The following is a 72089-nucleotide window of genomic DNA, read 5'->3' as shown; positions in this document are numbered from 1 at the left end:
CTCATTCACCAAGAAATATTAATGATGTATTAAAACATTTCTTTTAATTTAAAAACATTGAATAACTATGAACATATACACTCAAACACACAAACAAAACTACTTAGCAATACAAGCTCAATTTGAAACAGTGTGTGTGAGAGAGAAAGAGAGAGAGAGAACTATTTAGTGATTAGTAACTCGTGATGATAGCTCACCAGCTATCGCTAGTCAATCAACATGACGGAAAAGTGTAGCACTAACGTCAACGCCAGTCGTTTTACAAATGGCTGAATGAATAGCAATAGTGTTTCTTAAACGTAAACGTTAAGTTCAGCCATAAACCACATAAGTCAGTCATGTATTATATCAAAACCGCTTAGCAAGAAAAATACTAGATTCAAAGGTGACAGCTATCTGCTAGCTTGTAGAAGCAACACTAGATGTAGACCCCTTGAAGGGAAGACGTTAGCGCTATCCAAACTAGCTAGCTAGCTATCGCTAGTTTTCATGACAAAATGTACTAACGAGTCGACTTTAAATAGGCTAATACAATGGTAATTACCTATTAATAGTACTTTCTATAAACACGTAAATGTTAAGTCCTTTCAAATACTACCACATCATATCAAAACAGCTTGGTCCGCTTGCTTACCTGTGCTTCACTTGCTCCCGCGGCTGAGGAGGAGGCTGTCGGGCACCTACAGGCATGTCTGACGGAACAATAACAGCGGGACTGTGCGCACTAATATGACTTCACTCGCGCTGTTTACACGGCATGTCTGACGGAACAATCACAGCAGAGCAATCGCTCTGATCCACAGGCACGGGACTATACTACTGCGCGCACTAGTCTAACTTCACTGGCGTTATTTACACTGGAATTTTCGACAGGGGCACAAAGGCCACTTTGGCCGTGAATTGCATTTTTTTGCCGTCGTGGCCGTTGTGAAATTCCCACCCTGGTGCCAGCTGGACAGGCTGATTGAAATTGGTTTGTGGAAGCACCTTGGGCAGCAACGCCACATTTGCCCAAAGGGCAACACCGGAGAGTCCCACCTCAGGTATGTATCGCTCACGGAGAGGCCATGCAACTCCCCAACTCGCTTCCCTGAGGTTATGGCAAGCAGAAATGCTGCCTTCGTGGACAGCCACTTAAGCCCCACCTGGGCCAGGGGCACGACGGGAGGAGATGATAGGGCATCCAGTAGCAGGGGCAGGTCCCAAGCCGGGGCCCTCGGGGTGCTAGTGGGACGCTGCCGTAAAGCCCCTCTCAGGAAGAGGGACACCGACCTGTGGCACCCCACCGTGGCGCCGTCAACCCGAACATGTCGGGCATAAATAGCAGCCACATAAACTCTCAAAGTGGAGTGAGAACATCCACTATCTAGAAGGGACTGCAGTCTGGGCAACAGTGGGCATGTTGTCCGAAGGAACAAGCACATGCTTGCCCCCCAGTTGGGGTAAAAAGGTGACAGGTAGACCCTCATAGCGACTGAATCTAGGACCATCCCCAGATAAGTGACCTGTTGGGAAGGGTCCAGGCAACTCTTCCCGGTGTTCACTGTTAGACCCAACCGGGCTACGTGAGATAAAAGGCGAAACCGGCCAATCGTTTAAATACGGCAGGACCTTCACGCCCTGTGCCTGCAGGGGTGCGAGAGCTGCCGCCACAACCCTGGTGAACACCCTTGGAGAGAGGGAGAGACCAAAGGGAAGCACCCATAACTGATAGTGTTGGCCCGTAAAGGCAAACCTCAAGAACTTCCGGTGGTGAGATGCAACCGGCACGTGGAAATAGGCATCCCTCAAGTCCACAGTTGCGAACCACTCCCCCCTGTGCATGGCAGCACCTTCAGGAATACCTCTGAGGTCCAAGATCGGACGAAATCTGCCGACTTTCTTGCTCATGAGAAAGTCCTCGTCCTCCACCTCTTCATTGAAGAGGTTTCGCCGAAGCCGCTAGCGACATGGCATCCTCAAGCAGAGCTGCGGCAACCAAAGGAGGGCCAGGCGGCAAGCTAGTAGCCCTCACACCGGCCCCTGGCTGAAGGGTTAAGAGGGGCGACTTCATCTGCTCCATGTCGGCAGCTAACCGATCCACCTTAGAGGACAGCTTGTTTCTAGTCCTCTAACTGGGGGGTGAACCCATAGCCATCGCTCCATCAAGTCGCCGGGAACGGCCAGAATGAGCTGGAGGAAGTTGTGGCAATGAGAGGTGTCCGTTGGCTGCTGCCAGACACTCCACCTCTGCGACTCTAGCCACTCTGAGCGCCCGAGGCTGTTTGTCTCTTAAAGTATATTCAACAATCGAGCATAATATACCTACATTTGATTGATTTTGCGAACTTATAACTGAACTTATGAGGCAGTATATACCTCACCTCTCGTGAGGGCCCAGCCCTTCGTTAGTCTGTTTGTGGCTCTCATTGAAACAAGTTCAGACACCCTGACCTAAGGTATATGAGTATACAAAGGTTATTTTTGAAAGCAATTGAACAGTAACATTTCTCCTCTGAATTGAAGTGCTGTATGAATGGATAGACTAACAGACCACCACCCTCATAAAAGCAAGCGAGAAAATGACGAGTTGTGCATACTCAACATACTCAACACACTTCCTCCTGCTCCGTAAATCAGTGAGAACATTTTGAATGCCATAAATAAATCTTCACCTCTGACAATTCAGAGAAATTAGCAGCCTTCATTATGACACCCGCGATGCTCTCCGCAGTCAAAACAGGTGTGTGTGTGTGTTTCGATTGGCTTCCCTCAACAGTACATTCCATTGGAGCGAAACAGCTTAACCACAATACAACTTCTGTTCTTCGGATGAAACAAAGGAGGGTTGTCCTGTCTGCCCCGCGGGCAAATACTTCACACGGCTGACGCACTGTTATTGTTTATACAAGCATATACATAATATCTGCAGATATGAAAACTGTCTCCTACAGGCGGGCAGAGTACGATGCTATGGTCAAATATACATCAACGTTTATGAGCAAAGGGTAAATGTGAAGATTACAAAGCCATTTAGCATTAGCAACAGATCATGCTCCTGGTTTTTTATAAGAACTTTATAAGTATTAATGTGTTGGCTTCCTGAAAAAGTGCCAAGACCTGGTTTCATTGGATGGGAGTGTCAGGGTGTCAGTTGGGTGCAGACCTGAATGCACTTGCTTGTGAGGCGCAGACATCCTAATGACGCCCAACAGGAGGGGGGAGCTGTGTTTGACCTCTTTATTTCCCTGGTGACAATATTCAAATGTACATAAGTTAGGACTTTTAGAAAATGCTGCCTCTGTTATTGCATGTTCAAAAATATTATTCACACCGTGGGGAAATTAACAGTGTACGAGCAAAAGTGGCATAGCAGGTAAAAAAGGTATGCAATCATAAAAAGAAAAGAGGACATTAGTAATGAAATACAAATGAAGACTATATGTACACAACCATGGCTCAAATAGATTTGTAGCAGCATTTAAACTAAATCTAAGTGACATAAATAGCATATTAAAGTACCTCAAAAATACATTTTGGAACATTTACGAAAATATGTATTTTACATATAGGGATAATAGCACCGTACAATTAATTTGAAAATGAATAACCTCATCACATGATAAAAACTGAGCAGCACTTTTCTCATCCTTTCCCCTTATTATAGAGTGAGATTTCCTGTTGAGAACTCAAATGTAGGTGCTCATTGGTAAGTCTGGAACCATATTTGGTTTTACTAATGGTCTCTGTGGAGAAAGCTGCCCTACATCTGTATATGGACATCATTCTTATCACCTGAGGAGAAACAAATATCTGCACATGTAAACTACAGTTAAGTAAATGTTGGTAATGGTGATTAAAAAGGCAAATTCGATGCAGCTCTGTGACGGCATGTGATCCGTGACTTTCAAGCTCCCTCTCCTCTTTCTGTCCTTTCTTCAATCCTTTTTTTTTGTTCCTCACTTTATTTTTTCAACTCTGCAATTAATCCCCTCAGTTTGTGGGATTGAAGTACGCACAAGTAAAACAAAGAAACCCAAGTCCTCACGATGAGTGCTATTTCACTGTTCCAACATAATTCTTTTGAAAAGATTCAAATGTGGACTGCAGAATTTGGTTATATACATTACAATACATTTATTTAATTGTTCTCCTTGTGTGAATTCATATCTGTTCTATCCTGTGTTTCTTGAAGCTGCTAAGAGACCTGGACAAAAAGTGAGCAAATTTTTTTTCCTGAAACTTTCAGAATCTCTTTACACAGAGGGGACACGTGTTTATGTATAAAAGACATGACAAAGTGGATTTTGCATAATAAGTGACATTTAAGAATGCTCCTGGCCAATGTATGGTCAAAGGAATAAGGTTTACCCAGCAACCGGTCGGAGTGGATCCATCATCTCAATCATTCCCCCCATCAAGCTGTTGCAGTGGACGGTTTGACCACTGCACGGAGCGAGGGGGGATGCACCTTTGATGCTTGCTGCTCAAACCTGTTAAAGAAGCCAGCCCTGTTAATATGAACACACAATTCACCATTGATTTAGTTTGTTTACCTTCCTCCTGATTCAAATCCAAAATATGCACTACAGGAATGCACTTCTGTTTCTGTTATGTCACCTTTTTCTTTAGACGAATACTTGAGTACAATACAACTGTAGTTCATTGTGCAAACCGGTGCTAAAGAACCACTATAAAGGATCCTTGAGTACAACGTTGTTCACTGGTTCCGCATGTATCACCGATCAGGAGCATCAGACATGTGGAGACTGCGTGCAGGAGTGGTTGCAGGAAGCATCAAGCAGACATCAGCTCCTGCAGCAGGCTCTCAGCTGTCTGACAGCGGACACACACACACACACACACACACACACACACACACACACACACACACACACACACACACACACACACACACACACACACACACACACACACACACACACACACACACACACACACACACACACACACACACACACACACACACACTTAACAGAGAGAGAGTTTAGGACAGGAATTTGGGGAGTTGGTCGATGGTAAGTCTTCTAATAACAACCACATGTATGTGTTTGCTCATAGAGCTCATGGTGTTAAGAACCTGTTTTTCATCCAGCTTCTTATTGCTACGGATCAAAGCACGACTCAACATGTCCGGTCCTCCCATGCACAACGTCCTAAAACACAATTGTCATAAACACTATGAAGTTTTGCTTAACAATTGTATTTTATCTTGTATTGTTACATATTTCTAAGAAAATTCAAATATGTTCCTCACTGTGATTTGAATTGCCCCCAGCAGTCAGTCTTGTTCTGTCTCTGACAGTGGGGGGTGAACAGAGGTTACAGTTCTTGAGTAGAAGCTATTTCTCAATCTGTTTGTTTAGCTTTGATTGTTCTGTATCTTCATCCAGGGAAGGGGGGGGCAGACAGTGTCCAGGGGCTGTGTATCAAATTGCGTACTTCTGTACTACCATTTGATGATTTGAGTGTATAAGTACTGCAACAATGCACAATGAGTGTCCGGATGTTGCACTCATAACACACTTCTTAGACTTAATGACAGCCATCTTGGCTACGTGACAGAGGTTACATGAGCTAACTAACTTACAACGGCGATGGTCACTTCCACTGAGGACACAGCCGTGTGAGATTTTAAAACACTATTGAAATTAATATTACATATTTTGTATCTATATGAATATTTTCTGAACACTGACCTTACTAATTTCCCGCTGTTTACTGACAGCAGGTGTGTGTGTCTTTATACTCTCTTGTGAACGTTTGTTCACAATCAGAACTTTCTACGGCAGTTTAAGAGGGCTGATTATGATTGTGATCAAATGGTTTACTTCATCTTGAACAGGTGGCATTGCGCAGGCTAAAAAAAATGATGTTCAACAAGTTTCTGCCATTTTGTTGGATCCTACTTGAACAACACACTCTCACTCCCTAAGCGTCCAGGAGCGACGTTTGGTCAGTATCCGTGGCGTCCAGTTGTGACGCTCCTAGTCTCCTTCAGCGTCATAAAGGGACGCAAATAGCTTTCAACTGATTGCAATGTATTCCCATCTGCGTCGGGATTTGACGCTCATGGAAGCACGGCATTCGTTTGTGTCGGCTGCCCTTAACGGCAATGTGAGCGTTCATTCCCATTGGATAACGGAGAATTGTACACCCGGAAGTAAGTGTTCCCCTTACTGTCGATTGATTTTACAGTGTTATCTGCACTACTCATCGACTAAAAAAACACCAGATTATCCTTGTTAATTACACAACATTGATTGGTTTAAATTGTGTGCAATGCTTTTGTATTTTTCCCCTTCGATTCGGAGAAACAAATATTTTTTCAGAGTAAAGGATGGCAGAAGATACTACACTACCCAGAACCCCCAGCTATCGTTTGGACTACACCATGTGCTCTGTTTGACAAACCCCGTTTTTTTTCACCATTCATTCCGATGGCTGGCGTCTATGTCACGTGATCTTCAAATTTCTCCCTGCAGAAAAAGAAAACATGGCCGAACTTCGTTTTATTCTCGGTGTAAAATGCCTATTTTAAAGTTAGTTTGCCCATTAAAATGCGTTTTGATGTCATTTGATGCGAGAAATATGAGTTGTTATTTCAGATTATGTGTGCAGTGGATGTACATGATCTTTAGTTTGCTAGTTATTACGAAGATTACTTCAGGAAATTGCGACGTTTTCATTGTTACCAAGGTGGTTGCTAGGGACGCTGCTATCGATATTATTTATGTTATGTTGTGTAACTGTTTAATGGTGTTATCTTTATTGCTACCCCCTTCCCCGTCAATGTATAGTGTTGGTCCACAGCCTAAACATATTAGTTTAACAAAATCCGCATCTAAAGATAGCCTACGTTATTTTCCCCTGTGCAATTCCAGTCTCACATCTCAGAGCACATCGTCATTAACAAATACCGGAAACAGACCGAAAACATTTAAAAAAAAAATAATAATACTTTATTCCAAGTGTGCTTGCTTTTCTCTTTGAAAGTCATCACATAACGGCATTGTAATACACGGTTCGGCTGCATTAAATATTACATATCTACCGTAGTTCTGTATTTATAGAGCCCTGATGAGAAGACCTCTAGACAAACATGAGGAACTGAAAACGTGAAGTGGATCATACATATATCAGCCATTAAACAACATCTTACATTTCTTTTCACACAATACGTCTCCTTGCCGTATCAACACTAATTCGGCTCACTTTTATATTTGATCCAATTGGTAGATAGGCTGTATTTACACCATAAAGGTGCACAGCTGATATAAAGGGACACCTAGTGGTTAAAGCACGTTATTGAATTTAATTATTTTTATTATTAGATATTAATAGGATCCCTATAAAGTATATTCATTACTCGTTATTCTCTACTAATAGTTAATTAAAGACTGTATATAATGACTATTTTGCACATCCCTTTCAAGATTTCAAGATTTTCTAAGGTTTATTGACATATCATATAGGCCTACACAACTGTGGTGTAGTTCTGCACTGAATGAAAAACTTGGGTTGCAGGTTCCTCAACAGTGCATTACAAGACATCTATCAATATGTGTGCATAACTCCAGCAATGTTAACTATGTTGAAGCACTTATTTTAACTGATATTATACATATGTATTATACTCTTATAAGATGTATGTAGATATTTCATCTCCGGCCTTGTCAGGTATTGAACAATCAATAAATAAAGAACACAGAATTGTTGAATATAAAACACAGAATTTGTGTGATTATACTAAATGATTTACAAATAAACACAACTGCATATTTAACTGTTACACATGCTGATGTAACGCAAATGTTCCAACTTGGGATCAATAAAGTATATCTTATCTTAAGCTGATCGATGGCTACTGCCATATTTGCAAAATGTGCCTCTGAACCTTGACAAGTGCATGTTTCAGGCTTATCAATTAATGTAATGTAATGTTATCACAGGGGTCACAAACATAAGACCAGCTGTTAAATAAAGCTCTTCTGACCTTAGCTGGCGTGTGTGTATATATATTAATGCTGCCCATTATGGGCACAAGCAATTTTCACCCATTTATTAATTATATGTTTTAAATGTGAGTGTTTCCTGTCCCCTAAACCTCCAGGGATGTACACAGTTTAATACTGGCAACTTATTATTATGGGAAATACGAAAACGTCTTTTAAAACTACAACTCCCAGTAGAGACGTGCCATAGAGAACATGTTGCGAAACACAATAGCCAGCATGTGTAGTTCTGGGGACGGGGTGGGGGAGGGGGAGGGGGGACGCGGTGGACCCGTTCAAATCCAGTTTTGGACAGTCTGCCGTGGTTCCATCCCATTTCAAGTGCTGTTCGAGAATCGGCTTAACCCTCGGAGCACACTCTCCAATCACAGAGCTTGAGGACTATCACGGGGTTTGTCAAACAGAGCACATGGTGTAGTCCAAACGATAGCTGGGGATTCTGGGTAGTGTAGTGTCTTCTGCCATCCTTTACTCAGAAAATATATTTGTTTCTCCGAATCGAAGGGGAAAAATACAAAAGCATTGCACACAATTTAAACCAATCAATGTTGTGTAATTAACAAGGATACTCTGGTGTTTTTTAGTCGATGAGTAGTGCAGATATCACTGTAAAATCAATCGACAGTAAGAGGAATACTTACTTCCGGGTGTACAATTCTCCGTTATCCAATGGGAATGGACGCTCACATTACCTTTAAGGGCAGCCGACACAAACGAATGCCGTGCTTCCATGAGCGTCAAATCCCGACGCAGATGGGAATACATTGCAATCAGTTGAAAGCTATTTGCGTCCCTTTATGACGCTGAAGGAGCCTAGGAGCGTCACAATTGGACGCCACGGATACTGACCAAACGTCGCTCCTGGACGCTTAGGGAGTGAGAGTGTGTTGACTTGAAACCCTCTTTAAAACATACATGACACAATACTTCTAACAATACATGTTTGAAGTGAACAACTATATTATTATAATCTAGGGAGACATATGTCCTTTGTGTTTGTGATTGCAGAAAGAGCCACTGAGGATTATTTTCACAGTGAAGACATACTTTGTCTGTTTCCCTCTCGCAGAGCAGGTGTCATGCTATCAACAATTTATTGGTTTAATAAGGACTGGAGGTGGAAGTCAGGTGTTGGGTGTTGGTCACAATAATAAAGAATGTGTTGCAAGGAGGAATCTGCTTCCTGCTGCCAATTTTCAAACAATGCTTATTTGTCAAAGAGATGCTTGTGGAAAACACCTTTCATTCTTTTGGCGCATGTTGGGATCACTTTCAGTTGCCAGAGTTGGACAATATGGCTTTTGTCTGACTTTGTGTTTCTTCATCTCCCAGATACAGACAGGAGATAAGAAACAGACACAGACTGAGGTATGGTGTTTGTTAGTGTTAGAGTTATACCTGAGCGCTAATTCCAGCGGCAGCTGTCAATCACTCGCTGTTGAAACCATTTGTCAAGCAAAGATATTTTCAGGAGAATCGAGTCAGTGTGTTCTGGCAAAAGATTATGGGCTCAGAACAGTCTCATAATACACACATGCACACAGAAGGATTCAAACTTGTATTTCCGGATCCATACTTGTGTTTTTCAATGCACACACAAATGTATTCCGTTTCATATACATGTAAATAAAATCCAAATACAGAAAAAAGTTGTATGTATTTTTGATCCTCACTTATTAGTTTCCCGTTTAAATCCTCTGAACCTGCAAACACAAACCGCTTTCTGTGCACGGATCGCTTTGCATTCGTGTGTGGGTTTTTTGAGACTCCCCTGACGGTCAGCCGATTCGTACTTGTAATTTTTTCTATCTATAGCCAATCAGATGTCTCCTTCATTCTAAGCCAATCACATGAGCGCGCCCCCACGAGGGTAAGATTACTTCATATACGCATTTTGCGCAGTCCGGTCAGCTCGCTAAACAGAGGGCGGAGCATCAGGTGATCGCGGGGAGATTCCCAGTCGATCGCGAGATGTGTCTAAAAATAGAACAACAATATTCGGTTTTATTGTTAATGTCATAACATAATCTTCCTGTGCCAGAATAATGCACTTGAACGCATCAAAGCTTTGTGATTGGCCGGCGTGACCCCATGTGTCGGGGCGTGGCTGGTGGGCAGTGGACACTATTTCACTGATGTTGTCCGTGTCAACAGGAGTGACAGTCCGCACACACAAGACCGCAATTATGGCAGAAGCAAAAAAGCCAAAAATATATAATTTTCACTCCGAGCGGGAGGATGATTATTTGTGTATCTATTCCAATTCAAAGTCCATCTGTCTCATCTGCAATGCGAGCGTGGCTTTATCGAAGAAGGGTAATTTAGGAGCGGCATTTCAAAACAGTGCTCAAACGCTACGAGACGGAATTCCCTCCTAATTCTGCCCTCTGCTCCCAAAAGGGGAGGGGCCTGAAAGGACAGCTAAATGCACGGCAGTCCATTTCCACCAGGCCCAACAACAAGAGCAAGGCTGCTCCAGAGCATCTCATCGTGTCAGTCACGTTCTTGCGAAACACATGAAGTCTTTCAAAGACGGCGAAGTTGTGTCAGAAGCATTCCTGGAGGCTGCCGACGCACTTTTTGGGGACAGTAAAAAATAACAGTAGCATTTCAACAGGTTTTTGATATAATAAAAACTCAAGTTAGATACCGTTATTAATCAGCTGTAAGTTTTTGTTTGTTTGAACTTATTCATTATAATTATTGCACAAAATGGTATAAGAATACAAACATTCAGATATGTTCTGTTTAAATTGATTATAGCCTATTATCAATTCAGGTTAAGAAACTAGTGTTGCTTGCATCCTATTTTAAAGGCATTTATTTTTATACTCTACTAAAATGCAACAAAAAAAGGGTTTGATTCTATTAATGTTGTCTCTTTTATTGCATTTCGGCAGCAGATTCCTGTGTAGCTTCAGATCTGAGTTGTCTTATTAGTATGCCTAATTTATACTTTTGTTGCAACACTATTTTTATATAATGGCAAAGAAAGGGTTCAGAGTCTTTTCTTTTTGTCCTGTGTCATATGTGGCAGCACTGTTCAATGCTTCTTGAAAACATTACCCACTGTAGTGACGTGTGAATAAACTCCAACTCTGTATCAACAACACTGTTGTGTAACTTCAGTTAAATACTTGTATGTGTGTAGATTAGAAAGAGGTAAGACGTCATGAACGCAAGAAATCTACCCTCGTGGGGGCACGCTCATGTGATTGGCTTAGAATTGAGGAGACATCTGATTAGCTATAGATAGAAATACTTACAAGTACGAATCGGCTGACCGTCAGGGGAGTCTCAAAAAACCCACACACGAATGCACAGCGATCCGTGCACAGAAAGCTGTTTGTGTTTGCAGGTTCAGAGGTTTTAAACGGAAAACAAATATGTGAAAAATACACATGTAAAACTTTTTTCTGTATTTGGATTTTATTTACATGTATATGAAACGGAATACATTTGTGTGTGCATTGAAAAACACAAGTGTGGATCCGGAAATACAAGTTTGAATCCTTCTGTGCGCACGTGTGTATTATGAGACTGTTCTGAGCCCATACAAGATTATCTAAGAATCTCAGCTACTTCGTTTACTGCTTTATTCAGTTTAGTGTCCTTACACACTGAAAACAAGTGTAGGCCTATGTATTTAGAGTTGTCCATCCATCCATCTTCTCCCGCTTATCCGTGGTCGGGTCGCGGGGGTAGCAGTTCCAGCAGAGAGCCCCAAACTTTCTTTTCCCTGGCGACGTATTTAGAGTTGTGCTCATCATATTCATTTTAACAAAGATATTTCTTTTGTTCACCAACATGACATTTATACACCGATTTTAATAATAAATAATAATTAATTACATTTATTTGTACGCTTTTCCAGATGCTCAAAGCTCTTTACATTACATATATTAGACATGTAACAATTCATATTTTACACACACAATACACTTTGTGCTCAAATATGAGAGGTGTGGTTGGTGGTGCTACTGGTCCACCCTGGAGAGGCTGCTGCTCAGTGTAGCTACACCACCACCTCTGGAGAGAGCCAGCTGTGTCATTTGAGACCCATGCTGTGTCTGAATCGGATACTTCCCTTATATACTGCCAAAAGCTGATTGTTGTTGTAGCCAAATGGTTGTACTACAACCTCAGTGTCAGTGTTATGATGTCATATGGCTAGGGATGGGTATCGTTTGAAATTGATCGATTCCGGTTCTGCTTATCGATTCCGGTTCTTATCGATTCCCCGTTTCAATTCCAAAATTGTAAAAGAAAGAGGTCAAACGTTTAGATAACAAAAATATCTTTATTCATTTAAGCTTTAACTGACTTTTTTACAAATAAAAAATATACATGCAATATAAATGTATTGCACAATAGCTGTGCTTTATTTGAACTGAGCTATGTCTTTGGCCAACACACTCTCACTCCCTAAGCGTCCAATAGCGACGTTTGGTCAGTGTCCGTGGCGTCCAATTTTGACGCTCCTAGTCTCCTTCAGCGTCATAAAGGGACGCAAATAGCTTTCAACTGATTGCAATGTATTCCCATCTGCGTCGGGATTTGACGCTCATGGAAGCACGGCATTCGTTTATGCCGGCTGCCCTTAAAGGCAATGTGAGCATCCATTCCCATTGGATAACGGAGAATTTTACACCCGGAAGTAAGTACTCCTCTTACTGTCGATTGATTTTACAGTGATATCTGCACTACTCATCGACTAAAAAACACCAGATTATCCTTGTTAATTACACAACATTGATTGGTTTAAATTGTGTGCAATGCTTTTGTATTTTTCCCCTTCGATTCGGAGAAACAAATATGTTTTCTGAGTAAAGGATGGCAGAAGACACTACACTACCCAGAATCCCCAGCAATCGTTTGGCCTAAACCATGTGCTCTGTTTGACAAACCCCGTTTTTTTCACCATTCATTCCGATGGCTGGCGTCTATGTCACATGATCTTCAAATGTCTCCCTGCAGAAAAAGAAAACATGGCCGAAATTCGTTTTATTCTCGGTAGAAAAGGTCTATTTTAAAGTTAATTTGGCCATTAAAATGCGTTTTGATGTCATTTGATGCGAGAAATATGAGTTGTTATTTCAGATTATGTGTGCAGTGGATGTACATGATCTTTAGTTTGCTAGTTATTACGAAGATTACTTCAGGAAATCGCGACGTTTTCATTGTTACCAAGGTGGTTGCTAGGGACGCTGCTATCGATATTATTTCTGTTATGTTGTGTAACTGTTTAATGGTGTTATCTTTATTGCTACCCCCTTCCCCGTCAATGTATAGTGTTGGTCCACAGCCTAAACATATTAGTTTAACAAAATCCTCATCTAAAGATAGCTTACGTTATTTCCCCCCTGTGCAATTCCAGTCTCACATCTCAGAGCACACCGTCATTAACAAATACCGGAAACAGACCAAAATAATAATAATACCTTATTCCGAGTGTGCTTGCTTTTCTCTTTGAAAGTCATCACATAACGGCATTGTAATACACGGTTCGGCTGCATTACATATTACATATCTGCCGTAGTTCTGTATTTATAGAGCCCTGATGAGAAGACAAACATGAGGAACTGATAACGTGACGTGGATCATAAATATATCAGCCATTAAACAACATCTTACATTTCTTTTCACACAATACGTCTCCTTGCAGTATCAACGCTAATTCGGCTCACTTTTATATTTGATCCAATTGGGAGATAGGCTGTATTTACACCATAAAGGTGCACAGATGATATAAAGAGACACCTGGTGGTTAAAGCATGTTATTGAATTTCAATATTTTTATTATTAGATATTAATACGATCCCTATAAAGTATATTAATTACTCGTTATTCTCTACTAATTGTTAATTAAAGACTGTATGTAATGACTATTTTGCACATCCCGTTCAAGATTTCAAGATTGTCTAAGGTTTATTGACATATCATATAGGCCTACACAACTGTGTTGTAGTTCTGCACTGAATGAAAAACGTGGGTCGCAGGTTCCTCAACAGTGCATTACAAGACATCTATCAATATTTGTGCATACCTCCAGCAATGTTAACTATGTTGAAGCACTTATTTTAACTGATATTATACATAATGTATTATACATATAAGATGTATGTAGATATTTCATCTCCGGCCTTGTCAGGTATTGAACAATCAATAAATAAAGAACACAGAATTGTTGAATATAAAACACAGAATTTATGTGATTATACTAAATGATTTTCAAATAAACACAACTGCATATTTAACTGTTACACATGCTGATGTAACGCAAATGTTCCAACTTGGGATCAATAAAGTATATCTTATCTTAAGCTGATCGATGGCTACTGCCATATTTGCAAAATGTGCCTCTGAACCTTGACAAGTGCATGTTTCAGGCTTATCAATGAATGTAATGTAATGTTATCACAGGGGTCACAAACATAAGACCAGCTGTTAAATAAAGCTCTTCTGACCTTAGCTGGCATGTGGGTATATATATTAATACTGCCCATAATGGGCACCATTTATTAATTATATGTTTTAAATGTGAGTGTTTCCTGTCCCCTAAACCTCCAGGGATGTACACAGTTTAATACTGGCAACTTCTTATTATGGGAAATACGAAAACGTCTTTTAAAACTACAACTCCCAGTAGAGACGTGCCATAGAGAACATGTTGCGAAACAGAATAGCCAGCATGTGTAGTTCTGGGGACGGGGTGGGGGAGGGGGGACGCGGTGGACCCGTTCAAATCCAGTTTTGGACAGTCTGCCGTGGTTCCATCCCATTTCAAGTGCTGTTCGAGAATCGGCTTAACCCTCGGAGCACACTCTCCAATCACAGAGCTTGAGGACTATCACGGGGTTTGTCAAGAGCACATGGTGTAGTCCAAACGATAGCTGGGGATTCTGGGTAGTGTAGTGTCTTCTGCCATCCTTTACTCCTGGGAATGGACGCTCACATTACCTTTAAGGGCAGCCGACATAAACGAATGCCGTGCTTTTATGAGCGTCAAATCCCGACGCAGATGGGAATACATTGCAATCAGTTGAAAGCTATTTGCGTCCCTTTATGACGCTGAAGGAGCCTAGGAGCGTCACAATTGGACGCCACGGACACTGACCAAACGTCGCTATTGGACGCTTAGGGAGTGAGAGTGTGTTGCTTTGGCAAGCTATTGTGACGTGAATGCGCCTGCATGGGCACTGATTAACTGAACTGAAACAGGTGTGTTAATCAGCTGGGAAACTCACAGCGGAGAGAGAAAAGGCAGTGGAGAACTGTGAATGGAGGTTGGAGGACGCTACATGTGACTCAGCACTCTTTTGGGTGGGAGGGTGTCGTTCGCAGCGGATAGAGCTGCCGGCGACGAAGACAGCCAGACAGGAAAGCGTGTCAGGATCGGGAGGCCTGTTACCTCCTATAGATAGTGAGGGCCGGGGTTTTAGTGAGTGCGAGCCGCGATCCCTCCTTACGCACAGCGGTGCCCAAGCAACACGGACACCAGCTGTAGTGACTCAGTTCACGTCGTCCAGCGAAGCCGATCCCCGGGGAGTTGGACGGCGTCCCAAGCGTAGACCCCGGGGGAGGGTCTCGCCAACTGGCGAGTTACGTATACCCATTTATATTGTTGTATGTCTGATTTTAGAAGTATTTTACAGTGTATGGAAGGAGAGCAGCAGGGGAGAGGCTACCACGAATTGGAGCTCTCGCCCTAAATTGTTGGTTGGGTCATTGCAGTGTGTGTGTTCATTTTGCCTAGTTGTGTGCCTCCGGCAGAGGGTGTTTGCATGCCGTGTTCTTGGTGTGGTGTGCCGTGTTAAACGCTAGTAAAACTAGCCCTGCTGAAGTGTATTTAAAAGTGGACTCCACAGTCTAGTGGGGGTTTCTGGTGCCCGTGGACTCGCTTCCTCTTGTTCTCTCCTCTCCTCTTACCAATTAACTGTGTTGTTAAAATAAAGATTTCTCTATATTTTGTACAAAGCTGCCTCTGTATTTATTGGAAGGTTCTGACAAAGTGGTAGTGTTTCCTGCCACACCTGAAGCGAATCAAAGGTGGCAGTGGTGGGATATAACAGGGACATGTCAGACCCGGAAAATAATCCACCGAGACCTGCAGAGGCAGGTACGAGTCAGCCACATGCTGCCCCTTTGTATAATGGAAATGGCCGGGCTGTGACTCTGCGGCCAATCTTTATGCCTGAAACTTTTACTGGTAACACAACAGGACGATAATGGTCAGATTGGGCTGAACGGTTTGAAATGGCTGCTGATGTTAATAATTGGGATGAACCATTAAGACTAAAATTCATGAGTCTCCTTCTGTCAGGCAGGGCACGTGAAGTTTACAGTGGGTTGTCAGCAACGGCTAAAGTTAACTATATCTTGTTGAAAGAAGCGATGGGAAGATGTTTGGACCCGTGTGATAGCGACGACTGGAACAGGGCTACATTCTCTTCACGCCGGAGGTTACATAATGAAACTGTGCGAGAATTTGGCATTGCGCTGCGGCGGTTGGTTGTTAGAGCGTATCCCACGGCAGACCTTAACACACAAGATCTGTTGGCCAAAGACCATTTTGTTGCACAGGTGGGAGGTGGAGATTTGCGTGTTAGCCTTCGCAGCGCCAAGCCTGCTACACTGGATGATGCTATTAATCTTGCAGCCGAACTTGACCTTATCAGAGGCTTAGAGTGGTTACACAGCCCCGGATGCTGTTTTTATGGATGTGTTCTTATTTATGTTATGTATTGCATTGAGAGATGCCAACTGAATTTCGTTGCACTGATGTGTGATGACAATAAAGATATATTCTATTCTATATTCTAGAGTGCGTGTGGTTGCGGAGAAATCTGCCAGTGATGAGCGGGTTGATGCACTTTTGGGGGTTGTAGAGGGTTTGCGACAGGAAGTTAAATCACTAAAAGTTTCAGTACAGGCTCTAGTGGACCCAATGCAAGCTGTCCCTATAACACCAGGGGTAGGCCCCTCCCCTCATCTAGACCAAACACGTGTTCCTGCACCCAAGCAGGATGTTGAGCGAATGAGAGGATGTTGGGAGTGTGGCTGTAATCGTCACATACGGCGGGACTGTCCTTATCTACAGGGAAACTAGAGGGGGCGTGCACAGAGGGCCAAATGTCCGCCCCCCCCTGCTGTATCCACTGAGGACCCTGATAGTCCAAAGGGTGGTTCTGGCTATCTTAAAGCTAAAATAGGTGGGTTTGACTGTCATGTAATTGTAGATACTGGAGCCCCGTGCTCTATAATTCCTAAGCAGCTGTGGCTTTCTGTTACTAAAGGAGGGTGTGATTTGGGGAGTTATACAGGCAGGGCTACGGCAGCAAATGGTGGGGGCATGCATATTGTGGGGTGCTGGCAGACTATATGTCAATTTGATTCCCTTGCGCTTGTTGCAGAGTTTTTAGTCTCCGATATTCCCTCAGAAGAGATCCTGCTTGGGTTTGATTTCTTATCGCAATATGGAGCTGTAGTTGATCTAGGGAAAAAGACTTGCCAGATTATGGGCAAGCAATTTCCCCTGGTTGATCTTAACCCATCATTAAAGCCTCAAGTGGTTACTGTGCAGTCTGATACCATTGTTCCCCCACGTAGCGAGGCCATCATTTGGGGTCAGGTCCAGAGCGGGTGGGGGGATTATGCGGAAGGGATGCTGGAACCCTCCACCTCTCTCCCTCGACACTGTGACATATTGGTAGCCCGAGTGGTTTGCAAAGTTGAACAGGGCCTGCTGCCAGTATGCGTTATCAATGTAAACAATGAAGTGCGAACATTAAAGAAGGGCATGAAAGTGGGCACGCTATTCACCGACATTGAGGTGGGGGATGAAGTGAAGCAGTGCGAAGACGGTGATAGCGGAGATGTACATCAGTCTTGGACAGTAGACATGCTTATGAAACAGTTTGGGGTGGAAGAGAAGGGCTTTTCCCATGGGGAGCTTAGTGCAATCAGACAGTTACTGCACCACAACACTTCTGTGTTTAGTCGTGGGGAGACTGATTTAGGCAGGACTCCCTTGATCTTGCATGAGATTGACACAGGGGATGCCAAGCCTGTTAAGATGCACCCACGAAGAATTCCCCTCCACTTACAGCAAGAAGTAACTGAAAATGTAAAGCAAATGCTGGACAATGGTATAGTTCGTCCTTCCTGTAGTCCATGGGCAGCACCTGTGGTGCTAGTGAAAAAGAAGCAAGGGGGGCTTCGGTTCTGTGTTTATTATCGGAAACTCAATGATGTTACTAGAAAGGATGCCTACCCCCTTCCCAGAATTGACGATGCCTTGGATAGTCTTAGTCATGCTTGTTGGTTTTCCACACTGGATTTGGTGAGTGGCTATTGGCAGGTGGAAGTAGATCCTAAAGATCGCCACAAGACTGCTTTCATCACAGTCTTGTGAGTTCAATGTCCTGAGTTTTGGTCTTTGTAATGCACCCAGTACTTTCCAGAGGTTTATGGACTTGATCCTCGCAGACTTGCAGTGGACTACTTGTTTGGTTTACTTGGATGACATTGTGTTTGGCCGGACTTTTCAGGAGCATCTGACCCGCCTGGATGGCGTGCTCCAGAAGCTCCGGCAGGCCAATCTTAAAGCGAAACCATCGAAGTGTAACTTGTTCTCCACGCAGGTCCATTACCTCGGCCATGTCATATCTGCAGGGGGGGTGATGCCAGACCCTGCTAAGATAGAAGCAGTTAGGGGGTGGCCTGTTCCAAAAAACCAGACTGAGGTTCAAAGTTTTTTGGGGCTAGCCTCGTACTATAGGCGTTTCGTAAAAGGTTTTGCGGGCATCGCTCGCCCCTTGCATCAGCTCACAGAGAAAGGGAAGCGTTTCCGATCGAGTGAGGACTGTCAGAGTGCTTTTGACCGACTTAAGGCTAGTCTGATCACGACCCTTGTGTTGGCGTATCCTGACCCCAGTAAACCGTTTACCTTGGATACAGATGCAAGTGATGTTGGAATTGGGGCAGTGTTGTCTCAGGAGGAGGGAGGGCTAGAGCGAGTTATTGCATATGCTAGCAGGGCCCTTACAAAGGAAGAACGTAAATATGCAACTACCAAAAAGGAGCTGTTGAGTATGGTGACCTTTACAAAGCACTTTAAACACTATTTGTTAGGTAAAGAGTTTGTTTTGCGAACCGACCATAATTATTTGCGTTGGTTGCATCATTTTCAGGGCTTGGAGGGACAGTTGGCTCGCTGGATTGAACAGCTAGCACATTTTCAATACAAGATCATCCATCGTCCAGGCAAGCTCCACAGTGATGCTGATGCTCTTTCCAGGCTACCAGCTTTTCTAGAAAAAATGCCACATTGTGATCAGAATCCCTCACAGGGAAGCATAAGCATGGTAACCCAAAATGTGGGTGCAGTACAAGAGACCCCCTCAGCTTCAGTGCCATGTCAGGCAGAAGAGATGGATGAATTGGCTCAGGCCCAGATGGATGACACCGATTTGCGGCGGATAATTGACTGTAAAAAGCAGGCTGACAGTCGTATGCCAGAAGACCCTGAACTTCAGAGATATTCCCCTGTGTGGAATCAGCTTCAAATTCAGGGGTCTAGACTAGTGAGAATTCCACCTTTATACTCTGATGCTGCATCACAAGTGCAAGTCATCCTGCCTCGGTCCATGGTGCCGAAAGTTTTGGAACAGCTGCACAATGTTTCTACTGGAGGTCATTTGGGGGTGCAGAAACTCCAGGGAAAGGTTAAGGACCGCTTTTATTGGCCAGGATGGTTTAGAGATGTTACAGTATGGGTCAAGGAATGTGTGGATTGTGCTTCGCGTAAGACTTCAGGAAGGCTGCCATGTGCTCCGTTACAGCCCTCAGTTATAGCTAGACCATTTGAACGGGTGGCACTTGATATCCTTGGTCCTCTCCCAGAAACGGCTAGTAAAAATAAGTACATTCTGGTTGTTGGTGATTATTTTTCAAAGTGGACAGAGGCTTTCCCACTCCCCAATCAGGAAGCACGCACCATTGCCAAGGTTTGGCGACCGGTTCCGATCCCAACCGGTCTACTGAGCCGCACAGTACTTCCATGCGTCTGGCTCCACCCGAAAAATACTCCGGAGACTCGGAGGGCTGCCGGACGTTCATTGTGCAGTGTGAGTTACACTATCACCACCAACCGGCTGCTTTTCCCACGGACAATTCCAAAGTGGCTTTCATGATCTCCCATCTCTCCGGCCGAGCAGCAGCGTGGGCTACGGCAGAGTGGTCCCGAGGCTCCCCCATCTGCGGGTCTCTGGAAAACTTCATAGACACTATGGGAAAGATCTTCAATCAAACCACGCCGGGCAGGGAAGCAGCTCGGGCTCTGATTAAGCTGAAACAACATCAGCGGAGTGTGGCTGACTACGCCATCGAGTTCCGGACTATGGCAGCCGATAGCGGCTGGAACTCCGCTGCATTGTTTGACGCTTTTGTCAGCGGTCTCTCGGATTCCCTACAAGACCAGCTGGCGCCTCTCGATCTGCCCGCTGACTTGGACTCTGTCATATCCATGGCAATACGGATAGACAATCGTTTGACGGAGAGGAGAAGGAATAAATCCAAGGATGCGGTTGATCCGCCTCCCCAGAGGAGACGCTCGCCGCTGGATACTACTTCTTCTTGGAGGCCCCGTCACCCCTCACCTGCGTTCCGGACAACAGCGCCCCCTGGCTCCGTGGAGGAGCCAATGCAGTTGGGCCGCGCCAAGCTTTCGATGGCAGAACGTCAGCGTCGATTAAAGGAGGGTCTGTGCTTCTACTGCGGGCAGCGCGGACATCCACAAGCGGCTTGTCCGGTAAAAGAGGAGGCTCACCAATAAAGAGGAGTACGTTGGTGAGCCGGATCTCTTCCTCTGACTTTCCTCCTCGCACCCTGACCCGCATCCAGGTAAAAATCAGAGACAATGTGGTTACTCATGGTGCACTCATTGACTCAGGGGCAGACGAAAGTCTGATGGATTGGGGTTTAGTTAAAAGATTGGACATAAAAACTAAACCTCTACCCCAGCCTCTTGAAGCGAGTGCTCTCGATGGGCGGCTGTTGTTTAAAGTGACTCACCAAACAGAGCCTTTAGAAATAAGATGTGATGATAACCATCACGAGACAATGTCATTTCACTTGTTTAATTCAGCCCAACATCCACTCATTTTGGGGTTTCCCTGGTTGAAACTTCATAACCCTCACATTGATTGGCAATCTGGGAGGGTGGAGGGGTGGGGAAAGAATTGCAGAGATCACTGTGTTAAGCAGGTAGCGGAGATTGACAGAAGAGGTAACACTGGGAGGGTTAGGCAGGGAACTATCCCAGAAATATATTTTCCTGATGTTCTTTCAGTCCCTTCAGTCCCTTCCTGCTACCACGATTTAAGTGAAGTATTCAGTAAATCCGCCTCACCGCCCCTATGACTGTGCTATCGACCTGATTGCTGAGTCTACAATTCCTAAGGGTCGACTATATGCTATTTCAGGACCTGAGAAAGAGGCCATGAAGGACTATATTGATGCCTCCCTCAAAACAGGCCTTATTCGCCCTTCCTCATCACCAGCAGGAGCGGGGTTTTTTTTTTGTTGGGAAAAAGGATGGGTCTCTTAGGCCCTGTATTGACTACTCACCTCTCAATGACATTACGGTTAAAAACCGGTACCCCCTTCCTCTCATCTCGTCAGCCTTCGAGCAGCTTCAGGGAGCCAAGGTTTTCACCAAGCTAGACCTGCGTAACGCTTATCATTTAGTCAGGATCAGGGAGGGCGATGAATGGAAGACGGGTTTCAACACCCCTTCAGGCCACTATGAATACCGTGTAATGCCATTTGGATTATCAAATGCTCCTGCTGTGTTCCAGGCTATGATCAACGACGTGTTGAGGGAGTTTCTGAACCGTTTCGTTTTTGTATATCTTGACGACATTCTGATCTACTCCCCTGACCTTGACACCCATAAACAACATGTCCGCCAGGTTCTACAAGAGCTGCTCAAGAATAGGTTGTTTGTCAAAGCAGAAAAATGCGAATTCCATGCAGAGACAGTCACTTTCTTGGGCTTCATCATTTCGACAGGTCAGGTTAGGATGGACCCAGAGAAGGTTAGCGCAGTAGCTTGTTGGCCTACCCCTGACTCTCGTAAGAAAGTGCAGCAGTTTTTAGGCTTTGCAAATTTTTACAGACGTTTTGTGCGGAGGTTCAGTGCTATTGCAGCCCCTCTTCATGTCCTCACGTCCCCTCAAGTGCCTTTTTTGTGGTCTCCTCAGGCTGAGGAGGCTTTTTCCCGGCTTAAAGGAATGTTCACCTCTGCTCCCATACTCACCTTGCCGGACACCACTCGTCAGTTTGTGGTAGAAGTGGATGCCTCCAACGAAGGGGTGGGAGCGGTCCTCTCCCAGCGACTACAGAAGGACAACAAACTTCACCCCTGCGCTTTCCTGTCCAGGAAGCTCTCCCCAGCAGAGAGAAATTACGACGTGGGAAACCGTGAGTTGCTGGCCGTGAAGCTGGCACTGGAAGAGTGGAGGCATTGGTTGGAGGGAGCCGAGCATCCTTTCGTGGTTTGGACCGATCACAAAAACTTGGAGTATATAAGAAAGGCCAAAAGACTGAACTCCCGCCAGGCTAGGTGGACCTTGTTTTTCAACCGTTTTGACTTTGTTCTTTCCTTCAGGCCGGGGTCTCAGAATGTCAAGCCTGACGCTCTGTCCCGTCTGTTTGACCCTGTGCCTGCAGTCAAGGAGCCGGAACCCATCATCCAATTAAACCGGGTGGTAGGAGCGCTGACTTGGTCAGTAGAGAAGGAGGTAATACGAGCCAATGCTGGAGCTCCTGCACCAAGGGGTTGCCCGCCTAACCGGCTTTTCGTTCAGGAGGCCGAGCGACCACAGGTGATCCACTGGGCTCACACTTCGCTGCTCACCTGTCACCCCGGAGTCAAGAGAACTATGTTCATCATAAAACAACGTTTCTGGTGGACATCCATGGAGAAGGAGGTGAAGGAGTATGTGGAGGCGTGCCCTGTCTGCGCTCGAAACAAGACCTCTTCCAGGGCGCGAATAGGACTATTACAACCACTCCCTATTCCCAACAGACCCTGGTCAGAGATCTCCATGGACTTCGTCACTAGCCTGCCCCTCTCTAGAGGTAAAACCACAGTTCTTACAGTAGTGGACCGTTTTTCGAAAATGACACATTTCATTGCTCTGCCCAAGATGCCCTCAGCGAAGGAAACGGCTGAGGTCATGATGCATAATGTGTTTCGGCTTCATGGTTTCCCAAAGGATATTGTCTCCGACCGGGGCCCCCAGTTTGTGTCACGCTTCTGGAAGGAGTTCTGCTGCCTCATCGGTGCCACGGTCAGTCTCTCGTCAGGATACCATCCGGAGTCTAACGGCCAGACAGAGCGCCTAAATCAAGAACTGGAGACCTGTTTGCGCTGCTTGGTGTCCCAGAATCCATCCTCCTGGAGCGAGCACCTCACCTGGGTTGAGTATGCGCACAACATCCTCCCTACTTCTGCCACGGGCCTGTCCCCATTTCACTGTGTTTATGGCTACCAGCCGCCACTGTTCCCAGCCACGGAGAGGGAGGTCACGGTCCCGTCTGCCCACGCGCTGGTCAGGCGTTGTCGGCGCGTGTGGGCTGCGGCTAGGAAGATCCTCTGCAGGAATTCACAACTGGTGAAAAGAGCAGCAGACCGAAAACGCCGACCAGCTCCTGTATACCAGCCAGGCCAAAAAGTCTGGCTTTCTACACGAGACCTTCCCCTCCACGTACTCTCCCGTAAATTGGCTCCCCGGTTTGTGGGTCCTTTTCCCGTCACCAAGGTCATCAACCCGGTTTCAGTGAGACTACGGCTTCCCAGGTCCATGAAGGTACATCCCACCTTCCATGTAGGGAAACTAAAACCCTTGAAGGAGAGCGCTATGGTTCCCACCGCCAAACCCCCCCCGCCCCCCCGGATGATTGATGGAGGTCCGGTTTACACCGTCAAGAAGATATTGGCTAGTCGGAAAAGGGATAGAGGGCGACAGCTACTGGTTGACTGGAAGGGTTATGGTCCTGAGGAGCGGATATGGATTCCTTCCCGCTTCGTCATAGATAAAAGCCTCATTGAGGATTTTGACCGCCTCAACTCAGAGGAGCCTGGGCCGTCAGGAGCCGTCCCTAGAAGGGGGGGTACTGTCATGTCTAGGAAACTAATAGTGAAAGTTTATTCTTTATGTTAGTTTTGTCATGTCCCTTTGCCCTGTGCTTTATGTTTATTCCTTTAATTAATCATCCCTCTCATTTCAGGCCTCCACGCTCCCCGCCCCCTTCTGTCTCCTGCGTCCTTGATTGTTTTCCCTGACCTGATTGTTTCTACCTGTGTATATATTGTGGTAGCTTCCTCCTGTTCATTGTCAGTTCGTTGTCTTACTATGACCCACGTTCCTGATTACCTCACGGACTTCCCACGGATCTACCTCATTGATCACTTGCTAGTTTTCCTCGAAAGAGTATATTTGTTTTCCTTGTTTTGATTACTGTGCTAAATTCCAGTAAAGTCTTTATTTTTTGAAAACACTATCTGAGTCGTGCAATTGAGTTCATGCCTCAGAGTCTCTCCTTGACAGATAATCAGTTAAACTGGGACACTCTTTTGCCTTATGTGATGTTGGCTTACCGCAGCAGTGTACATGCTAGTACCTCCTTCACTCCATATCAGGTCTTATTTGGACGGGAAATTGTCTTGCCTGTTGACATCATGCTAAATGTGGACAACCAAATGTCATTTGCCTCAGTGAATGAGTATGTGTCTAAACTGAGGGAGACGTTGTCTACTGTAATAGAGGCAGTAAAAAAGCACCAGGCTAAGGCATCAGAACGACAGAAAACATCCTATGACTTCAGGGCTAATTTCCAATATTATTCTGAGGGGGAATTGGTCTGGGTGCGGAATAAGGCTAAGAAGCGTGGGTTGTCTCCGAAATTGCAGAGGAGGTACAAGGGTCCATTTAGAGTGGTGGATAGGGTGACCGAAGTGCTGTATAGGCTTGTTCCAGTAGAGGGGGGTCCAGAGGGTGTTGTCCATTTCAATCGACTTAAGCCCTTTACCTCTTCTTTAACAGCACCTCCAGCTTCTGGGTCCAGAGTCGAGGGACCAGAGGACAGCTGCTTTTCTGTCCGAACAATATCCTGTTTGTAACATTACCACGCTTTTTATTAATTAAAGTACCAATTTGAAACAATCTCAGAGACTCCATTTAGTCTCCTTTTTAAGCTTCTCTCCTGGACGCTAGAATAACCACACACAGATAACAACAGTCAATAACTTTGTTGTTATTAGCATCTGGTTAGCTAGCAATGCTAACGAATATAAGAAGCTTTTTCTACAACCAGTGAGGTAAAGGCACATCTTTATATGATCATTATAGTTATAAAAAATAAGAGAATAAAGTAAACAGGTATAAAATACTATGACATAAAAAAAGTTGTTATTAATAAACAAGAATACAGTTTAAAAGGGGAGTGATTTGCAAAATATCCAAAAAGAAAATTGGCTTACAGTTCTGTTTCATATGGGTGTTGAGAGATGTATCCATCGATCTCTTAATGTTGCTCTCAAAGTGCACCAGATTGATGGTTTTAACTTCAACATTAAAAAAAAAAAAATTCTTCCCGGGGAACATGCCCCCGGACCCCCCTAGAGGAGGTTAGGTCCCACCCCTACTTAAATCATGTTCACATGGATAGGACACTAGATACATTTGCACATATCTTGTGTCCATATCTCTCTGTTTTGGTGGTCATGCTGGATTAAGAGGTTGCTTTTTCTTTGCACAGCATGAAAGAAAGGCCAAATTAATGTGATTTTAGTTTTTTTAAGCAGAGGTTGAGTTCAATAATTTCAATATCGTCTATAAGGAATAGACGATAGTAGCTGATTTTTTCAGTTCTTGAGAGTCAGTCATTTTGGCTTCATGCTCCACTTTCATAGGAAGGACTGGGGCCATGGCTCAATCACTGTATCCAGTTATCTTTATACATCGACGGGTTACTTTTGTGGCAACCTTTGCTACGTTTCTGTAACTAGCTAACCGTACCATCTGATCTTTTTCTAGTTGTTTTTTCAATGTGTATTGAAATAATGTCTGTCAGACAGCAATTTATGTCTCGAGTCTGCTCCGCTCTGTTGGTATTAATGTGTGTAAGTGTGTGCCGGTCACGTTTCCAGATGATATTAATGATCATATAACATTTTCGCAGGGGCACTCAGAAATCTATTTAGTGAAAGAACTGGCGAATGTTATAATCAACTTCCCCTACATATATACCAAAGACTGATATTTAAAGAAGAAAGGAAAGAAATCTGCAGATTGTGACTGGTTGTTCTTCGTCACATGACACCTTGCTGCCGGCAAAAAGTTTAACGACTTTTACCTCAGTTGTCCTAAGAAATAGGCACTTAGGAGTGCTTATGCAGCTTGTGTTCAAGCCAAAAACCGTTCTCTGCCGATAACAAAGCTGTAGTCTTGTAAAAATCATCTGCCTGCTGCACTTCCATTGGCAGAGAGAAGTTTGGAATACAAAGTGTATCGTGTTTAAAGTGTTTTGGTTTACAAGGCAAATAAAGAAGGACAGGAGCAGCTGCCAAAAATGAGGAGCTATACTTCCAACTGCACAAATAGTTTGTTTGTGGGCCGGATGTGGGCTAGTTTTCATAGTATAGAGTTACTTTGAGTGGACGCATGTGTCCGACCTTTGAGTTTTTTTTGTTATTTTATTGCATCCTTTTTTAAATCAGTTTTTTATAGTTTTGATTTGTTGCTACTTTAATGAAAAATAAATAACCTTCAACTTAGCACTACACTGAATTGTTTCATAGCCCAGGAGTGTGTGAATCTGTGTCGGCGTCTTTGCATCTCTACGTACCGGAAACTTCTTAAAGTTTTGTGTACATCAGTGTACAAAAAACTATGACAAAATTAAAGAGCATGAGTCTGATTTGTGTTGGACAATCCCACAACTACTCTTGTTATATAGTCCTTGGCAAGTCTCTGTTTGCATAAGCAATTAATTAGTTCTCTCACTGTCTCCAAAGTCTCTTTTAAATATTTTTCAGATTAGACAATCAAGCTAAATACAGATTCAGGCTCATCCAAGGCCACTAAAAAATGCACCTTTGCTTTTAGCTCTGCTCTGCCGTCCAGACATCTTATCAGCAATTTTCCTTGGACACATCCGTTCAGTTTCCTTTATTTTCTCTGCTGCTGATTCAGAGGTTTCACTGAAACATGGCTTCTTACAACAATAACATGATGCTCTTCCCATACATCAAACTACTACAAAGCACATGTCGACAATTAAAGTGTTCAGTAAGGATTCCAGAACAGACAACCCATGTCACACAGGCGAGGCCAATGCAAAGCCATTTTAGAATCTCGCAAATCTGGATGAATTTATTTATAAACTGATCACACTCACCACCATTTACAACAGACAAAGTGACTTAGTTATGAGAGAAACAGTCCTTGTAATCTGGCTGTAATCTGGAATCAGCAGTGATGTCCAACCACAGCTGATTCAAAGTCCGGAAAAGGGAAGAAAGTATAGTTTTTGAAGGAAATACCCCTCCCTTTAGATATCCAATCAAATAGCCCTTGGTCAAAGTCCTCAAATATACAAAATAAAAATACATATATATATAGATAGATAGATAGATATACAGGGGATGAAAACACAACACAATACCTCAAATGTAGAAGAATAAAGAAAAAACAAATGTCATTTAAGTCCATTTACAGATAACAACAATAACCACCATAAAACCACTTTAAATCAATTTAAAAGATAAACCAAAAATAACTTCAGTCAGTTTTTTTTCCTTTCGAGTTAGGAATAGGAATACATAGTTTTGTTAACTAAAATGCACATACATTTATGAAATCTGCTTGTAAAATATTGTTAAACTTTTATATGAATTGTTGAAGAAAAATAATACTCGGGAAGTTCAGGTTCAATCCATTCCTTATTTTAATACGGATTATCGATGAACTTGACGTTATTCTATAAAGATTCCTACATTAAGTGTTGGTTGGCTAGTTGGATACTTGCTCACTTTAATTTGGAAGTGCTTTTGGACAATATGGTGGTCTCGTAATGGAAAATGTTAAGCATCACCAGAGATGTTTTCCCCCTGACAATGCCAACAAATGTTAGTAGATTGAGTTTCTTAAAATCGTTGGTAGAGAGGAATCACTCAGATTGGCTGTTCAGTTTGAGAAAACAGGACAAGAGAAACAAAGGTTGGGAAATCAGGCATATGACTGTAATCAAGAGGGCACTCACAGAGGGTTCTTCTTTTCCCCTTCATCACATCTGATCATTCCAATAAAGAAATGTTTTCACCTGCCCATCTGGAATGAAGCTGTTGAGTGAGAGGGGTTGGTCTTTGTTTTTTCATGGGTAAATCATAAAAACGATGTGTATATCTACAGCAACCCCCAGGAAGTGCTCCAGACTCTGAGGAAAATATTTTCGTAGTGGGCAAACGGCGGTACTACAATTCCTGTATCAGTCCGTGACGTCACTGGGCCCAGAAATACTTTGTCCCATTGACAGAGGCTGCTTCTCAGGTCATTTAATTTAATTTCAAACCTTTATTTAATCAGATTGGTCCCTTGAGATCATAGATCTCTTTTTCTTTTTCTCTTGACCTGCAGCATATAGGTTCCGCATGAAACATAAAACAATAAAGGACATCATACATTATATTTACAGGATACATTTACATAGTTATATACATTTACAAGTGCCCATAGTATCAACGAGCATTTCATTTAGCCTAGCTTTAAAGACATGCAGAGGAATGAGATTGCTCAGTTTCAATTCTTGCTGAAGATTGTTCCGAGCAAGTGGAGCTGCGCACATAAAAGCTGTCTTACCTGAGACAGTCCTTGCTCTTGGCACATCTAACAAGACTACATCATGTGACCTCAGACAATAGCTGCTTGCAACTCTCTGTGTGATCAGAGAGCAGATATAATACGGGAGTTTACCCAACAAAGCTTTATAAATAAACGTGTACCAATGACTGAGCCTCCGTACAGAGAGTGATGGCAGACCTGCCTTGGCACACAGGGTACAGTGATGAGTCAGTGCTTTACAATGTGTGACAAATCTCAGTGCGCTGTGATAGGCGGCATCTAACTTGTTCAGGCAATGGGCCGGTGCATTCATATAAAACAAATCACCATAGTCCAGCACAGGTCAAAAGGTCACAGTGACTAGCCTTTTCCTGGCCTCAAGCGAGAAACAGGACTTGTTTCTGAAACAGTTCGATTAAATGGAATCCTTGCGTCCCTCACTTGCGTCGTTTCCCTGCCTCTAGTCCCTCCCACCAGGGAAGCATGGAGAGACGCAAGGAAACCACGAGAAGCAGGGAAATGAGTTTTAAGAGCAATGGGACGTCCTTTCCTCCGGAGCGTCACGTGAAGCGACGTCCGTTTGTGATGACGCTGCACAGCTGATGTCTGCCAGCAGCTCTGTCCCTGTTGTTTTCACACACACCCCCGCCTCTGTTAATACACATTTACTGACACAAACATTTGTATCATCTGTTGTAGATCCAAATACATTAAATAAAATAAGAACTAATTCTCAAAAAGTAAAACGAAAAAAGCGATCATGAAAATGTTTCCAATAAATGAATAAAATGATTTGTGACCACTTTGTTGTTCAGATATATCACATATTTGTAACTAAATGATAATTAATTGAAACAAAACACGGTATAAACTGAGGAGTGACTCCCGTGAGGTTCATGTGTTTTCTTCACTCCGCTGGGAAACTGCTCTCATGTCAAGAAGCATCAGATCAGTGCATGCGCTGCATGCATCGTCCAATCAGTGAGCAATACACAGTAAGGGGGCGGAGCGAGAATCTGAGGATTTCATCGGAGGACGGTCTGGGGATTCCTCGGTTATCGTTCCTCCATTATCGCTCCTCGATCCTCGGTCCTCCGGCAGAAATAAGCGCCATGGCACGGTACTCAATATGGCGCAGACAAATCAACTTCCGGTGAGACCGAGGAGCGAGGAAATGGAAATAATCAACCTGAGATGCAGCCATACTCGTTGGAGATTTCTCATTTTCCATTGTTTACTTCCTGGGTGTGAATACCCAGAGGCCACACCCTGCCAGCATTTCACGAAACAAAGCTTTCCCAAACCTTTCAGCGATTCATGCTGGATATGTACAGCGTAGGGCACTGAAGAACGATGCTGTTCCTACTTTGTTTGGATCAGCGGGAGATTTGGGTACACAACCTGTAAGTAGTCATTGTTGTTTGTGTATTTATGTTGTTTAAAACAAACAAGGTATCAACCAAGACTGTTTAAATGGGTAAACGTTTTTCGGGCTGCTAAATTGGGATTGCGGAGAAATGCTCTCCGCAGACCCATGCTCACAGCGTTTTAAACCTTTTTCTACTCAATATCAAGCAACACTTATTGTTTTTCCTTCGGCTGTGAGTGTTTGTGTGTGCTCAGGATGAGTTTCGCTTGTTCTCACTGTATCGCCGACCCGGAAGCCTGTGCGCTCCTCGAAGCAGATCGCAGCAACGAGCCTCGCAACTTCCCGACCAATCAGAGTACACTGGGCTCACAGGGAGGGGGGGGGGCAGGAGCTCCAACAAGCCGTTTAGGACAGAGTGAATACAGGTGAATACACATACTTTACAGAGATGCTGTATGAGAAACCAATGTGAGTTTGGAAAATTGCACAATATAAATCTATTTTAGTAGACCTCAAAAATGGAATTATGATCAGTAGAGATGGACATGACATGGGCCCGTAAAGTTGTAAATTCACTAAAAGCCAAATCCAGATTTATTTTCTCTCTCCATTCATTTTACTGAGCCGAGAGCGGTGGCTCGGGGCTTAAAGGGAAACTCAACTATGAGCTATGAGCGAACAACTGTGAAGTTTTGCTTTCAAAAATGTCAGGCCATTTTGTCTTCATGCGCCAATAAGCATCTCTCATAGGAATGAACGAGGCCCCGCCTCCAACACTGTATCCAGTTCTTATACGCTCTGTGCACAAGATGGCGTCTATCAACTTCCGTCGGGTGGGGGTGAGGGCGAGTACTTCCGGTTTGAGTAAAGAGTTTTGACAGTTTGTTTGTTGACATAAACACCAAGAGCAAGAATGAGCGGATTTAGGGTTAAAGAAAGGCGATTGGCCTTCCAGCGGGTAAGAAAGTCGGCACTACATTGTTGTGTGCCCCTTTGTACAAATTCGTCCTGTTATAATAGGGAGATACGTTTTCATTCATTTCCGATTGATGCTGAGGTAAAGGCTCATGGCTGATCAAGGTCCGTAGGGACAATTTCAGCCCCACAACAAATACCTGTATGTGTAGTAGGCATTTTCAACCAGGAGACTTATTGGTCACAGCTGGAGGACTGAAAAGATTACAGAAAGGAGCTACACCTGTTCTCTTTGCCTGGAATAATTACGAGCTACCAACACCAAGACGAAATGTTTGGGAGCGTCGGCCGAGGGCAGAGAGCCCCACCTTGGACTTGACAGCTGAGTATGAGGTGGAAACAGTTGCACCGCCTGATCATGTCTAACGCCAGTGACGGCAGTGATGGCAAATCAGGTGGCCGACGAGAGCGAAGCCTTGAAAATTAAGATTAGGGAGCTCCAACTCCAGCTGGAAGTGTTACAACTGCGAACTCGTTTCGGGATACAACGCCTGGCAGGGTCGGACGAGGACATTCGTTTCTACACCAGGTTGGTTTATAAGGCTATCAGGGTGTTGTTATGGCTACTAGTTTGAAAAACATGTTTCATTTGGGGAAGCTAATTTAAGAAACAAAACGATGTCTAACATGAACATTATTACATTCTTAGATTTGCCACATACAAGCATTTCCAACCCAGTCTCATAAAAAAACGTGTAATAACTACGTTGGTCCACAACGTAGGACGTAGTATTTCTACAAAAAGGCCTCTGAAATTGTAAGATGCCTACGTTTTTTTTCACCATTCATTCCAATGGCTGGCGTCTATGTCACGTGGTCTTCACATTTCACCCTGCAGAAAAAAAAAACATGGCCGACCTTCGTTTTATTCTCGGTGTAAAATGCCTATTTTAAGGTTAGTTTGGCGATTAAAATGCCTTTTGATGTCATTTGATGCGAGAAATATGAGTTGTTATTTCAGATTATGTGTGCAGTGGATGTACATGATCTTTAGTTTGCTAGTTATTACGAAGATTACTTCAGGAAATGGTGTCTATACAACGTTTTCATTGTTACCAAGGTGGTTGCTAGGGACGCTGCTATCGATATTATTTCTGTTATGTTGTGTAAAATGGTGTTATCTTTATTGCTACTCCCTTCCCCCTCAATGTATAGTGTTGGTCCACAGTGCAAACGTATTAGTTTAACAAAATCCGCATCTAAAATTGTGGCATAGTGTGTTGCCGAGAGATGGGAGTTGAAGGCGGGGTATCAAAGGTACAAGCTAGACTTTTATTTAGCATCTCAAAACACATGTAAACAGCTTCATGCCCGGGAAGCGAAGACCGGCGGAGACAGGAAGTCCGGCTCACTAAAATGTCCGTGCAGAACAATACCCTAACCCATAGATCTGTGGGTGAATAATGTCAATCACCACAATAGATACGTTATTTTCCCCTGTGCAATTCTCCATGTACTCAACAATAACACATAATTATCCTTGTGTTTATTTATTTGTTTGATTAATAAACACAAGTTGGAGTCCGTCAGGACCGAGGGTCGGAGCAGCTCATTTGCTTTAGACAATTTTACACCGGTAAGTAAGTATTTTCTCCGCTTCGCTTGACAAACCCCGTGATAGTCCTCAAGCTCTGTGATTGGAGAGTGTGTCGAGCGTCGAACAGCACTTGAAATGGGATAGAACCACGGCAGACTGTCCAAAACTGGATTTGAACGGATCCACCGCGTACCCCCCTCCCCCACCCTGTCCCCAGAACTACACATGCTGGCTATTGTGTTTCGCAACATGTTCTCTATCTATGGCACGTCTCTACTGGGAATTGTAGTTTTAAAAGACGTTTTCGTATTTCCCATAATAAGAAGTTGCCAGTATTAAACTGTGTACATCCCTGGAGGTTTAGGGGACAGGAAACACTCACATCTAAAACATATAATTAATAAATGGGTGAAAATTGCTTGTGCCCATAATGGGCAGCATTAATATATATACACACGACAGCTAAGGTCAGAAGAGCTTTATTTAACAGCTGGGCTTATGTCTGTGACCCCTCCTGTTGTTCATTGATAAGCCTGAAACATGCACTTGTCAAGGTTCAGAGGCACATTGTGCAAATATGGCAGTAGCCATCGATCATCTTAAGATAAGATATACTTTATTGATCCCAAGTTGGAACATTTGCATTACATCAGCATGTGTACAGTTGTAAATATGCAGTGGTGTTTATTTGTAAATAATGTAGTATAATCACACACATTTTGTGTTTTATATTGAACAATTCTGTGTTCTTTATTTATTGATTGTTCAATACCTGACAAGGCCGGAGATGAAATATCTACATACATCTTATAAGAGTATAATACATTATGTATAATATCAGTTAAAATAAGTGCTTCAACATAGTTAACATTGCTGGAGGTATGCACACATATTGATAGATGTCTTGTAATGCACTATTGAGGAACCTGCGACCCAAGTTTTTCATTCAGTGCAGAACTACACCATAGTTGTGTAGGCCTATATGATATGTCAATAAACCTTAGAAAATCTTGAAATCTTGAAAGGGATGTGCAAAATAGTCATTATATACAGTCTTTAATTAACTATTAGTAGAGAATAACGAGTAATGAATATACTTTATAGGGATCCTATTAATATCTAATAATAAAAATAATGAAATTCAATAACATGCTTTAACCACTAGGTGTCTCTTTATATCAGATGTGCACCTTTATGGTGTAAATACAGCCTATCTACCAATTGGATCAAATATAAAAGTCAGCCGAATTAGTGTTGATACTGCAAGGAGACGTATTGTGCTAAAAGAAATGTAAGATGTTGTTTAATGGCTGATATATTTATGATCCACGTCACGTTTTCAGTTCCTCATGTTTGTCTAGAAGTCTTCTCATCAGGGCTCTATCAATACAGAACTACGGCAGATATGTAATATGTAATGCAGCCGAACCGTGTATTGCAATGCCGTTATGTGATGACTTTCAAAGAGGAAAGCAAACACACTCGGAATAAAGTGTTTTTGGTCTGTTTCCGGTATTTGTTAATGACGATGTGATGTGAGATGTGAGACTGGAATTGCACAGGGGAAAATAACGTTTCTGCACCATTTTAGATGCGGATTTTGTTAAACTAATATGTTTGCGCTGTGGACCAACATTATACTTTGACGGGGTAGCAATAAAGATAACACCATCAAACAGTTACACAACATAACAGAAATAATATCGATAGCATCGTCCCTAGCAACCACCTTGGTAACAATGAAAACGTTGTATACTGTAGACACCATTTCCTGAAGTAATCTTCGTAATAACTAGCAAACTAAAGATCATGTGCATCCACTGCACACATAATCTGAAATAACAACTCATATTTCTCGCATCAAATGACATCAAAACGCATTTTAATGGCCAAAGTAACTTTAAATAGGCATTTTACACCCAGAATAAAACGAAGTTCCGCCATGTTTTTTTTTTCTGCAGGGAGAAATTTGAAGATCACGTGACATAGATGCCAGCCATTGGAATGAATGGTGAAAAAAAACGTAGGGATCTTACAATTTCAGAGGCGTTTTTGTAGAAATACTACGTCCTACGTTGTGGACCAACGTAGTTATTACACGTTTTTTTGTGAGACTGGGTTGGCATTTCCATGTGTTTTGGAAATTGGTGGAGCCTGCAGCCAACACCAAGATGGTGCGGATCACCAACGCCAAGGCTGCCTCTGCCAGCAGCTTGGATTTCTCTCAACCAACAACAACGGTATGCAGCATACAAGCATGGATGTATATGAATAATTATGCACGCTGCATACAGCTATACCACCGTTTAACAAGTGCATCACCCCACACACACACTGAGAGAACAACAAACCCCAGAAAATGTGTTACAACTGTACCTGGTCTCCCCTATAACAGTATCTACAGCAGGGGTCTCCAACACGTCGATCACGAGCTACTGGTAGCTCGCCGCTCGATTATCGATTATAGCGTAGTAATTATAGCGTCTTGATTTTTCAGCCGCGGCCGGACAATAACGTTTTTTTATTTTAGAATTTTTCTGTCACACGAATATAGAATTGGTCACTGACGCAGAGATCAAGGAACAGATGTGACAGCGGCACAGCAACACCACACACGGAGCAGTCTGCTTTATCCACCAATACCAGCAACACCAGTCCAGATCCAACAGCAGAATGACCCGCTCTGAATCAGTCCGCGTCGCTGCGGCTCAGAGACACATGTCAGGTTTTTGGTGGATTTAATCAAGTCTTGAATTGCAGAGTATGAATGTGCTCCTGCTATTTTCAGTTGATATATACGTGTGTAAAGTTTGTGAAGGCAGGAGGAAAGCTTCCGCGATCACCGTCTCCTCTGTTCCTCCAAGCCCCGCCCCCTCCTGAAAAATAACTACTAATAAGAGTGACAGGCTGATGGTAACCCGACAGAAACGTTATTATTCACTTAATCACTGATTGAGATGATGAAGCGAACTTCTCATACAATCACGGGATTTATGTAACAGTAAGACAGAGAATGTAAGTGTGCACCCACATGCACTATTTTTTTTTTATGCTGTTATTCTCCTGAATACAAGCAAAATTATATAGGGAGGCTAGACCGACACAATTTATTTATTATGGTTTATAATTTAATGTCAAGACGAAGAAGAAGATGGCTGCACTGTTTAGTGTCAATCCTGTGGAGATGGAGGTTATCAATCTCCAAAATAATGTTCAGCTTAAGTCTCAGCAAAACTCACAACATGTCTGGAGCCTTATAGGCCCAGAAAACTATAAGAACATTCACCAAGCAGCACTGAACATGTCTGCTTTATTTGGTTCTACACATTCTTTTCTTTTTCTGACATGAATGAAATCTAAATACAGAACAAGACCGACTGATGAACATTTAAATGACTCTATTAGAGTGAACCTAAGTGGGTCCAGCATACACCTGTATGGTAGACTCCATGCAGTGCCATTCATCTCACTAACTGTGTGAATGCACTTATTTTATACATGTGCCATAAGATGTTTGTACGGTGGTGATTAAGGCGATGTATTTACTATGTGGGCCATAATAATATGTGATAAATTGTCGTTTTCTTGGGCCTTGATGTGAAGTTAAGATTTTTGATAAGCTTTAGGTATTGCAATTTTACACGTGTACAAAAGTAGCTTAATTCAACTGATGAGTGCTATATGAATAAATGTAAGCGATGCAATGCAAGTAGCTCTTGGCCACTTTCATTTTTTCAAAGTAGCTCTCAGATGGAGAAAGGTTGGAGACTACAGATCTACAGTATGCCTAACACTTATTTGTTTTCACAGAAACATCCACCCATAGATGAGCTGCTGCTGTTCCTCATGCACCTGTCAGTGGGCCTACATCTGAGGGATCTAGCAGAATGGTTTGGCATTCACCGAACCACAGTCAGCAGAATTATTTCCACCTGGACACACTTCCTTTACCAACTGCTTGGAAGCAAACGTCTGTGAATCCCACGCAAAGTTGTCAGAGCTCACCTTCCACCAGAGTTTTCAGCTTTCCCTGACACACAAGTGGTGCTTGACTGCACTGACATATTCTGCCAGACTCCATCATCTCTCCTGCTGCAGAGTGAGGTGTTTTCAACTTACAAGTTGCATGCTACATTCAAGGAAATGATAGGCATGGCACCCCATGGTGCCATTACATATGTGTCTGGCCTGTATGCAGGATCTATGAGTGACCGGGAGATCTTCAAGCTGTCTGGCATCGTGAGCCTGCTCTCACCAGACATGGCAATAATGGTCGACAAAGGGTTCCTTGTGGACAATCTGGTTCAGTGCAAAGGTTACCGGCCTGCTTTTCTGTAAAAAAAACAAACAAATGAGCAGGGAGGATGTCGGGCAGACTCAATCCATTGCACGTCTGAGGGTCCACGTGGAGAGGTGCATCAGAAGGGTAAAAGAGAACAAACTCATAGCCATACCACTGTCTGTGTGTGGAAGCATTGAGGAGCTTTTCAATGTGGCTTGCTTCCTGGTCAACTACCAGAACGGACCACTGGTAAAAGCATGGGCAAGCCTGGGCAGCAATGATTAAAAGATTTCTTCTGCCTTTCTTTAGGGCTCCCAAACCAATTGTGTATTTCATTTTGGTCATTACAAAAAGCAGTTATACTACACTATGTTTAGGTACTAATGCATTATAACTCAAAACAAACACACAAAAATAACATAGAACAATACATAATTTAATAAATCCACAATATGATTATATACATCACTTCCAGCACTATGACATTATAATGACAGACTGATAGCAGACCTGTTGCACTCACTGATGGCAGTACTAATAGTAAATGATGCTGGCTGAAAAACAATGCATATTATCAGCACTTGTGTTCCTTCAAGTTAAACTCAGGTTCCATTTCAGTATATAAGGGTATGCATGTAATCACAATTGTTGAATTGAACAAACAAGAACTCTGAACATGTTTGGGAAAACACATTCCACAAGCGTTACCGCAGCATCAGGACTAACACCACCAAACTCAGAGACCATATCACTCACTCTGCCTCTCACACCCTATTAATTACACAAAATAATTGTCAAATGAATTGAAATGGTTGTTGATACAACATACTAGATCAGCTCCTGGCACAAAGGAAATACTCATTAAACCACGGATTGGTTGTGAACACATACTGCTTACCATGGTTCTTGGCTTGTGCCATCACAGGACAGGGGGTACAGCAGCCAGGTTGAGTGTGGGGTAGTGCGCGGTCTGGAACATCAGTGCAACATTGTGGTGGCAGAGTTCTGCTCCAGCTACACAGGAACACTTTGCCACTGCAATCTCCACAGGTGAGAAGTTCTCAAAGACAATCTACACATTAAAACAAAATGTCTGTCATTTTACATTTAGGACACTGCTTCAATACAACACAGACACATTAGAAAGCTGAGAGCAGGCTGATCAGGCAAGTAGTACTCCAGGATACAACTTCTACAGGTGCACCATAGAGAGGATCCTGACCTTCTACAGGTGCTCCATAGAGAGCATCCTGACCTTCTACAGGTGCTCCATAGAGAGGATCCTGACCTTCTACAGGTGCTCCATAGAGAGCATCCTGACCTTCTACAGGTGCTCCATAGAGAGGATCCTGACCTTCTACAGGTGCACCATAGAGAGGATCCTGACCTTCTACAGGTACATAGAGAGCATCCTGACCTTCTACAGGTGCTCCATAGAGAGGATCCTGACTGGCTGCATCACGGCCTGTTACGGCAGCTGCACCGCCCTCAATCGTAAGGCTTTACAGAGGGTGGTGAAAACTGCAGAGAACATCATCAGGACGGAGCTGCCATCCATGGAGGACCTCTACTCCCAGCGGCTCAGGAAGAAAGCCCTCAGGATTATAAAAGACCCCCATCACCCCAGCCACACACTGTTCTGTCTGCTGCTGTCTGGCAGGCGGTACCGCAGCATCCGGACTAAAACCACCAGACTCAGAGACAGCTTCATCCCACAGGCAATACGACTGCTAAACAACTGAACTGTGGGAAGAACATACATTACATTCATCTGCTACTTAGTAATTATTTATCTATTTATCTAATATATCATTCCAATAACTTGCATATAGACTCTTATTGCACTATTTCACTTTTTTAAAATTGTTTCTTTTTGTATTTACTATTTACTTGCACTATATTTTGTGCGCTCACTCTCCCTGAAGGTAGATCTTTGTTTGAAACTGTGGGAAATTGGACATCATTCATGTTATCCAAAAAAAACGTAATCGTACATCATTAAAACACTTTACACTGTATCAAGTCTGTCAAGTTGTCAAAGTTAGCCAGTAACTACCGCTTTGTCCCTTACCTTCATTATTGTCGATGTAACTGGATATCTTGAACCCCTTTTCTCTTTTGCTCCTCAGGGCTGAGTTTGGCGCTTGTACCAGCCGATGTACATCACTGATGTTAACCTTCGGTAGGTCTTGGAGACATCGAGTGTAAAATTGTGCCATCTTCTTGCCTTGCTGAGGTAACGTTAACGTCACTTCGCTCTACCTTAGAACGGAAGTTTACAACTGCACACTCAATGAAGCGGAAATAGAAATACATCATCCCGTGCAACTACCGAATTATATATCCATGATCTACAGTCCTACATTTTTATGTTTCCTATTTTGAATGATGAACAAATACTACCGCCCCTGTTGGTATGGAGTGTGATTTCCTCCCACGCAGACAAAGAAGGTACGTGCAATCACGAACATGATAAGTGCTACTTTTTGCTTTTTGTCTCGGCACAGGCGTTGCAACATTCGGTCTTCGTCCTTACTACTTCAGATACTTCAGTACAGATTTTAGGACCACATTTTCACAATATGTGTCCTGTAACTAAATTGAATAGTAGCTGGAATGATAGTAAGTTCACTGACTGAAGCCCCACAATCAATGCCATACATGTGAGTGTTTCCAGTATCTCTAATAAGCATGACGAGATAAAGGGCTTTAAATAGTGTTACATATATCGGCGAAGCTATCCATAAGATATACTGTCTGTTGTGTAGAAGTAAAACCGGTGATGTAAATTGACAATGTTACGAACCTGGTCGTTATGTGTATTGTGTGTAGAGATTTCCTTCGAGTCTTTTAGTCCTTCAGAATTATTAGGTAAATCTACCTTAAGGGGTTTGTGCCCCCCTTAAGACACAAACTCACAGTTTGGGGTGTCACGGCTGCTGCTGCTGTCTGCTCGTTAACCTGTCTGGGATTGTTTTCAGCTGTGTATGTTATATGTATATGAGATGTGCCGTTGCCCGGACACCATTGGATGCCAGTTTCCTGTCCCTCCTCCGGTAGGCGTGACCGAAGATCTGGATTGGAGCAGGTCGGGCCCGACTCACCAATCCCCGCCCACACCTTCCGGGGATTCTGACAAGAGTGTGTGCATCTCAGTTAGACAGGAGAGGTCTGAATCTGTGTCAGACGGCTCTCGGTGCTCTCCTTACGTTCTGTGCTAGTTATGCTACAGTGGTTAATTAGGGTGTGTACTTAAGTGTGTTTTGTGTGTATTCTGTGATTTGTGATGGCGTCAAACTTGTGCGAGACGCCTCACTATTTTAGCCTTAAGTGCTCATAGTGTGCTATGACTGTGATAATCTGTGGCCTTTGTTTTGTGTAGCATTATTGTGAACAGATAGCTGGTTTTAAGAGCCTGTATTTTTGGTTATATCATCTTTATTTTGAATGTATTATTAAAATCAACCTCATACCAAGAACACCTGGTTTCGTGTTGCTTCCCTTTTACCCTAAGCGAGCTGGGGACGTAACAACAAACCAATAATGTGAGATTCCTTTTTTGGGGTCCTGAAATATCCCCAGAACAATTCAGAAGTATAGTATAAACAGCTTCAATGAAACACACACACGTGCAGAGTCTGTAGTCATCTCAGCGAGGCTCTGTGGGCTTCTCAGGGTTTTCTCCAGTCTTCATTACACATATAATCAGCCCTTCATCCAAGCCACACACCAAACCACAATGTCAGCAAATAGTAGTTATAATGATGCTGTTTCAATCAAAAAAGTGACAGGTAGTGTGACGGGTCACACCTCTCCCTACTTATGCAAATGAGCTAAGTCCCGCCCCCCCATTGCGAGACCCTTTGATGTGTTGATTAGGGCAGTCTCTTTGAAGTTAGGTTGTCTGGCCCTTGTCCCCTCCCATCCCTTTGTAGTCTAGTCCTTTGATGTGTGTTATCACAGGTAGGTTTGAAAAGCCCCCCTGTGTAGTGCCTTTGTTGTCTAATTCTTTGATGTGTTGATTAGGGCAGTCTCTTTGAAGTTATGTTGTCTGGCCCCTGTCCCCTCACACCCCTTTGTAGTCTAGTCCATTGATGTGTGTTATAACAGGTAGGTGTGAAAAGCCCCCCTGTGTAGTGCCTTTTGTTGTCTAATTCTTTGATGTGTTGATTAAGGCAGACTCTTTGAAGTTATGTTGTCTGGCCCCTGTCCCTCAGAGCCCTTTGTTATCTAATCGAATTAGCCTTTGATGTTTTGCCCTTTGATGTAAGGTGCTATAACAGGCAGGTGTGATTTCACACTGGTGAAAGCCTTTGATGTTAATCTAGGTGTCTCTTTGAAGTTATGCGTGAGACTGTCTACCTGCCCCCTCCCAGCCTCCCCCCTTTTCTCCACCCCTTCCTTATGGCTATGACGCCAGCAGATAGTGGGGGTGGAATTAGATGAAGATAGAAATACACTCAAACTAAATTAAAAAAGACAGACATTTACACTTACCAAGTCACCTTTCAAAAAAGAAAAATGGCAAGAGACGCCTCGAATTGGGTTTAATCAGCCTGTGACAACTTACCCGTCCGGAGCGCCAGTCAAGAAATGAATGCAGCAGCAGTGCGGGGTTCAGAGTACAGCCGAAAGATCTGTGCACAAACTTATCTCGTGCCCTCTTTTCTGGTCATGTGAGCGTTCATGTGTGTTGGAGGAGGGGCTCTGTAAGGAAGTCGGAAGGAAGGGGCATATTTTCCCCCCATTTGTGTACTTTCAAATTATAGCTCACTCGAGATGGTTTCTCCAAAATGACAGGTTTTGCATACAAAAAAAGTGTATCTTCCAGTTCCTTTGTGAGTGAATTACACACAAATCTGTAGGGTGTCACTAAAAAAGTTTTACGCAGTGACTGACATTCTGTATGGGAGTTCACATGGGAGTATGTTTTGGCTCTCGGGGGGATGGTGGGTTAAGAGACAGATTCTTAACGAAATCTCTACACATAAATCTGCCGAGTGTCTGTAAATCAAAAAACGTGCCTTTTTAGAGTCAGAATCCTAACGAAATCTCATCAAACAGAGTACTTTCATGGTAGTGGTCCGCTTTTATACACAAAAGTGTATCTTTTCAGTAACTTTCTCAGAGAATTTAAGCATAAATCTGGCAAATGTTCAAAACAGCCTTGTTTTCACTGAAATACCCTCAAAATCACAAACTGACATTAAGAGTCAGGTGCTTAACGAAATCTACTAAAACAAAGTACTTCATTATCTACTTTTTCAGCTTTTTATACACAAAAGTGCAGGGGAAGGTATGCAGATTTAGAACACTATCTGTGCGATGAGAAGGATGAGGGACGGGGAGGACAATTCAGAGGATGAAGAAGCAGAAAACAGCCATTATTTCTTCACTCTTTTGTAAAACGGACAGTTTCAAGAAAGATGAAAACCGTGTTTATGCAGACATGCAAAATATCTGAAGCCCTATAAAAAAGTTACAAGTATATTGTGTTAAATATATCAAAAAGTCGTAATATTGTATAATGTGATACCTGAGGATATTCTCTTTTTTAATTGTAACGACTGTGAACTAATGTGTAATTACTTTTTACTAACTATAAGAAAAGTCTCTCTGAAGAGGGGAAATAATAAAACTATTTTAAAAACATGATATTTGTCTTTTTATAATTACTTTACACCACTATAAGGAAACCCAATATTAAGTTTTGTGTGAGGTTGTACTAGGGATAATATTATAATTTTGCTGTACCCATAAAGAATGTGTTTCTGCTCCATTTCACTCCATGAAGCCTCCAGCTTGTACAAGGCTCCGCCTCCACTCAACATAACATGTCCCGCCCTCCTCACCAGAACATTTAAAAGTAAGGGGATGGAAATAGATGAAAATAAATACGCTCAAACTAAATAACAGGCCAGTCATTTCCACTCACCAAGTCACTTTTCAAAAAAGAAAAATGGTCAAGAGAAGCATAGATATGGGTTTAATCTGCGAGACGCCTGTGACAACGTACCGCCACCCGTTAGGAGCGCCAATTAAGAAACGAATGCAGTATCTGGACTGGATTCAGACGCCTCCAGACGAAGAACTTCATGAAGAATGGACTCTGAAAAATGGCGATGTTTGGGGTTATGTATTCAACTATATGGCGAATGAACTGCATTTCTACAATCTGAAGAATGGAGAAACGTATGGACCCCGTAGTGTTAAAGCGACACTGACCTCAACAGATTGGGCTGTGTTAACTCTGGTGTCTTCCAGAGATCTCCACGCAACCACGGTATCGGAAGAAGTAGTGCATCAAGAAAACATAGTGGAACCATCGGTGTACAAGATATTTGCAAAGAAAAGCAAAGAAACACAGACAGCATGCGAGATCAAAGAAGAGATTTCACCGCCGCCCCTCAATGTGGAGGAAGAAAGAGTTATTTCCCCGCTGCCAGAAGTGAGAAGAGTCCTGACAAGCACCGTCTGGGAAACTAAAAGCGGACCATCGGGGCGATGGTATTACCGTGCAAGCCATTTAGAAACGCTGGGGAAGGACCCCTCGGATGATTTTGTTTTGGAGTATTTTAACTCGACATGTGGAGTTTTTCAGACATCTGTGCGGGTACCTGACCTTGGCTGAAAATGATTGATGAAAAAGCTACAAAGCTTAAAGAACAGACATCGTCAGACATCGATGGACATTATACTGATGAAAAATAATCTCACCTTTACAGAGGACTCCGGCTCCCACTCAACATAACAAGTCACACCCTCCTCACCAGATCATTTTAAACTAAGGACCCCTCAAAGAAAAACATTGTGTATTCTACCTATGTAAAAAGAGTGTCGGGGTTGTCTTACGAAAATGTGTTATCTCTGTATCGAGATGATGTGTTTAAAAATGAATTTTGTGAAAAAAAACAACGGTGTGAGAGACGTCATAACGACACTCATTTTAACCACAGTGTTTGTTCTCTACAAATGTTTAAAGATTGTTACAAAATGTTAAAAATAAAAGGTGTTAAATGTTAAATTAGGGGTTAAATGTAACCATCGTGGACTTAATAGTCTAACAAAATACTTTATCTGAATACATTTGTTCTTTTTAAGAGCACTTTTTGAAATTATTTATTTATTATTTCAGTGGAACAATCCAGTTTTAGTTAACATCAACGCTTTCTTCTCTTTTTTCTTGTGTTACTAAGATACTTTTAGACACACTTTGGTGTATGCAACATTTGTTCAGATAAACAAGGTTTTTTCTTTTCTGATAAACTTACATATTTTAGTTATTTTCTGTTACCAAGATACTTTAAGATACACCTTGAAGTACGCAACACTTAACAAAGGGTATAATATGAAGTACTTGGTAAGGAAGGGGTTTTTCTTTAAGGGGTGGAAAACTTTAGAACAGGGTAAAATATTCATTAATTTGTATTGAATTGAGTTTTCTTTTTCTTTTTTGATTTTCAACATACATACATACACAATGACTTTTCCATATTTCTGACATACTATACTTTTTTGACTTTTTTCTGTAGAATCTTGACAAAACTATTACTTGTTCTTAAATGATGACCTATTGCTGGAGATGAGATTAAAAAGCTACAACGCTTAAAGAACTTTTTTCTAAAAACTCTCAATTCTATAATTGACTACCCCCATTCAACGCAATAAGCCCCACCCTCCTCTCAGCAAATCATCTAAAACGAAGGACCTCACTAAGACGACCGTTGTAAACTAGCCATGGAGCAGAGAAAAGCCAAGACTCCCCCCGCGAGTTGCAGCCAGGAACAGAGTCCACCATCAACACCACCATGTGGGAAACCCGAATCTTGCAGTACTACTGCTGCTGATGCTACTCCTCGGGTCAAGAAGTCTCGGTTTAGGGACACAGTGAAATCGGAATTGTTTTATATTCTGGAGATGGTGATGTATCGGTACAGAAAATAAATCTGCAAAGAATGCCGACGCAGTAACCCCGATTGTCGGAATGACATGCCCGATTTCTTCTTCAGAAACAATTACAAAGCGTTAATGAAAAGACTTTGGCTCGCCAACTTCGTTACAGTGATTGACTGTAACGAAGTCTTATTGAAAAAGGCATTCGCAAGGATGAACTGAGGATAGGACGCGCTTCGGAAGCTTTTCTGCACAAGCTTGTAAAATGCAGATGCCTCAAGGAGAGACTTGAAATATCCATACAGAGTTGGATGGAGAAGAAGAAGAAAAACAAACAGCAGTCGGATGGAGAAGAAGCCAGGGACTTGTTCAATGCAGTGACTTTTTTCTTTTAAGTAAAATAAAAATGGGAAACTACTATGCAAAACGCTCTGTATATATTGATCAGAATGTAGTCATTACCCTTTTTAATAAGTGTGGTGATGGGGACGATTGAAAACAGAACGAATAGTGACCCCTGTGTAAAAAGAATGGCTGAAGTTTGTAAACTGGAAGACATTTTGGATATAGTTCGTTCTGGCAGTACTATTTCGGGTCATTGGGAAACGATTGTAAACGAAACATTTAAAGTGGTCCTGGAATCTTCATTTTCCGAAACATTCTGTAACATTATCTCAGAAATGAAACAAACATCAAAAGTGTATCATGTGCTCTCATTGTATGCTCTGTTTGTAGAGGTAATGCATCTTTGTGTCGAAAACAGCATGAATATTTTGACTGAAGTGAAAAAACTCCATCACGATATCTCCAGTAATATGGGGAATTCTAAGCTGGAGACGGTCCTGGGGATGCTACAATCAGTATAACTATCGATTTTTGTGTGTGAAAAATAAAAAAAAGTGTTTTTTTACATTTAAAAACTGTTGTCATCATTATAGCAAGCGGAGCGTGTCTGATACATGTGTATTACAGTCCTTCTTTTGGTGTTTTTCAGTGTTTTCTGTGTGTCTGTACACACAAAGCACAAATCATTTAAAACAAACCCTGAATCAAATTTTAGAGAGGACCATTAAGAGTCAGAATCCTAACGAAATCTCCTCAAACAAAGTACTTCATTATCTACTTTTCAGCTTTTATACACAAAAGTGTATCTTTTCAGTAACTTTCTCAGAGAATTTAAGCATAAATCTGTCAAATGTTCAAAACAGCCTTGTTTCACTGAAATACCCTCAAAATGACAAACTGCCATTAAGAGTCAGAATCCTAACGAAATCTCCTCAGAGTACTTTCATGGTAGTGGTCAGCTTTTTTAAAAAGAAAAGTGTATCTTTCGGTAAACTTCTTGAGAGAATTAAGCATAAATCTGTCAAATGTTCAAAACAGCCTTGTTTTCAATGAAATAGCCTCAAAATCACAAACTGCCATAAAGAGTCAGATGCTTTACGAAATCTAACAAAACAGAGTACTTTCTACAGATGAGGCCTCCCACTCAACGCAAATCATATAAAACTAAGGACGACAATTGAAAACTAGCCATGGATCTGAGAAAAACCAAGTCTGATGTAGCCTACCCTTATTATCACCACGATAACGGATATGGGCTTAATGACTGGATGTTACAAAGTAGGGGAGAGGATGTTCCCGAAGAAGAGCTCTCCTCTATATCATATCCATGTAAGGTCTTTAGGACAAAAGAGGACCATGATAACATGACATATGAAGAATATCTTTCTTTAAAAGATGGTATTATAGATAACCTTTATAGAAACAGTATATTTCATACCACTCGCCAAGATCGCAAACGACAATTAGCAGAAAAGAAAAGAAAAAGTAAAGAAAAATGAAGAAAAAGAAAAAGCAAAATGAAAAGGAGAAGAAAAATGAAAAGCTTAGATAACAAAGGGCTCTGAGGGACAGGGGCCAGACAACATAACTTCAAAGAGTCTGCCTTTAGACAACAAAAGGAATTAGACAACAAAAGGCACTACACAGGGGGGCTTTTCACACCTACCTGTTATAACACACATCAATGGACTAGACTACAAATGGGTGTGAGGGACAGGGGCCAGACAACATAACTTCAAAGAGACTGCCCTAATCAACATATCAACGAATTAGACAACAAAGGCACTACACAGGGGGGCTTTTCACACCTACCTGTGATAACACACATCAAAGGACTAGACTACAAAGGGATGGGAGGGGACAAGGGCCAGACAACCTAACTTAAAAGAGACTTCCCTAATCAACACATCAAAGGGTCTCGCAATGGGGGGGCGGGACATAGCTCATTTGCATAAGTAGGGAGAGGTGTGTCACACTACCTGTCACTTTGTTTGATTGAAACAGCATCATTATAACTACTGCAAACTAATGATTACCCAGCAGCAGCAGCAGCAGCAGCAGCAGCAGAGGAAGCAATATGTTCATCTGTCAGTCAGAGACACACATCACTATTCATCACTACAGACACACATTAACATCAACCTCTAATATGACACATTCAGTGAGTGATGGGATTCACACAGGACTCATTACTTGGAAGCTGTTACGCTGTATATTCAATAAAATGGTTCTTAAATAAACGATATTGACTATACATTTTATTCATAAAATATTGCGAAGGGGTTGATAATATAAATTTGAAAGTGTTCATTTGCTCATAAAGGTTTCAAAATCGGTATAAATTAAAATAATTATAATTCTTATGTGTTATTATTTTTTATATATTTAATAATTATATTAAATGACTTAAATAACAACAGTTCACATCCAAACGATAGCCAGTTAATGTAGCCTTAGAAAGATGTCTAATAGGATATACTACAAATGAATGAACAAATCCGATAAATAAATGACCATAAACAAAAAATACAACATGCAGCGAAGAATTAAGAATTGAGGAATAAAGAATTAGGCAGAATTGATGCAAACAGGGTTATATATTTTTGGGTTTTTCAATTAATCCAAATGCTTTATTCAATGGTAAACACTAGAGGTGCGCAAACAAATTCACATTTTTCAGTCTTGCCACAACGCCGTTTTCCATTTTCTCTACGGAATGAGCTCCATAATTTCCCGCTAACATGGCACTTCGACTTTATGCAGCATCCAGGGAAACACACCAGGAAATCCTCTTCACTCTGTCCGCTCTTCACGCCTCACAGGGCGGACTCCTGAGCTCCGTAATGTCCCGCTAACATGGCACTTAGTCTATTTCCAGCATCCAGGGACACCCACCAGTAAATCCACCTCTCGCTGTCCGCTCCTGAGATATTTTGAATCGCGAATTGTTTTGAATCGACCCCAAGAAATCGAATCGATTCGTGAGATTTCCTGAATCGTGCACCCCTAGTAAATACACATTTCAGGTGATATTTAAAAAAATAACTTTCCCATGAAGGCTTTGCTCCCCTCAAAAAGACATCAACCACATGCTTTGGGAAATTCTGAGGTTTGAAAAAGATTTGGCCTCGCAGCATAGGCCACAATAGACCCACAATAGACCCACAAATGACTCTGGCATGGTTAAGCACATTAGAGTTGAGAGTATTCAATATCCTGCAAAACACTTACTTACTATGGTCTGTCAATCCTGGAGCATAAACCAGCGACAGTGTTTTTATTTTCTATTTGATACCAGGTATATCCCAGTGACATGATGTCTGACTGGAGATCCCGTCGCCACGTGTTCTGTAGCCAACTTTTTCCTTAACTTGAGGGTTTTATTTCAAAGTCTGGTGGTTTTTGACACTGGTTTCATTCCATCTACATATTTTCCCAACTTCCAGCTTGCATCTAGTAAATCACCAATCGTTATTTCTGATCTTGTTTGGCCTTGTTTTTAAGAATTATTCATTGGCTTGCACCATTAGACACAGTGATTTAACATTGGTATCCAATATTCTTATTTTTTCCATTGCTATATCCTAGATGTTCTTGAGCTGTAGAAAGCCGGTCCTTGCCATGCTTAATCTTGCTTTTACACTTGCCTACACTTTTGTAAATTATACGCCTCAAGAATGTTAAAGCCTGATTTCGTCAAGTCTGCTGCCTTCAAGTGGGATTAGGTTGACACTGGTTGCATTTATCCTCATGATCTATGTATCTTCCTTACTGACATTGTTTTTTTTTCATGCATCTTATGGTGGCTGGGTACAGTAGTGCCAAGTCATCTGCAAAGTCTACTGGATTGTGTCTTGTTTTTCTTCTGTTTTGTTCAAATTTACCTGAAAATGGCTTATTTAAACACAGGATTAAGTTAAGAGGGAACACTGTCTAACCTCAAACTGGTTGGTAACCTATCCTTCATGTTGTACTGTACATGTCATCACAGTTATTCTTTATGAAGTTTACCATTGTATCTTTCACTCTATAATGTCTCAAAAGCTTTCAAAGAGTCTCCCCGTTCACACGTTAGAATATTAAGCAACAATACACCCAAAAGTCCTGGGAATGAGCTCAGAGTAATCTCTGAATGCCATGTATTGTTTAATCCTGACATTAAACATGAACTGTGTCAGTGCTTGTCTATAAATAATAGCAGTAACTATGAGCCAGATAATTTAGTGTTGTTTCAGAATACCTTGAGAGCTGGATAGATTGGCATGTTGGAAAGGGCTACAGTAGGTTCAGGAATGTTTGGCAAATCAGTGCTGATACTTATAGCTAGCTTCTACATCATCTGCAAGTTACACCCACCAACCATCAATTAAGAAGAAACAGGCTCTAAACAGTCCTCTTAGTTCAACGTAAGGCCAAGTTAGAGAGCGGTGTTGAAGTATTAAACATGGCAATGTCAGATATGATATTCCACATCACAACTTAATATAAGGTTCCATTGCACCAGAAAAGTAACCGAATGACGTTACGATAAAACTTTATTGTCATATCAAATCTAAAATGTTTCTTCTGGCAACACAGCAGCTCCATCTGCAACATGGAAAGAAAAAGACAAATATTAATGGTGACTTCAATCCAATGCAACGTAGGTGGGAGCACCAAAGTCAACGTTATAGACACACTCCCACTCGCTCCCTCCGCTCTGCTACTGCCAACCTCCTGTCCCTCCCCACCCGGACCAACCTCAAGTCCTGGGGCGGCAGAGCCTTCTCCGTTGCTGCACACACCCTCTGGAATTCACTACCCCAATCCATCAGAGATTCTTCCTCCCTCACAGCATTCAAAACATCACTCAAAACCCAGCTGCTCAACACTGCATTCAACCACTGACCACCCCCCCCCCCCTATTTTCTGTTTTGTTTATCTCTTTTTGTATTTTTTTTTTTATTCTTTGTGAAAGTGTCTTTGAGTTTCCTGAAAAGTGCTATACAAGTCTCATGTATTGTTATTATTATTATTATTATTATTATTATTGAGAAGTTTCAGAATAAAGAGTGATAATACCTTTGAACAAAAGTAAAAGTCCATCCCGTTAGTTCGTTAGTTAGTTAGTTAGTTAGTTATTTTAGAATGGAATTTCAAATTAGAAAAAGGTATCAATATTGGCGGGGCTAAGTAATCATTATTTCATTGGCATAGCACAAGAATTTTTTTTTGTTGACTTCAAATTAAGCCATCATCACATTAGACAAGTTGTTAATTCAGTATTTTTTCATTCACAGGCTAATTGAAAGGGAAACGGCTTACCTTCACTAAAACTCCTCTTTAAAGTCTGGATGTAGATACAAAGAGACAGTCTTTTTTAGGATGTGGCGGGAAGAAATGGTTTGCTAGTAACGAAAGTGGGGACCAAAGGCCACGCGTCATCTGTCAACAGTAAAAAATGGCAATGCTCCGCTTTTAATAGAGAATCTAAGTTCCAGTTATTCTCTAGTGAGTGAATGTAAGAGTTCATTAGCAGCAACAATCTGACAGTCCCTTTGTCAACAACCTGTTATCTCGAAAACAAACGCCATGGTTTGTCCCATGATTTCCATTACATTGCTAGTATTTGTGTTTCCCTTTGTACGTGATGCTCTTTGAGCCTCCTCCTGCTTTAAGTGTTCCTCAGGTCGCTAATAGAGGCCTTCTGACACACAGCTGACAGAGTGGTTTAAGAGGATGCTCTTTGTTCTGCTAGTGTTGGTTTAAACATGACTCCTGTGTCTTTGTATCTCACATGGTGTTTTGCAGACAACACCACCTTTCTTCTCTAGGTCTGCCACGGGTAAGGTTACCTTCAAACTTGAACACATACTTAAAGGTCTTACCATTTCCAAACCTTGAAGCAGACTGTCATGTTGAAATGTTAATTAATAAATAAAAATTGAATCATTTTTTGCATCAGCTGAACACCCCTACATACCCCCTGATAACACCCCTACATCACTGGTGTGTGTTACTCCTATACACAGTGCTTTGTGTATTGTATTGCTCATCTGGTACAGGCTGCTAACCATCCAAACCTACTTTGAGCAGTCCATCATCAGACAGGCACAACACATGGTGTCTGATCCGACCCAAATAGAGTGGTGCAGGAATGAGTAGGAAAACCCAGAAATGAGTTAGCATTTTAACACCTCTGGTTACCTCATCTCAAAGTCAACGCTTATTTGAACGTGTTTTCGGTTAGAAACCTCAAATAAGATATGTGGTTAACACAAGCTCAAGTGATTTTCAAGTATTTTTCTACAACATAAAATATGTCAGCAAATACCCACCTAGTAAATGTCCAAAGAGTTATTATATCAATTTAGCTTGCCCACACTCAAATGTAATGTAAGATGATGTAGATGTTGGCCATTAGGTTTTTGTTATAGGTCCCAATTGTCAGTAGGTGTGTTTGTGTATAAGTATACTTATGTGTACTCGAGCCATGTGTTGAGGTGCAAGGACAGTAAAGTATATTGTATTATTTGTTTTATTATTGTAATATAGTCAAGAATAATAGGAAATCTGAAGTTTGAATGTTAAAGGTCCCATGTCATGCTTTTCCAGATATTACCCGTCCCCTTGTGTGTTATGAAGGTCTTTATCCATGTAAACGGTCTGCAGAGTCAAAAACCCTCAAAGTACACCCTGTAGGGAGTACAATTCTAACACAGACCTCCCCAAAACGCCTCGTTGGAGATTTCATGTTTTCTTCCTGGGCATCGTGACGTAGGGATACCCAGCAGCCACGCCCAGAGCTGTGGCCGCACTCTCTGCCAGCCGAACATATATACTATTGGAAGCTCAGGTTGAGTTCAAAACTGTATACACACATTTATTTAATTTCAGTGAAAGAAAATAAACTGAGGAGAAGTGACCCTTTACGAGCTGCTCTCTGCTCCCCTCACAAACGAGGGGCTTCGGGGAGGGAGTGTATGTGTATCCAGTCATGCCAACGAGGGTCTGTTTCCTGTCTTGTGAGGGGAAATCTTTAATGTATGCCTTACTGAGGGCAGAACCACGGCGAAGTCAGTGGTTGACATTTCTTGTTAACACTGTTCCTTCAGATGTTCGAGCCGGTATTGTACTGTGTGCGCGGCATTTCACGGACCAAAGCTTCGCAAACATTGCAGCGATTCATGCCGGATATGTACAGCGTAGGACACTGAAGAATGATGCTGTTCCTACTACACACAGTTTCATTCACTAATGAAAGTCAAACACATGTTTGTTTCCACTGTTTTATTGTGTGCATAGGCCTGTCGCGATAAGCAATTAGTTGACTTATCGTACGATAAATAAAAATGAACTCCATAAATTGCCATTTACATGACGATGTGACTAGCAGTTTGAAAGGATGTACTTGAATTATTATTATATATTATCATTATGTCAGTGGTCTAAAATGGTCATACAACGGTGCCGACAATATTATCGTTTATTGCAATAATTTCCGGGAAAATGTATCCAACAAAATTAATTATCGTGAGATGCCTATACATGAAACACACACACACAAACACATTTACAGACTTACTCCAAACTGCCAAATATATTAATTAACACACTCTCACTCTCATACTCTTTGACTCTATTTTGGCCTAGTAGAACAATAAGCAGCAAACTTTGACTTTTTATCATTTCTACTGGATCTTAGATCTGCGCATGCGCAATACGGGTCAGCAGTGGCGGCCACGGAGTATTTTTGTTGGGTAATCTATGGTAGGGCTAACCCATACAGTGGTGGGGCTCAAATCAGTATTTGCAATGTAATTACATACACGCTCCCCTTGACAGTGAAACGCCACGCGTGAGGTTTAGATTATTTCCCTGTCTCAATCCAAATTGAACTGTATGAAATAAAAAGGGCGACCTGGAGCCAATCCTGCAATTTCCCCACAGGTGAAAGAGTTGACATGCTGAAAACCCAACCCCTGCAGGGGGTCTGGGTGGATTCTCCCCCAGGAGATTTTTTGAAATACTAACATAAAATACACATTCTGGTACTCTCTTGAGAAGAAAATTGAATACATCTATTACTACACGACATATTTAAAAAATGCCATTTTAGTTTTGTGTTACTTTGTTCTGAAAGCTGAACCTGCTGCTCCTCACAGAGAGAAGAGGGAAGAAGCTGTGAATTACTTTACATTGTGGATAAGGGTGGATAGTCCCCATTGTTCTGTGTGTCAACATGAAAGACAGCCCACACACCTATCAATCATCAAACCGTGGGGTCTTATTTCATTACGTGTTGATTTCTATCAACACGTAATGTTGCATCGATGTATATAGAGATGTACTACAGCTAAAGTATTCTCTGTCGGGACTTCCTGCAACAACACAACGCCGTTATCTTGATTCTGATTGGTCAGAAGACATTATCAAAGATGTTCTATTGAGAAGACGATCACTACGTGACAAAAGTTTTCAAAACCGTTTCTAGTCTTCGGTATTCTTGTTTTTGGCGTCAGAATAGTTTGGGCAGCGTGAGAGCGTGAGATTGAGAGTGAAAGTGTGTGTCACACGCCAGATGCGTGAGAGTTGGCAACCATGTAGCGTGTATGCTACATAGCTAAACAACAAGGCTACATAGAGCTAGGCATGCTAGGGAAAACATTGTTTTTATGCCAGCTACAATGAATGACCGAACGTAGCAGACTACCCGTATAAGATTGCAATTGTAAACATGTTCTTGCTAACCTAGACTAGCTGTTGTTCATAGTAGCTTGGCATATTACACTGAACAACTAGCAAACGTAGGTTAGCATATTAATCTAGCTGGCAAGCTAATGAACCTAAAACAACTACGTGTCTCTAATATTTTGTGATTTGCATTTGATTTCATCCAGCCAGATCAGGAAACTCCTGGCGTATCCGGCAGACAACACATGACGGGATGACCACTCGTCCTGCCTCGTCCTAAAAAGCCCCGGCACCAGCTTACAAAGCTGCGATAGGCAAGATTTCTAAAAATAAAGTTTGGTGGAAATACTTAGTAGCCTTTCTTCCCTGAATTATTTGCTCCTATAACATATCATTCATATATAGCAAACCATGATTTGATTTTTCATCAAACACAGTAGTAGTTTATCACAGTCAAAAATAACTTACTCTTCTTCCGTTCTACGCCTCAAAGGTCTATAATCGAATCTGTACATGTTATGGAGGTTCTGCAGGGTGTGGGGTATGTATGGTGTATATTTTGGCGTATAATGTTGTGTGCTACTGTTGGTGTTTTCAGCTAGCTGGCTACATAATGTTGTAACTGTCAGCTAGGCTACCTTTCTAATTTCTTTGCAACAGACGTTTTCCACTTCGGTAGACATCATGGCGCAGTTTCCACAAGTGCACCTAAATAACAACAGTTGTAGGTATAGTTCGGTTAGTTAGCGTATAAAATATACGGCTGTACCGACGCCATCGTAAGACTGATGTTCCGCTCAGAGCCGAAAAAAGCACTCTTAGACATGGGCGGAGCCTCTCTGGTGGTTGACTAATTACATTACATTGCATTTAGCTGACGCTTTTGTCCAAAGCGACGGACAGTACATTCGACCAGGAAGATATAACCTTGAAGAAAACAGAATCATAGAAGTACATCAGGTTTCATAGAGACAAACATTGCAAGTGCTACTCAACTGGCTATAGATAAGCCAGTCCTTTATTAGTATATAAGTGCTCTGTTAGCAGTTCTTTGTTAGTAATTCTATCGCTCGAAGTGGAGTCGAAAGAGATGAGTTTCCAGTCTGCGCCGGAAGATGTGCAGGCTTTCTGCTGTCCTGATGTCAATGGGGAGCTCATTCCACCATCTTGGAGCCAGGATAGCAAACCCACGTGTTTTTGATGATGGGAACTTGGGTCCCCCTCGCAGTGCGGGTGCAGCAAGCTGTTTGGCTGATGCAGAGCGGGGACGTATCCTCCTGATGTTGTAAAGAGTGTATCTGCAGCAGGGGGTTGTAGCAGCGATGTTTGCTGTGAAGGACAGTTTGTTATCTAGGGTCACACCCAGATTCCTTGCAGTCTGAGTCGGGGAAACAACAGAGGTGCCGATGTTGATTGATAGGTCAAGAGTGGGACAATCTTTTCCCGGAAGGAAAAGCAGTTAAGTCTTGTTGAGCTTGAGGTGATGAGCAGACATCCACTGAGAGATGTCAGCTAGACAAGCAGAGATGTGTGCGACGACCTGGGTCTCTGAGCGGGGAAAGGACAGAATTAGTTGGGTGTCGTCAGCGTAGCAGTGGTATGAAAAACCATGCGGAATAATGACTGATCCGAGCGAGTTTGTGTACAAGGAGAAGAAGAGGGGACCAAGAACAGAGCCCTGAGGGACCCCTGTAGTTAATTGACAAGGGTCTGACTCAGACCCTCTCCAAGTTACCCTGTAGGTACGGTCTTTGAGGTATGAGGTGAGGAGGGAAAGTGCAGAGCCTGAAACTCCAAGATCTTGGAGAGTGCGAAGAAGGATCTGATGGTTCACCGTGTTGAATGCAGCAGACAGGTCCAGAAAGATGGTGACAGAGGAGAGGGAGGCTGCTTTAGCAGTGTGCAGTTCCTCAGAGACAGCAAAGAGGGCAGTTTCTGTGGAGTGACCTGCCTTGAAACCAGACTGGTGCGGATCCAGAAGGTTGTTCTGATGGAGATAACAGGAGAGTTGTTTAAAGACAGCGCGCGTTCAAGTGTTTCAGACAGGAACGGGAGGAGAGAGACAGGCCTGTAGTTTATAACGTCAGACGGGTTGAGAGTGGGTTTCTTTAGGAGAGGGTTTACTCTTGCCTCCTTGAGACTGTTAGAGTTAGAGAAGTGTTGATGAAATGGGTGAGAAATGGTAGAATATCAGGAGCGATAGTCAGAAAGGAGGTTTGAAGGGATAGGGTCCAGAGGACAGGTGGTAGGACGGGCAGAAGTAATGAGAGTAAGAACCTCACTTGGAGAGAGAGGGGAGAAGGAAGTTAGTGTGTGGGTGAAAGGTGTGTCTGGTGACCCAGCGGTGAGTAAAGGTGAGTCAGAAAAAGAAGAGCGAATATCATCAACCTTTTTTCAAAGTGGTTAACAAAGTCGCTTGACAGACGGGATGAGGGGGAAGGGGCTTTGGGGGGGTCCAGGAGGGAGGAAAAGATGGAAAATAGTTTTTTGGGATTGGAATAGGAAGATTGGATCTTATCTTGAAAGAAAGTACTTTTTGCCTGAGAGATCGAACTAATCAGAACAGAATGGCCGAGCTGACCAATCGGAGCACACTGGGCTCACAGGGAGGGGGGCAGGAGCTCCAACAAGCCGTTTAGGACAGAGAGTGAATACCGGTGAATACACATACTTACAGAGATGCTGTATGAGAAACCAATGTGAGTTTGGAAAATTGCACAGTATAAATCAATTTTAGGAGACCTCAACAAGAGAATTATGATCAGTAGAAATGGCCATGACATGGGACCTTTAACTGGATTGACAAACCATTTTTTACTATTTATTAAGCAAGTGATCCTGCACGTAGAAATATGCTACATGGAAGACTGGATTCCTAATTAATTAATAAAACAATAAACATTGTTAATGCAATACAAAATCCAATTAAGATAAGATCCCCCAGTGTTTGGAAATCCTGTGTAACATCAGGTTGTGGGAGTGTTGACTAAAGCAGAGCTCTACTAAATTGCTGGAGTGCTCCTGAAGAGTTGAACCTGGCCACAGACAGCAGAGGGTTGGAGTGGAGTGGAGCAGTGGTGGAGGATCAGGGGGGATTAGGAGCACATATGATGGGTGATGAATGCTCAGAGGTCCCTGTTGTTGTAGAGTGACAAGAGGTCCTCACAGCAGCACTTGTACCTCCAGCTCTCCTTTGAAAGCGGTGGCTGCATGTGTATACTCATGATATTTTGTACAGATGATTTGTCTGTCACCACCACAGACTTATGGAGCTCAATTGACATTAAAGGCACCCGGCTCTCAGTGAGCCAGTAAACCCACTTAAAGAGTCTGACAATTACCCATTCTAATAGTGGCCTTGTTTGATGACCACTGGTTAATGTTGAATGAATGAATATGAATGTACAAGCTTTAACAGCAAACACACACATGGATTTAAAAACAAAACTGTCTAAATAGTTGGAGGTGGGAATCCGTCCTTTCCTATGAAAGTTGCCGTAAAGCAAAAGTGGCCTGACTCCTAAGTGAAAAAACACCAGATCATCTGGGGTTTAAGGTTTTAAGGTTTCCCTAAGCCCCGCTTTACTGATCAGTCAAAAGAACCGACACCGGATCAATTGACGGAGTGGGAAAATAACTCTGGATCTGGCAAATTATAGCGCATTTTACAAATGTTAGGACCAAATGATTAAAATAGGTGCGACTCATTGTTCAAAATGGGTAGTGGATTTATTAAAAAATATAAAAAAATATGCCGATTTAATAGCTATCTTTATCCTGATATTAGTTTATTAAGTATTTTTGGGCCTTTTCTTACCACCGTTTGGCCTTGGCCCACTTCCTGGAGGCTTGAAACACACTAACTGCCTGCAGCTAATTCTCATGCAATGCCTACGATAAACTGTTGCAGCATTGAAGGGAAAATGTTTAATACAAATTCAGTGTATGAAATGTTGATGAATTTGTGAATATATACACTGAACAAAAATATAAAAGCAACACTTTTGTTTTTGCTCCCATTTTTGATGAGATGAACTCAAAGATCTAAAACATTTTCTATATGCACAAAATAACCATTTATCTCAAATATTGTTCACAAATCTGAAAAAATCTGTGATAGTGAGCACTTCTCCTTTGCCGAGATAATCCATCCCACCTCACAGGTGTGGCATATCAAGATGCTGATTAGACAGCATGATTATTGCACAGGTGTGCCTTAGGCTGGCCACAATAAAAGGCCACTCTAAAACATGCAGTTTTGCTTTATTGGTGGGGTCTGGGGGGGTCCGAAAACCAGTCAGTATCTGGTGTGACCACCATTTGCCTCACGCAGTGCAACACATCTCCTTCGCATAGAGTTGATCAGGTTGTTGATTGTGGCCTGTGGAATGTTGGTCCACTCCTCTTCAATGGCTGTGCCAAGTTCAATCAATCAATCAATGTTTATTTATATAGCCCAATATCACAAATGTTACATTTGTCTCAGTGGTCTTCACAGTTTGTACAGAATATCAGTATGACAATACGACACCCTCTGTCCTTAGACCCTCACATCGTACAAGGAAAAACTTCCGGAGAAAACCCACAGTTTAAAGGAAAAAATGGGAGAAACCTCAGGGAGAGCAACAGAGGAGGGATCCCTCTCCCAGGACGGACAGACGTGCAATAGATGCCGTGTGTTAATTGAAAAGATAATACATTTGCAACATAGGTAGTCCAGATGTTTGGAAATGCATGTGTCTATAATAAGAAGATGAATCCACGAGGATATCCATCCAGGACCGATGATCCAGGACCACAGCCACGACTCGCGATCCAGGGCTCGCGATCCAGGACACAGGACCACAGGATCATCCATGACTCCGGATCCCGGCGTATATAGACACCAAAAAGAAAGACATTTGGGGAAGCTGGGTGAATCGGAACATGAGAGTACACAGGTACAGACAGAGAGAAGGAAGAAGTAAGATGTCCCCGGACAAACTAAGCCTATATCAGCAAAACTAGGGGCTGAATCTAATCAGCCCTAACTATAAGCTTTATCAAAAAGGAAGGTCTTAAGCGCACTCTTAAAAACGGATAGGGTGTCTGCCCCCCGAACACAAACTGGAAGCTGATTCCACAAATGTGGAGCTTGATAAGAAAAGGCTCTGGCTCCCATTATACTTTTAGAGACTCTAGGAACAACCAACAACCGTGCATTCTTGGAACGCAATGCCCTAGTAGGACAGTAGGGTATAATGAGTTATTTAAGGTAAGATGGCGCCTGCCCATTAAGGGCTTTGCAGGCGAGAAGAATAATTTTAAATTATATCCTGTGTTCTATAGGGAGCCAGTGTAAGGCAGCCAGAACAGGAGTAATGTGGTCCCTTTTCCTAACTCTGGTTAGTACACGAGCTGCAGCATTTTGAATCAGCTGAAGCGACTTGACTGACTTCTTGGTACTCCCTGATAATAAAGAGTTACAATAATCCAGCCTAGAAGTAAAAAATGCATGGACTAGTTTCTCTGCATCGTTTTGAGGCAAGATATGCCTGATTTTTGCAATGTTACGTAGATGGAAGTAGGCGGTCCTTGAAATTGATTTTATGTGGGCGTTAAAGGATAAATCCTGATCAAATATAACACCAAGATTCCTTACAGTCTCACTGGAGGCCAAATGAATGCCATCCATAGTTAGTATATCTTTAGATGATTTGTTTCGTAGATTCTTCGGGCCAAGTACAATAACTTTTTGGTCGTGTTTAACATCAAAAAGTTTAAGGTCATCCACGTTTTTAAGTCCTTAAGGCAGTCTTGAATTTTATTTAGATGATTAATTTCATCAGGCTTGATTGATATATATAGTTGAGTATCATCCGCATAACAATGAAAGTTTACAGAATGATTCCTTATAATATTGCCTAACGGAAGCATATATAATGTGAACAAAATAGGTCCGAGCACTGAGCCCTGTGGCACTCCATGGCTAACTTTGGTTTGCGTGGAAGATTCATCGTTAACACGTACAAACTGAGAGCGTTCAGATAGATAGGACCTAAACCAGCCTAAAGCAGTTCCCTGTATGCCAACTAAGTGCTCTAGTCTTTGCAATAGGATATCATGGTCGATAGTATCAAATGCAGCACTGAGATCGAGCAAAACAAGAATAGAGACAAGTCCCTTGTCAGAGGCTATTAGAATGTCATTTGTGACGTTAACCAGAGCTGTCTCTGTGCTATGATGTGTTCTAAAGCCAGACTGAAAATCTTCAAATAAATCATTGTTTTTTAAGTAATCACACAACTGTTTTGCGACCGCTTTCTCAAGAATTTTTGAGAGGAACGGAAGATTAGAAATAGGTCTATAGTTGGCTAAAACCTCTGGATCGAGGTTGTGCTTATTAAGAAGCTGTTTTATCACTGCTACTTTGAATGATTGTGGAACATAGCCTGATAATAAAGACATATTCATAATATTTATTAAAGAAGTGCTAATTAATGGAAAAACTTCCTTCAACAGCTTGGTTGGAATTGGGTCTAAGATACACGTTGATGGTTTAGAAGAGAGAATCATTTAATTTAATTGTTCAAGGTTTATGGCTGTAATATTAGAACTTACGTTTCCGGGAGCTGTTGATAACACTATACTGGTCAAAGGCAAGAGGTCATTAATTTTGTTTCTAAGAGTAACAATTTTATCGTTAAAAAAGCACGTAAAATCATTACTACTGAGTGCTATGGGAATAGAAGGCTCAATGGAGCTATGGCTCTCTGTCAGCCTGGCTACAGTGCTGAAAAGAAATCTTGCATTATTCTTATTCTCATCTATTAATGAAGAGTAGTAGGCTGCTCTCGCTTTACGCAGTGCTTTCTTATATTCATTGAGAGTAATATGCCAAATTAAACGAGATTCTTCAAGTTTAGTGGAACGCCATATCCTTTCAAGTTGTCTAGACTTTTGCTTTATTTTGCGGGTTTCGGCATTATGCCATGGAGCTAATCTATGATGTTTTATTTTCTTCTTTTTCAAAGGAGCAACAGAGTCTAATTTTATTCACAGCGCATCTGTAGCACTATCAACAACATGATCAATTTGGGATGGTGTACATTTTGTATAAGTTTCCTCCCTTAAATGCAGACATGCTATCGAGTTAAGTATTGGTGGAATCTCTTCCTTAAATTTGGCTATAGCACTAACAGATAGGTTTCTGCTGCAAGAGCTTTTGACTAATGCTTTGTAGTCTCGTAATAGTACTTCAAAAGTTACTAAGAAATGGTTGGATAAAGCAGGATTATGCGGTTCGACTAATAGTTGCTCAATTTCAATACCATAAGTCAGAACAAGGTCGAGAGTGTGATTATAGCAGTGGGTTGGTTTATTTACACTCTGACAGAAACCAACATAATCTAATATAGAGTTAAATGCAACAGTAAGGCTATTTTTATCATCGTCAACATGAATATTAAAGTCACCTACGATAATTAATTTATCTGTTTTAAGAACCAAAGTCGATAAAAACTCAGAGAATTCTGATAAGAATTCTGAATAAGGACCTGGATATTGGCAGGAACTGGAACACGCTGTCGTATACGCCGATCCAGAGCATCCCAAACATGCTCAATGGGTGACATGTCCGGTGAGTATGCTGGCCATGCAAGAACTGGGATGTTTTCATTCTCCAGGAATTGTGTACAGATCCTTGCAACATGGGGCCGTGCATTATCATGCTGCAACATGAGGTGATGGTCGTGGATGAATGGCACAACAATGGGCCTCAGGATCTCGTCACGGTATCTCTGTGCATTCACAATGCCATCAATAAAATGCACCTGTGTTCGTCGTCCATAACATACACCTGCCCATACCATAACCCCACCACCACCATGGGCCACTGGATTCACAACATTGACCTCAGAAAACCGCTCACCCACACGACGCCACACACGCTGTCTGCCATCTGCCCTGAACAGTGAAAACCGGGATTCATCCGTGGAGAGAACACCTCTCCAACGTGCCAGACGCCATCTAATGTGAGCATTTGCCCACTCAAGTCGGTTACGACGACGAACCGGAGTCAGGTCGAGACCCCGATGAGGACGACGAGCATGCAGATGAGCTTCCCTGAGACGGTTTCTGAGAGTTTGTGCAGAAATTCTTTGGTTATGCAAACCGATTGTTGCAGCAGCTGTCCGAGTGGCTGGTCTCAGACGATCTTGGAGGTGAACATGCTGGATGTGGAGGTCCTGGGCTGGTGTGGTTACACGTGGTCTGCGGTTGTGAGGCCGGTTGGATGTATTGCCAAATTCTCTGAAACGCCTTTGGAGACGGCTTATGGTAGAGACATTAACATTCAATTCACGGGCAACAGCTCTGGTAGACATTCCTGCTGTCAGCATGTCAATTGCACGCTCCCTCAAAACTTGCGACATCTGTGGCATTGTGCTGTGATAAAACTGAACATTTTGTGTTCAGCCTAAGGCACACCTGTGCAATAATCATGCTGTCTAATCAGCATCTTGATATGCCACACCTGTGAGGTGGGATGGATTATCTCTGCAAAAGAGAAGTGCTCACTATCACAGATTTTTTCAGATTTGTGAACACTATTTGAGAGAAATGGTTATTTTGTGTATATAGAAATATCATGAAAAATGGGGGCAAAAACAAAAGTGTTGCATTTATTTTTTTGTTCAGTGTATATTTAAGCTATAGCTCACGACAGGCCGTGGTATATGCTCATTATATCACAGCTAAGGGGCGTGGTTTGGCCCGACGCGAAGCGGTATACTGTTTTTCTCAGACGCGGAGGGATACTGACTTGTTGTGAAAAGTAACTTACAATTCTACCCGTGGTATACGCTCAGTATATCACGGCTAAGACCCAATCAGATTGCTTGATTTGACTTGTCCGTTTTATAAATATATATATAGCGAACAAATGCCAAGACCTGATCAGTTGTGTGAAATGTACTATTTTAATATGGACACCAGATCTGGCAATGTTTTTACTTATTGTTGAAATGACAATAATGCTCAACTTCCGGAGCTACTGGCCAGGCGCGTGAAGTTGTTAAAGTACTCAGTATTCAAACTTCAGTTTGTCCCCACATTCTTTCAGTTTATTGCAACAAGAATAGAAAGATGTTGATAAGAAAAAGTTATTGAAAAGAAGACTTGGAGGCTGTGTGATGAGGAATAACATGTGGACATTTTAAATACCTGTCTACTACTAATACTTACGTTTAAACGCTTCAGTGTCTATGACTGAACAAATGGTGAACCATTTCACATAGTTGTATGTAGAGTACCAGAAGTGTGCTTTTACCACAGGCAACCAATTAATACCATCAGTACATGTACATTTTGGGGTAATACCGGGTAATACGCTTCTCTTTTGGCATTACAAATATGAGAGTAGCACACTCATTTGAGCAAGACTGGTTATTTAAAAAATGTTGCAATAATTTGTATTGGTACAACTATAAATATACTACATAAGTATGAACATGTTAATATAATCATACAAATATGAACCTGAAAATGAGCAGAATATATCCTCTTTTACCTTTTTTAATTAAAGGTTTCATTTAGTTTCTTAATGTGATTATAATCAAATGTATCAAAACCATATATGTTTATAACAGTGTCCTTTAGTAACCTACAAACATAATCAACGTTAACAACATTCAACAATATTAAAATGAGTTGTGGCAGCCTTTGTAAGAAATGTGGGAGGACAGGTGTGTATTCCATTTTGGTATTGCGACTACTAATATCATGAATTCCTATCCTTTTGCTCATACTTCTGATGTGCCTTTCATATGAACTGCTTGAACAACCTTTCAATTTTGACTTCATTTTCTGAATTCCAATGAAAACTAGAGATTCAAAGTACATTTGAAACCGGTACTGGCCTGAACAGAAGGTAGACAGATACAGTCTCCATGGAAGTGATAAGATTCAACTTGTGGGAAGTTATCGCAGCAGATTCTTTTTTGTATTTGGAAGTGATTTTTCTTGAACTTCTCTTACTGTCCAATCAAAGACAGGGTATATTTGCTTTGTCTCAAATGTCCAAATGATTCCGTTGAGGAATGAACACTTGATTAATCAAAACAAAAGGCTGAAACTGAAGCAGACCCTTCAGGACATAATGGTCCTTCTCCAACACAAATGTTAGTTTGATAAATGAATAACAATCAGTTAATAATAGTCTCAGGTTAGCATGTAGAAACCGCAGATACAGTGAAGCAGTTTGACAGAAAACTGGGTTGCCAGGCAGAGTCAAAGTCTGATAGTAATAATTATTATTATCTGAGTATATACAGTGCAGAAGACACATGAAAGCTTTAGCGCAAGTTCAATAAGGAAGACCTATCACGAGTCACTTACACGTCACTCTATGGCTCCCTTCCCCCCTTCATTAAATACGAGGGCGTCACCCCTCAGCAGCCAATTGCTGCACAGGCTAAATTCCTTAAATGCCTGCTCTTCCTCCCTGTCAGTTGTCATTGCAGATGATCACACGCAACCCGCCTCCACCCCTCTCTTGCCTCCCGTCTCCTCCAGGACAAAGCTAAACCTTCCTTCTTCAGACCGGTCTCACCTACTCAGCACCACCACCAGTGTCTAGACCCCGGGGATTTCATCGGAGCGGTGCTTTCCCTCCTGAATGATTATCCTGCAAACCGGGGCCTAATCGCCAAACACCATTACATTCTCCTGTTGTATTATCATGGCAATCATTTCATTCATATGACGTGTAAACAATAAATATGTAATTATTACATCACGTCTCTCCGATTTGAAATGTAGTTCTCAGTAACTCATGACCTTTGAAAACACTGAGCAGAATAAGCCAATAGAAGGCATACAAAGAAATGCCTGCACACTGATCTGAGTACACCCGAACAATGCCTGATACAAGAAGCTTTTATACAACCAAGTTAACACCATTATATTTAACACATTACAACTTTTATGTGCTTATTACTGTATATTGAAGATGGAGGAAATTAATTGTGCTCGATGGTGTCAGGATTAGTGTGTTATGTCACGTTTTCTATGTCTTGTTTTGGGTGTTTTGCTGTTCTCCCTGTCTTGTTTTCCTCTGGGTATATTGTCTGGTCCTTTCCCTGTGTTTTTCCTCCCGTCGTTAGTTTCCCTGGTGTGTCTAGTTGTCTGATTGTGTTCACCTGTGGCCCTTGTGTTTCTCCTCCCCTGCCCGGCTGTTTCTCGTCTTGTGATTACCCCTCCCTGTATTTAGTCTTGTCTCGTCCTGTGTTCAGTGTTGGTTCGTCTTTTGTTTGTGATGAGTTCACCGGGGAGTGTTTTGGTTTGTCCAAGTTATTTTTCATTATCCTTGAAATAAAGGTTAATCTGAGTTATCTGCATTTGGGTCCTGCTTTCTTCACTCAACCGTAACAGTACAAACCAATCAAATATGGCCCCAGCAGATCCTTTTGAGCAGGAATTATTGGATTTTTCCTTTTTTTGGCTAACTGCTCTGATCGATGGAGGGGAGCGTCCGGGGTTCAGCAGTGAGAGGCAGCTCTGGCAGAGGCACGCCAGATGGCTACGGAGAAGCCAGGCTTGGTGAAATTCTTACCTGGCTGGATTTTGGATTTCCTCTCGGTGTGTTGTCCCCTGCCTGCTAGCCCCAGCCATGCTGGCTCCCTGCCTCTCAATTCCCATTATGACACCACACGCATCGGTGTGTTCCGTCTGGAGTCAACCCTTGCTTCTGCCCCAGTTCCTGCTCCTGTCCAAGAGCCGTTCTCTGGAACTCGTCTGGCTTTTGGAGGTCCACGGAGCCTCCAAAAGGGCTCCTAAGAGAAGGAGTCGCAGGTCCAGGCTAGCAGCCCTAGCCACAGAAGCCATGCTTTGGGCTCCAGTACAGGCCCCAGCAGCCATGGTTCCGGCCCCAGTTCTGGCTCCAGCGGCCATGGTTCCGGCCCCAGTTTTGGCCCCAGCAGCCATGGTTCCGGCCCCAGTTCTGGCCCCAGCAGCCATGGTTTAGACTCCAGCCCCTCGTCTCTGGCCAACGTCAGCTCCCCCTGTCCTGACGGCATACCAGCCGACGCCAGCTCCCCGTGCCCTGTCGGCATTCCGGCCGACTCCAGCCCCCCGTGTTCTGTTAGCGAACCAATCGTCTCAAGTCTCCTCTCAAGTTCCCTCTCAAGCCACATCTCCAGCTCCCTCTCGGGTCCCCTCTCAAGTTCCCTCTCGAGTCCCCCCTTGAGTCCCCTCTCAAGTCACCTCTCGAGTTCCCTCTCAAGCCTCCTTTCAAGTCACCTCTCGAGTCCACTCTCAAGTCACCTTTCGAGTCACCTCTCAAGCCTCCTTTCAAGTCACCTCTCGAGTGTCCTCTCGAGTTCCCTCTCGAGTCCCCTCTCAAGTCACCCCTCCAGCTCCCTCTCGAGTCACCTCTCGAGTTCCCTCTCAAGTCCCCTCTCGAGTCACCTCTCGAGTTCCATCTCTAGTCCCTTCTCGAGTCCCTTCCCGAGTCCCATCTCAAGTCCCACCTTTAGTCACTTCTCTAGTCCCATCTCAAGTTCCCTCTCGAGTCCCCTCTCCAGTTTCTTCTCAAGTCCCCTCTCGAGTCACCTCTCAAGTTCCCTTTCGAGTCACCTCTCGAGTCCCCTTTCTAGTCACCTCTCGAGTTCCCTTCTCAAGTCCCTCCTCTAGTCCCTCCTCGGGTCCCCTCTCGAGTTCCCCCTAGGTTCCCCTCTCGAGTCTCCTCTCGAGTCTCATCTCTGGTCCCCTCTCTAGTCCCCTCTCGAGTCCCCTCTCTAGTTCCCCCTTGGTTCCCCTCTCGAGTCACGTCTCAAGTCCCTACCCAATGTCCTGGTCCGTTGGAGGTTCCGCTGGGGGTCCTGCCAACTCCATGTCCTGTCCTGTTGGAGGCCCCGCCGACTACTCCTCTGCTGGGGGTCCTGCCAACTCTATGTCCTGTGCCGTTGGAGATCCGCCGACTACTCTCCTGCCGGGGGTCCTGCCAATCCTATGTCCGTGCTGTTGGAGGTTCCGCTGGGGGTCCTGCCAACCCTATGTCCTGTGCCGTTGGAGGTTCCGCTGGGGGTCCTGCCAGCTCCATGTCCAGTCCCGTTAGAGGTCCCGCCGACTACTTTCCTGCTGGGGGTCCTGCCAATCCTATGTCCTGTTCCTCTGGGGGTCCCGCCGACAACTCTTCTGCTGGGGGTCCTGCCAACCCCTTGTCCTGTTCCGTTGGAGGCCCCGCCATCACCTGTCTCGCCGGGGGTCCTGCCAACTCCTGGTCCTCTTCCGTGGGGCATCCTGCCGAAGCCTGTCCCACCGATACCGGGTCCTGCCCGGCCTCCGGAGCTGTCTAGTCTTCGCCCTCGACCCCGGCCCCCTGAGAGCCGCGGTCTTCGCCCTCGAGCCCGGCCCCCTGAGAGCTGTGGTCTTCGCCCTCAAGCCCGGCCCCCTGAGAGCCGCGGTCCTCGCCCTCGGGCCCGGCCCCCTGAGAGCCGCGGTCTTCGCCCTCGAGCCCGGCCCCCTGAGAGCCGCGGTCTTCGCCCTCGAGCCCGGCCCCCTGAGAGCCGTGGTCTTCGCCCTCAAGCCCGGCCCCCTGAGAGCCGCGGTCTTCGCCCTCGGGCCCGGCCCCCTGACTATTCCTGCCGCGGTCCTCGCCCTCGGGCCCGGCTGGCTGACTCTTCCTGCCGCTGCCTTCGCCCTCATGCTCGGCCCCCTGAGTTCGCCCGCTGTGGCCTTCGCCCCACCATGGACTCTGCCTTTCCCCCGGGCCGTCCTCCCGAGACCCCCACCATGGACTCTGCCTTGCCCCCGGGTCGTCCGCCCGAGTCCCCCTTCTCGGCTTCTGCTGTCCCGGGCCGTCCGCCAGAGATCCCTTCCAGGTCCTCCACTGTGCTCCTGGGCTGTCAGCCCAATACCCGTCCTCCAGGCCCCCTCCACCCACCCTGGTGGCCCTAGTTTGGCGTCCCTCCTCCGGACCCCCTCCACCCACCCTGCTTGAGGTTTTGGACTTTTGTGGGGGGGTTTTTAGGGACGTCTGGAATCCGTCCCTTGAGGGGGGGGTTCTGTCACGTTTTGTATGTCTTGTTTTGGGTGTTTTGCTGTTCTCCCTGTCTTGTTTTCCTCTGGGTATATTGTCTGGTCCTTTCCCTGCGTTTTTCCTCCCTGTCGTTAGTTTCCCTGGTGTGTCTAATTGTCTGATTGTGTTCACCTGTGGCCCTTGTGTTTCTCCTCCCCTGCCCGGCTGTTTCTCGTCTTGTGATTACCCCTCCCTGTGTTCAGTGTTGGTTCATCTTTTGTTTGTGACTGAGTTCACCGGGGAGTGTTTTGTTTTGTCCAAGTTATTTTTCATTATCCTTGAAATAAAGGTTAATCTGAGTTATCTGCATTTGGGTCCTGCTTCCTTCGCTCAATAGAAGGTAGAAAGAAACAAAGGATTCTGTAGGCGAGAAGCATTCTTTTTAAAAAGGGTATTGCAAAACTTCTCTACAGATGTTCAACCCAACATGTGTAATAGTCAACAAAAACTAATAGGCAGACATTTTCTTGGGAGCTCCCAGAAATTGGGCATGTCAACTAAAGCATCTTGTTGGGTGTGGTCGCACCGGGCTGTTGCTATTCTCCAGTGACCGTGTAGCTTTTAGGTTTGTATTGACCTAGACAGTTCTTGGCATCCCTGTTCATTCTCTTGCAACTACTAAGTGAACAACCTATAGAAACATCTGTAGCAGCTGTGGGGAGCAGAGTTGTTGGGGACTTAATGGATGGTTCTAAGGGGCAGCTGTACAACACTGAACTTTGTCCTCAATGATGGTGGTTTTTTTTGAAAAATGAATCAAAGTGACTTCTCTGTTTTCCGTTTCACACTTGTACAGTTGCTGGATATCCTTCCTTGGAATTACCCCTGTTTGGCTCTTTCTTGGTAGTAATTGTATATATATATATGTGACCCGCTCTATCGAAATCAGTCGGAAGTCGCAACGGCTCATTTCAAAATAAACGTGGATTTGCGTAAAAAACTATTTTTTCGGGGTTCGGGTGTTTTGTTTGATTTTAAATAAACAAAGTCTTGGCTTTCAGAATATGAAACTTTTATTTCCAAAATCACACGATAAATACATGTTTGAAGCTTGTAAAGGAAAGATGACAGGCACCTCTCATTCGCAATCTGCTCTTTCGCAGCACCGCCCCCCCTCCCTCCGGCTGACATTATGAATGTACGCGTATAGTAATCATAAATAACACGGCAGGGTCCGTTACAGTTTGTTTTCATCTGATTTCAATTAAACAAAGTCTTGGATTTCAGAATATTAAACTTGTTTCGGCAAATTCAGATGATAAATACAACTTTGAAGCTTAGAACGGAGTAACTCAACGTCACAGCAGGCATAACAACAGCCGGTGTCTCTCGTGAGGGTTTTCCCCGGGAAACAAACACAATACACACAAATGCAAAATTACACAAACACACACACGTATACACGCACACACACTCGCGAGCTTCCCCCAGACCAGTAATCCAAACGAAAATATCTTCCCTCCGTAGTATTTTGATAATTTGCTCCGCTAATAATCAATCAGATCGATGGATTCCAGAGAAGAGAAAACTTTGAAGGCCTTTTTCTCAAAATGATGACTCGGTGACAGTCATTATATAATGTGACATATTTCGCTTAGTATTTGGAGTACAAAAACAATCCTGATTAGAAAGCTAGGAATCTCCTCTTTCTAGCAGTGTATACAACTCAAAATGTGTCTTCGGGTCAATGCGACTGATCAAGTCACTATATGTTAATACTACTAGGCTACTTTAATCTTGACTTAACTACAGACAACTTCGTTTTTTTATTTCTGTTCTGTGCAATCCCCCAGGAAGTGCGCCGGAAGTTGAAGCAAATAATCCTAGTGACCAAACGGCAGTTCTACAATTTCCGTGTCAGTCTGTGACATCACTGGGCCCAAAAATACTTTTTTTTCCATTGACTTACATTGGGAAAGAGACTTCTGTAAATCAGCGGATAATTGTTTTTAAACTAGGTAAACTACACAGCACAAACACTTTTATAGCCCTTATTTGAATCATTAGGGTTTAAAAGTTGTAAAATGCACAGAAAGCGGAATCCAAAGTTATTTTCTCTCTCCATTCGTCTGACTGAGCCGGGAGCGGGAGATCGGAGGCGGGGCTTAAGGAAAACTCAAGTTTGCATGCTCTATGAGGTACAGGTCATTTTGTTAAATGTTGCAGTATTGGGAGTCAGGCCATGTTGGCTTCATTGGCCAGTGATCAACTCTAATTGGAAAGAACAAAGCCCGGCCTCCAATGCTGTATCCAGTTCTCTTAATACATCCATGGTTCTGTGTTTGCATGCAGCAGGTCAGTTATCATATTTCTCCCCTTGGCAATGTGTGAGACCACTTCAGATTGAGAGATAAAATGGGAAATTGAACACGGTCAAAACATCAGACCTGATACTTGATGAAAATGGCATTACAAATGTAACCTTCATTGTTACTTGAATATATGACTCTTTAAAATAGTTTTTTATTGCTGATGATCAACACCCTTAATCGACTTTTTGCATTATCATTATTTCAAAGTCTTAAGGAGTCAGTGCCTTAATCTCTTACTTTGCTGGAGTCTAGTAAGCATACTCTATTGGATTTCAACCTCGATGCACCCCTCACAATAGCCGCTTTCACACCAAGTACTTTGCCGTACTTAGTTCCCAGCACTTAGTTCCCCCATGGAACTAAGAGCAGATTGCATTCACACCGGAATAAGTCCCTGAGGGAAGATTACGCAAATGAAGCCGCTGACGTCACTTCTTCTACTTTGGGTTTACTGGCAGGCCGCTAACAACTTCACGGCGTATACTGCCACCCGAAGTCCCCGGAGTTGGGGACTGGCTTCAGTAGAAGCTGCTGGGACTAACCTTCCGAGTGAATCGCCAGAACGCCGACACCTCCTCATCACTCCACCGCTCCCATGTTTTTTTTTGTGTTGCCATAAGTTATTCTCTCTCCGTTGGTGCGCTGGGCTAATGCTAATAATGCTAATGCCAGCAAATACAATGGCGGCTTCACATAACTTTTCAGAGTTTTACGGGCCGCGGTTTGCAATTCGCCCAGCCAATCAGAAATTGGAACTTTTTTCTCCCCACGAAAGTACCTGCTCTCTAGCAGGGACTGAAAAGGGGGGAAAAGTTCTCATGAACTAAGTTCTCTTTTTGGTGTGAATGCAAAATCCCAGGAAGTATCGGAACTAAAAGGGAAAAGTACGGGGAAAAGTACTCCGGTGTGAAAGCGCCTGATGCAGAAGCCAGACTGAGACAGGAGAGTCCCTCAGTGGAGGGGACATCCTGGAGTCTACTCTCCACTTCATCCTACCATGCTTCTGTTGACTCAATGACTCTTTACTTGTCGGAGGTCTTTTACCCCTTTCATACAAGACAGGAGAGTTGTTCTAACCTAACTAAGACAACATTACCATGGGATGTACAATTCAGCCTTTATAACGTCACCATGACAATTGTTTTGTCTAGAGCCCCACAAAGTGCTGGTTTCATCCAGACACTCCGGGTGCAAGGAGTAAGGAACATACAAGAACGTGGGGGGGGGTTGTTTAGCTAAGGTTACCCAAGTTGCTCTTGGAGAGGGATCAAACCTTGAGGAGGCCCTTTATCGTAATCCTTCATCCACGCTGCTCTTGTTATGCTTCTGCTTTTAGCTAAACTCTACTCTGGAGGGTCAGCACAGCACTGGGGGCTTCTCCTTTTTTTCCTAGTGCATTTAGAGAAACAAAACTCTCATGGAGTTACCGAACGGAAGGTTCCGTGTGAGGGAGTTGTGGGGAAGATAAAGCTTGTCATCAGGAAGCCCTCTCCCGCTCGTATGAAACAAACATGTCTGTCATTGGGGCTTCACAGTCTGTGAAGGAAAGACATTTCTCTTTTTGCTCCTGCGTTAATCCAATTATCAAACACCTGCAGACATGCAATAACACTTCCTGTACCAAGATCGCACCTCCTTCCCCGACACCCAGCTACCTCTCACTGAAAAAACACTTCTCCAGGACTGGGTTTCCCTAGCTATTAGGCGCTTTCACACCAGAGTA

This window comes from Pseudochaenichthys georgianus, chromosome 22, assembly GCF_902827115.2.
Source record: "Pseudochaenichthys georgianus chromosome 22, fPseGeo1.2, whole genome shotgun sequence".
NCBI lineage: Eukaryota > Metazoa > Chordata > Actinopteri > Perciformes > Channichthyidae > Pseudochaenichthys > Pseudochaenichthys georgianus.
Note: the sequence above shows the minus strand (reverse complement) of the source record.